This window comes from Oncorhynchus masou, chromosome 1, assembly GCF_036934945.1.
Source record: "Oncorhynchus masou masou isolate Uvic2021 chromosome 1, UVic_Omas_1.1, whole genome shotgun sequence".
NCBI classification, from domain to species: domain Eukaryota; kingdom Metazoa; phylum Chordata; class Actinopteri; order Salmoniformes; family Salmonidae; genus Oncorhynchus; species Oncorhynchus masou.
This window is the reverse complement of record NC_088212.1, coordinates 6,326,080-6,398,168: the sequence shown is the minus strand read 5'-3', so window position 1 is coordinate 6,398,168 and position 72,089 is coordinate 6,326,080. Positions and strand designations below refer to the sequence as shown.

At 44.3% G+C, this 72,089-nt stretch overlaps 2 protein-coding genes across 2 annotated transcripts in view; one reads left to right on the top strand and one right to left on the bottom strand.

Annotated features, from left to right (window-relative positions):
- Positions 1-18,168: 18,168 nt before the first annotated feature.
- Positions 18,169-38,996, top strand: LOC135545060 (fibroblast growth factor 5-like). Its single transcript, XM_064972730.1, has 3 exons — positions 18,169-18,421; positions 28,115-28,218; positions 38,192-38,996. Exons 1-3 carry the CDS (start codon positions 18,169-18,171, stop codon positions 38,564-38,566), a joined length of 732 nt encoding a protein of 243 aa, XP_064828802.1. The 3' UTR covers positions 38,567-38,996.
- Positions 38,997-65,170: 26,174 nt separating this feature from the next.
- Positions 65,171-72,089, bottom strand: part of LOC135510729 (extracellular matrix organizing protein FRAS1-like) — a 408,168-nt gene continuing 401,249 nt past the window's right edge. Inside the window, 3 exon segments of the mRNA XM_064931929.1 lie at positions 65,171-68,167; positions 68,754-68,900; positions 71,155-71,360. Coding sequence (XP_064788001.1) covers positions 67,487-68,167; positions 68,754-68,900; positions 71,155-71,360 — 1,034 coding nt within the window. The 3' untranslated portion in view covers positions 65,171-67,486.

Genomic DNA, 72,089 nt, shown 5'->3' with positions numbered 1-72,089 from the left:
GCTCCCAGACGAGCTAAACCCCTTGGCTGCTTTGAGGAAAACAAAATCGAGCCACCGACGCTGACGAGGACTGTGTGCTCTCGTTCTCCGTGGCCGACACTGCTGGCCCAGACGGCAGCCGCGTCCTCAGAGCATGTCCAGACCTACTGGCTGGAGTGTTTTACGGACATATTCAATCTCTCCATATCCCAGTCTGTTGTCCCCACTTGCTTCAAGATGTCCAACATTGTTCCTGTACTCAAGAAGGCGAATGTAACTGAACTAAACGACTCGCCCGTAGCACTCACTTCTGTCATCATAAAGTACTTTGAGAGGCCTCTTGAAGCTAGGGGGCACTATTTTTATGTTTGGAAAAATAATGTTCCCAAAGTAAACAGCCTATTTCTCAGGACCAGATGCTAGAATATGCATATAATTGTCAGCTTGGCATAGAAAACACTCTAAAGTTTCCAAAACTGTAAAAATATTACAGGCGAAAGCCTGAGAAAAATCCAATCAGGAAGTGACTCTTAATTTGAAACCTCTGTGTTCCTATGCATCCCGATTGACCATTGAAAGGGATATCAACCAGATTCCTTTTTCTATGGCTTGCCTAAGGTGTCCTCAGCCTTGAGACGTAGTTTCAGGCCTATATTTTGAAGAATGAGCGTGAACGACCACATTGCGTAAGTGGATAAGTGGGGGCTCTCAGAGTGATCTTGCGCAAAAGAGAGAGGCAGCCATTGTTCCTCCCGGTCCTTGTGAAAAGCCAACTGTCCCGGTTGATATATTATCGAATAGATATTTGAAAAACAACTTGAGGATTGATTATAAAAAACATTTGACATGTTTCTGTCGACATTATGGATATCATTTGGAATTTTTGTCTGTGTAACTGGGAGTCTCGTGAGTGAAAACATCTGAAGATCATCATAGGTAAACGGTTAATTTGATTGCTTTTCTGATTTCCGTGACCAAGTTACCTGATGCTAAGTGTACATATTGCTATGCTATCGATAAACTTACACAAACACTTGTATTGCTTTCGCTGTAAAGCATAATTTCAAAATCTGAGACGACAGGGTGATTAACAAAAGGCTAAACTGTGTTTCGCTATATTTCACTTGTGATTTCATGAATATGACAATTTTCTAGTAATATTTTTGACTGTTGCGCTATTCAGCGTGGTTGATGACAAATATACCGGATCCGGGAGGGGCAGTTCCAAGAGGCTTTTAGACCATATCACCTCCACCTTACCTGACACCCTAGACCCACTACAATTTGCATACCACCCGATAGATCCATGGATGATGGAATATCATTTGCACTCCACACGGCCCTCACCCATCTAGATAAGAGGAATACCTATGTGAGAATGCTGCTCATTGACTACAGCTCAGTGTTCAACACCATTGTCCCCTCCAAGTTTGTCACGAAGGTTAGGACCCTGTGACTGTACATCTACCCCTGCAACTGGATCCTGGACTTCCTGACAGGCTGACCCCAGGTGGTGAGGGTAGGAAACATTATCCTCCGCTACGCTGACCCGCAACACGGGGGCCCCACAGGGATGTGTTCTTAGTCCCCTTCACTACTCCCGGTTCACCCACGATTTCATGGCCACACATGACTTCCAACACTATCATCAAGTTTGCTGACGACATGACAGTAGACCTAATCACTGGCGACGATGAGACGGCCTACAGGGAGGAGGTCAGTGACCTGGCAGTGTGGTGCCAGAACAACAACCTCTCCCTCAACGTCAGTAAGACCAAGGAGCTGATCGTGGACTATAGGAGACGGGACGGCGAGCACATTGACGGGGCTGCAGTGGAGTGAGATTTAAAGGATATAAATGGTCCACACACACGGGCACTGTCGTAAAAGAAGGAGAGACAGTGTCCCTTCCCCCTTAGGAGGGTGAAATGTTTTGCAATGCTAGGAGTTGTGAAAATGTACCAAATACTTGTGAAAATTGCACTAAAGTGATGTGTTTTCTCTCTGTAAAACCTAGTGTCTTCTGGGCCAGTTAGACTGAGCAGGTGTTGTAAAACCCAAGGTCCACTGGGCCAGCTAGACTGAGCAGGTGTTGTAAAACCCAAGGTCCACTGGGCCAGCTAGACTGAGCAGGTGTTGTAAAACCCAAGGTCCACTGGGCCAGCTAGACTGAGCAGGTGTTGTAAAACCCAAGGTCCACTGGGCCAGCTAGACCGAGAAGGTGTTGTAAAACCCAAGGTCCACTGGGCCAGCTAGACTGAGCAGGTGTTGTAAAACCCAAGGTCCACTGGGCCAGCTAGACTGAGCAGGTGTTGTAGAACCCAAGGTCCACTGGGCCAATTAGACTGAGCAGGTGTTGTAAAACCCAAGGTCCACTGGGCCAGCTAGACTGAGCAGGTGTTGTAAAACCCAAGGTCCACTGGGCCAGCTAGACTGAGCAGGTGTTGTAAAGCCCAAGGTCCACTGGGCCAGCTAGACTGAGCAGGTGTTGTAAAACCCAAGGTCCGCTGGGCCAGCTAGACTGAGCAGGTGTTGTAAAACCCAAGGTCCACTGGGCCAGCTAGACTGAGCAGGTGTTGTAAAACCCAAGGTCCACTGGGCCAGCTAGACTGAGCAGGTGTTGTAAAACCCAAGGTCCACTGGGCCAATTAGACTGAGCAGGTGTTGTAAAACCCAAGGTCCACTGGGCCAATTAGACTGAGCAGGTGTTGTAAAATCCAAGGTCCACTGGGCCAATTAGACTGAGCAGGTGTTAGCTGTGCAAGTTAAACTGATTTCCCTCCTATGGTTTTTCATAGTGGTTTCAGTTATATGACATTTAGCATAAACATTTCTCCACATTACTGGGATTCTCCAAACTACATAATAGACCGTACACATTAGGCTTAGGGTTGACCCAGGATGTTGATGAGAGGTTAGGGTTAAGGTTGACCCAGGATGTTGATCAGGGTTAGGGTTGACCCAGGATTTTGATGAGAGGTTAGGGCCATGGTTGACCCAGGATGTTGATGAGAGGTTAGGGTTAGGGTTGACCCAGGATTTTGATTAGAGGTTAGGGTCCTGGTTGACCCAGGATGTTGATGAGAGGTTAGGGTTGACCCAGGATGTTGATGAGAGGTTCTGGTTGACCCAGGATGTTGATGAGAGGTTATGGTTGACCCAGGATGTTGATGAGAGGTTATGGTTGACCCAGGATGTTGATGAGAGGTTAGGGTTGACCCAGGATGTTGATGAGAGGTTATGGTTGACCCAGGATGTTGATGAGAGGTTCTGGTTGACCCAGGATGTTGATGAGAGGTTATGGTTGACCCAGGATGTTGATGAGAGGTTATGGTTGACCCAGGATGTTGATGAGAGGTTAGGGTTGACCCAGGATGTTGATGAGAGGTTAGGATTGACCCAGGATGTTGATGAGAGGTTAGGGTTGACTCAGGATGTTGATGAGAGGTTAGGGTTGACCCAGGACATTGATGAGAGGTTATGGTTGACCCAGGATGTTGATGAGAGGTTCTGGTTGACCCAGGATGTTTATGAGAGGTTATGGTTGACCCAGGATGTTGATGAGAGGTTAGGGTTGACCCAGGATGTTGATGAGAGGTTATGGTTGACCCAGGATGTTGATGAGAGGTTAGGGTTGACCCAGGATGTTGATGAGAGGTTATGGTTGACCCAGGATGTTGATGAGAGGTTATGGTTGACCCAGGACGTTGATGAGAGGTTATGGTTGACCCAGGATGTTGATGAGAGGTTATGGTTGAACAGGATGTTGATGAGAGGTTATGGTTGACCCAGGATGTTGATGAGAGGTTAGGGTTGAACCAGGATGTTGATGAGAGGTTATGGTTGACCCAGGACGTTGATGAGAGGTTATGGTTGACCCAGGACGTTGATGAGAGGTTAGGGTTGACCCAGGATGTTGATGAGAGGTTATGGTTGAACAGGATGTTGATGAGAGGTTATGGTTGACCCAGGATGTTGATGAGAGGTTATGGTTGACCCAGGATGTTGATGAGAGGTTATGGTTGACCCAGGATGTTGATGAGAGGTTATGGTTGACCCAGGATTTTGATGAGAGGTTAGGGTCCTGGTTGACCCAGGATGTTGATGAGAGGTTATGGTTGACCCAGGATGTTGATGAGAGGTTATGGTTGACGCAGGATGTTGATGAGAGGTTAGGGTTAGGGTTAGGATTATGTTTAGTGCTAGTGGTAGGCTTAGTGTTAGGGTTAGGGTTAGGATTATGTTTAGTGCTAGTGGTAGGCTTAGTGTTAGTGTTAGGGTTAGGATTATGTTTAGTGCTAGTGGTAGGCTTAGTGTTAGCGTTAGGGTTAGGATTATGTTTAGTGCTAGTGGTAGGCTTAGTGTTAGCGTTAGGGTTAGGATTATGTTTAGTGCTAGTGGTAGGCTTAGTGTTAGCGTTAGGGTTAGGATTATGTTTAGTGCTAGTGGTAGGCTTAGTGTTAGCGTTAGGGTTAGGATTATGTTTAGTGCTAGTGGTAGGCTTAGTGTTAGCGTTAGGGTCAGGGGATAGTAAGTTCAATAGTTTATTGACATACAACCGTCTATTGGGGACCATCCAAATGAAGTGTTAAGATATAGGTTGTGTTTCCTGAGGAGTTTAGTGTCTGGAAGCAAGTGTCCGTGACATGGCTGGTTTTCTTTCTGTTGTCCGTGATTGCCTGTAGACCCTGCCACATATGTCTCGTGTCTGGGCCATTGGATTGCAACTCCATTTTGTCCCGACACCTAAATTTCGCTTGTTTGATTGCCTTCCGAATAGAATAACTACACTGTTTATATTCTGCCATATTCCCTGACCTCTTTCCAATGTTTTGAATGTGGTGGTTCGCGATTTCAGTTTTGTGCGAATGCCACTGTCTATCCACGGTTTCTGGTTGGGGAAGGTTTTAATCGTCACACTGGGTACAACATCTCCAATGCACTTCCTAATAAACTCACTCACCAAGTCAGCGTATAAATCAATGTTATTGAATGAGGCTTCCCGGAATATTTTCCAGTCCACGTGATCAAACCAATCTTGAAGCGTGGATTCCGATTGGTCAGACCAGCGTTGAATGGTTCTAGTCATGGGTACAACCTGTTTGAGTATCTGCCTATAGGACGGTATGAGCAAGATGGAGTCGTGGTCGGATTTGTCGAAGGGAGGGCAGGGGAGGGCCTTGTATGCATCACAGAAGTTAGAGTAGCAGTGGTCCAGTGTATTGCTCGAACAAGTACTAGAGTCAACATGCTGGTAGAATTTAGGTAGCCTTGTTCTCAAATTAGCTTTGTTAAAATCCCCAGCTACAATAAATGCAGCCTCAGGATATATGGTTTACATATTACATAGAGCCCAGTGAAGTTCTTTCAGGGCCATTGAGTTATCTGCTTGGGGGGGATATACACGGCAGTGACTATAATCGAAGAAAATTCTCTTGGGAGATAATGCAGTCGGCATTTGATTGTAAGGAATTCTAGGTCAAGTGAACAAAAGGACTCTCAGATCACACTACTTTGCCATGACCCAGACTGTGTTTGCCACAGGTCCATCTCAAGGCTCAATGATCTCTCACAGTAAATTCAATTCAATTTGAGGCGCTTTATTTACATAGGAGACATTTGTGCGGTGGCAAGGTAGCCTAGTGGTTAGAGCGTTGGACTAGCAGCCAGAAGGTTGCAAGTTCAAATCCCCGAGCTAACAAGGTACAAATCTGTTGTTCTACCCCTCAACAGGCAGTTACCCCACTGTTCCTAGGCCATCATTGAAATTATGAATTTATTCTTAACATACTTGCGTAGTTAAATAAAGGTAAAAACAAAATGTGTTAACATTACCAAAGCAAATGAAGTAGATAATATACAAAAGTGAAATAAAAAATTAACAGTAAACATTACACTCAGAGAAGTTTATTTCATTACACTCACAGAAGTCTCTCTCTTGCCTGCTCTCTCTCTCTACCCCTCCCCCTCTCTCTCTACCCCCCACTCTCTCTTTATTAAATTCAATTCAAGGGGTTTTATTGGCATGGGAAACATATGTTTACACTGCCAAAGCAAATGAAGTAGATAATAAACAAAAGTGAAATAAACAATAAAAATGTACAGTAAACATTACACTCACAAAAGTTCCAAAAGAATAAAGATATTTCACATGTCATATTATATCTATATATAGTGTTGTAATGATGTGCAAATATTTAAAGTACAATAGGTAAAATTAATAAACATAAATATGGGTTGTATTTACAATGGTGCTTGGTCTTCACTGGTTGTCCTTTTCTTGTGGTAACAGGTCACAAATCTTGCTGCTGTGATGGCAAACTGTGGCATTTCACCCAGTAGATATGGGAGTTTATTAAAATTGGATTTATTTCCGAATTCCTTGTGGGTCTGTGCAATCTGAGGGAAATATGTGTCTCTAATATGGTCATACAGATCTGTTTCCACCTCATTTTGTGGGCAGGGTGCACATAGCCGGTCTTTCTCAATAGCAAGGCTATGCTCACTGAGTTTGTACATGTTCAAAGATTTCCTCTCATTTGGGTCAGTCACAGTGGTCATGTGTTCTGACACTGTGTACTCTCTGTTCAGGGCCAAATATCATTCTATTTTGCACAGTTGTTTTGTTAATTCTTTCCAACGTGTCAAGTAAATATCTTTTTGATTGTGCTGCTGTCCTGGGGCTCTGTGGGGTCTGTTTGTGTTTGTGAACAGAGCCCAAGGACCAGCTTGCTTAGGGGACTCTTCTCTGGGTTAATCTCTCTGTAGGTGATGGCTTTGTTATGGAAGGTATGGGAATCGCTTCCTTTTAATTAAGTGGTTGTAAAATTTAACAGCTCTTTTCTGGATGTTTATAACTATAACTATAACTATAACTAACTATAACTCTGCTCTGCGTGCATTATTTTGTGTTTTACATTGCACACAGAGGATATTTCTGCAGAATTCTGCATGCAGTCTCAATTTGGTGTTTGTCCCATTTTGTGAATTCTTGGTTGGTGAGCGGACCCCAGACCTCACGACCACAAAGGGCAATGGATTCTATAACTGATTGAAGTAATTTTGGGCCAGATCCTAATTGGTATGTCAAATGTTATGTTCCTTTTGATGGCCCAGAAGGCCCTTCTTTCCTTGTCTCTCAGATCGTTCACAGCTTTGTGGAAGTTACCTGTGGCGCTGATGTTTAGGCCAAGGTATCTATAGTTTCTTTTGTGAGCTCTAGGGACAGTGTTTAGATGGAATTTGTATTTGTGGTCCTGGTGACTGGAACTTTTTGGAACCCCATTATTTTTTGTCTGACTGAGGTTCCTCTCCTTGTTCGGGCAAGGAGTTGCCGGTCTTCCAGCCATCCCCTTTTCATTTTCCTTATGTTGTTGTTGTCTCATGTTTTGTATTTAACCCTCTTTTCTCCCCATGTCTTTGTTTATTGTAAGTGCATGTGCACGTTTTCTCTGATGCGCGACGGGTTTTGTACCCATTTGTTTGTTGTTCTGGTTTCCGGTGGTTTTTATGAATAAAACTGCTCCGTTGATTAACCAGTTTTGCTCTCCTCTTGCCTGACTTCCCTGCCGCCAGTTACACACTCCCTTACACTGTCAGGCCTCAGGTCTGACAGAATCTGTGCAGAAGATCTAGGTGCTGCTATAGGTCCTCCTTGGTTGGGAACAGAAGCAGCAGATCATCAGCAGACAGTTGACATTTGACTTCGGATTCTAGTAGGGTGAGGCCGGGTGCTGCAGACTGTTCTAGTGCCCGCGCCAATTCGTTGATATATATGTTGAAGAGGGTGGTGCTTAAGCTGCATCCCTGTCTCACCCCACGGCCCTGTGGGAAGGAATGTGTGTGTTTTTTGCCTAATTTATGTTGTATGTTTTACCCCCAACACCACTTTCCATCAATTTGTATAGCAGACCCTCATGCCAAATTGAGTCCATTTTTTTTTAAATCAACAAAGCATGAGAGAAGAATGTGCCTTTGTTCTGGTATGTATGTCTGTCTCTCCCCCCCTGCTCTCGCTATCTCCCCCCCCTCGTTCCATCTCTATCTTTCCCCCCTCTCTCTCTCTCCCCACTCTCTCTCTCAATCTCTCTTTCCCTCTCTCTTACTCCTCCCCTTCTCTCTATCTCTATTTCTACCTCTCTCTCCCCTCCTCTTTTTCTCTCTTTCTCCTCCCCTCTCCCACCCCCTCTCTCTCTTTCCCTCTCTCTTACTCCTCCCCCTCTCTCTATCTCTATTTCTACCTCTCTCTCCCCTCCTCTTTTTCTCTCTTTCTCCTCCCCTCTCTCCCCCTCTCTCTCTTTCTCTCTCTCTCCTCCAACCTCACGCTTGCTGTCACTCTCTCTTCTTATTTACTACCAGACCAGACGCTTAAACCCCTCCCCCTCCCCCACCCCATTCTCCCTTCTCAGAGGTCAGAATATAGACACAGCAGGGAATCCAGGGGAAAACTAGACGGAACTAATCTTTCCCTGCTGAGAAAGGGTCTTCAAGGGGAGCTCTCTGGTTACAGTACACACTCGCAGAGCAAGTGGCAGGTCTCTGTCCCAAATGGCACTCTAGGAATACGCTGGTGCATGACTTTATAAGGAATAGGGTGCTATTTGAGATAGGCCCCAGGCAGGATGAAGTGATCTTGAAGATGGAACCAAGATGGCGTAGCAGTGTAGACGTGGTTTGTTGTTCTCTCGTGTACTTTTTGTATTTTTTCGTATTTATCTGAATATATTTCAATTTATTTTCAATATCTTTTCCATTTTTAAATTGAATATACCTTCCGGTAACTCGCCTCACCCAATGTGATACGGATCTGCTATTTGCTTAGAACTTATAGCCAGAACCTCCATCAGAGGCTAGCCATCAGCAGCTAACCAGCTAATTAGTCATTGTCTACCATCCCTCTGGTTTATCTTCGGGATGTCGCCTGCTAGCCGCCTTTACCTTCCGCACAGACACCGGATGTTTCTTTAGTCTGGATAATACTTGCCAGCCTGCCACTATCGGACCACTATTCCTGATCATCACAGCTAGCTAGCTGCCACCGAGTGACCCAGGGCCGAAGCTAGCTTTGAGCCAGGCCCACCTCCCGGTCTACTCAGTAATCACTCGGCTACACAGCTGGCGCCTCCCGTACTCTACCCCAACACGGCTAGAATCCCCTTCTCCACTGGCTACACAGTGGACACCTGCCGTACTCTACCTCAACACGGCTAGAATCCCCTTCTCCACTGGCTACACAGCGGACACCTGCCGTACTCTACCCCAACACGGCTAGAATCCCCTTCTCCACTGGCTACACAGCGGACACCTGCCGTACTCTACCCCACCATGGCTAGAATCACCTTCTCCACCTGATCCCTGCCGTAAGCTCTGGTCCTTTGCATTGGATCACTGCTGCTAGCTAGCTGCTACCGAGTAGCTAGAGTGGCTAACGCCCCTGCCCCGAAGCTAGCACCAGTTAGCCGCGAGCCAGGCACATCTCCCGGCTAGCAAAGGAAATTACTACAATAACATTTTTGATTATTATTTTTTTTGATTGCCCCCCCATCTATCTCAGAGTTCGTTCTGTTAGGTGACCTAAACTGGGATATGCTTAACACCTCGGCAGTCTTACAATCTAAGCTAGATGCCCTCAATCTCACACAAATTATCAAGGAACCCACAAGGTACACCCCTAAATCTGTAAACATGGGCACCCTCATAGATATTATCCTGAACAACTTGCCAATACACCTGCTGTTTTCAATCAGGATCTCAGTGATCCCCGCCTCATTGCCTGCATCCGCTATGGGTCCGCGGTCAAACGACCACCCCTCATCACTGTCAAACGCTCCCGAAAACACTTCTGCGAGCAGGCCTTTCTAATCGACCTGGCCCGGGTATTCTGGAAGGAAAGTGACCTCATCCCGTCAGTCGAGGATGCTTGGTCGTTCTTTAAAAGTAATTTCCTCACCATCTTAGATAAGCACGCCCCTTTCAAAAAATGTAGAACAAAGAACAGATATAGCCCTTGGTTCACTCCAGACCTGACTGCCCTTGATCAGCACAAAAACATCCTGTGGCGGACTGCAATAGCATCGAATAGTTTCTCCTTCACCAAATCCAGATAGAAGAGGTTCTGAAAGAGCTGAAAAACATGGACTCGTACAAATCATCTGTACAAGACAATCTGGACCCTCTCTTTCTAAATTATCCACAGCCATTGTTGCAACTCCCATTACCAGTCTGTTCAACCTCTCTTTCGTATCGTCCGAGATCCCTAAAGATCGGAAAGCTGCCGCGGGCATCGCCCTCTTCGAATGGGGTGACACTCTAGACCCAAACTGTTATAGACCTATAGTGCATTGCGAAAGTATTCGGCCCCCTTGAACTTTGCGACCTTTTGCCACATTTCAGGCTTCAAACATATAGTATATAAAACTGTATTTTTTTGTGAAGAATCAACAACAAGTGGGACACAATCATGAAGTGGAACGACATTTATTGGATATTTCAAACTTTTTTAACAAATCAAAAACTGAAAAATTGGGCGTGCAAAATTATTCAGCCCCTTTACTTTCAGTGCAGCAAACTCTCTCCAGAAGTTCAGTGAGGATCTCTGAATGAACCAATGTTGACCTACATGACTAATGATGATAAATACAATCCACCTGTGTGTAATCAAGTCTACCGTATAAATGCACCTGCACTGTGATAGTCTCAGAGGTCCGTTAAAAGCGCAGAGAGCATCATGAAGAACAAGGAACACACCAGGCAGGTCCGAGATACTGTTGTGAAGAAGTTTAAAGCCGGATTTGGATACAAAAAGATTTCCCAAGCTTTAAACACCCCAAGGAGCACTGTGCAAGCGATAATATTGAAATGGAAGGAGTATCAGACCACTGCAAATCTACCAAGACCTGGCCGTCCCTCTAAACTTTCAGCTCATACAAGGAGAAGACTGATCAGAGATGCAGCCAAGAGGCCCATGATCATTCTGGATGAACTGCAGAGATCTACAGCTGAGGTGGGAGACTCTGTCCATAGGACAACAATCAGTCGTATATTGCACAAATCTGGCCTTTATGGAAGTGTGGCAAGAAGAAAGCCATTTCTTAAAGATATCCTTAAAAAGTGTTGTTTAAAGTTTGCCACAAGCCACCTGGGAGACACACCAAACATGTGGAAGAAGGTGCTCTGGTCAGATGAAACCAAAATTGAACTTTTTGGCAACAATGCAAAACGTTATGTTTGGCGTAAAAGCAACACAGCTCATCACAATGAACACACCATCCCCACTGTCAAACATGGTGGTGGCAGCATCGTGGTTTGGGCCTGCTTTCTTCAGCAGGGACAGGGAAGATGGTTAAAATTGATGGGAAGTTGGATGGAGCCAAATACAGGACCATTCTGGAAGAAAACCTGATGGAGTCTGCAAAAGACCTGAGACTGGGACGGAGATTTGTCTTCCAACAAGACAATGATCCAAAACATAAAGCAAAATCTGCAATGGAATGGATCAAAAATAAATATATCCAGGTGTTAGAATGGCCAAGTCAAAGTCCAGACCTGAATCCAATCGAGAATCTGTGGAAAGAACTGAAAACTGCTGTTCACAAATGCTCTCCATCCAACCTCACTGAGCTTGAGCTGTTTTGCAAGGAGGAATGGGAAAAATTTCAGTCTCTCGATGTGCAAAACTGATAGAGACATACCCCAAGCGACTTACAGCTGTAATCGTAGCAAAAGGTGGCGCTACAAAGTATTAACTTAAGGGGGCTGAATAATTTTGCACGCCCAATTTTTCAGTTTTTGATTTGTTAAAAAAGTTTGAAATATCCAATAAATGTCGTTCCACTTCATGATTGTGTCCCACTTGTTGTTGATTCTTCACAAAAAATACAGTTTTATATCTTTATGGTTGAAGCATGAAATGTGGCAAAAGGTCGCAAAGTTCAAGGGGGCCGAATACTTTCGCAAGGCACTGTATATCCATCCTGCCCTGCCTTTCTAAAGTCTTCAAAAGCCAAGTTAATAAACAGATCACCGACCATTTAGAATCCCACCGTACCTTCTCCGCTGTGCAATCTGGTTTCCGAGCTGGTCACGGGTGCACCTCAGCCACGCTCAAGGTACTAAACGATATCATAACTGTCATGGATAAACGACAGTACTGTGCAGCTGTCTTCATCGACCTGGCCAAGGCTTTCGACTCTGTCAATCACTGTATTCTTATCGGCAGACTCAACAGCCTTGGTTTCTCAAATGACTGCCTTGCCTGGTTCACCAACTACTTCTTAGACATAGTTCAGTGTGTAAAATCGGACGACCTGTTGTCCGGACCTCTGCCAGTCTCTATGGGTTACCACAGGGTTCAATTCTAGGGCCAAATCTTTTCTCTGTATATATCAATGATGTCGCTCTTGCTGCGGGTGATTCACTGATCCACCTCTACTCAGACGACTCCATTCGGTATACATCTGGCCCTTCTTTGGACGCTGTGTTAACTAACCTCCAAACAAGCTTAAATGCCACACAACACTCCTTCCGTGGCCTCCAACTGCTCTTAAATGCTAGTAAAACCAAATTCATTATTTTCAACCGTTCGCTGACCGCACCACTACTAGCATCACTACTCTGGACGGTTCTGACTTGGAATATGTGGACAACTACAAATACCTAGGTGTCTGGCCCTACTGTAAACTCTCCTTCCAGACTCATATTAAACATCTCCAATCCAAAATTAAATCTAGAATCAGCTTCCTATTTCACAACAAAGACTCCTTCACTCATGCAGCCAAACATACCCTCGTAAAACCCCCCACAATCTATCACAGGGCCTAAACACAATCTATCACAGGGCCTAAACACAATCTATCACAGGGCCTAAACACAATCTATCACAGGGCCTAAACACAATCTATCACAGGTCCAAAATACAATATATCACAGGGCCTAAACACAATCTATCACGGGGCCTAAACACAATCTATCACGGGGCCTAAACACAATCTATCACAGGGCCTAAGCACAATCTATCACAGGGCCTAAACACAATCTATCACAGGGCCTAAACACAATATATCACAGGGCCTAAACACAATCTATCACAGGGCCTAAACACAATCTATCACGGGGCCTAAACACAATCTATCACAGGGCTGAAATACAATCTATCACAGGGCCTAAATACAATCTATCACAGGTCCAAAATACAATATATCACAGGGCCTAAACACAATCTATCACGGGGCCTAAACACAATCTATCACGGGGCCTAAACACAATCTATCACAGGGCCTAAGCACAATCTATCACAGGGCCTAAACACAATCTATCACAGGGCCTAAATACAATATATCACAGGGCCTAAACACAATCTATCACAGGGCCTAAACACAATCTATCACAAGGCCTAAACACAATCTATCAGAGGGCCTAAACACAATCTATCACAGGGCCTAAACACAATCTATCACAGGGCATAAACACAATCTATCACAGGGCCTAAACACAATCTATCACAGGGCCTAAATACAATATATCACAGGGCCTAAACACAATCTATCACGGGGCCTAAACACAATCTATCATGGGGCCTAAATACAATCTATCACAGGGCTGAAATACAATCTATCACAGGGCCTAAATACAATCTATCACAGGGCCTAAACACAATCTATCACAGGGCCTAAACACAATACCCCATCATGTAAAAGTGGAATTATGTTTTTCAAAATGTTTACAAATTAAAAGCTGAAATGTCTTGAGTCAATAAGTATTCAAACCCCTTTGTCATGTCAAGCCTAAATACATTAAGGAGTAAAACTGTGCTAAAAAAGTCACATAAGAAGTTGCATAGACTCACTCTGTGTGTAATAATAGTGTTTAACATGATTTTTTAATGACTATCTCATCTCTGTAACCCACACATACAATTATCTGTACGGTCCCTCAGTCGAGCAGTGAATTTCAAACACAGATTCAACCACAAATACCAGGGACGTTTTCCAATGCCTCACAGAGAAGGACACCTATTGGTAGATGGGTCAAATAAAAACAAAAAGCAGACATTGACTATTCCTTCGAGGGTGAAGTCATTCATTACACTTTGGATGGTGTATCTATACACAAGTCACTACAAAGATACAGGTGTCCTTCTTAACTCAGTTGCCGGAGAGGAAGGAAACTGCTCAGGGATTTCACCATGAGGCCAATGGTGACTTTAAAACAGTTACAAAGTTTAATCGCTATGATTGTATAAAACTGAGGATGGATCAACAACATTGCAGTTACTCCACAATACTAACCTAAATGACTGAGTGAAAAATATTGAATCCATTTTGAATTCAGGCTGTAACCCAACAACATGTGGAATCAGTCGAGGGGTATGAATTCTTTCTGAAAGCGCTGTATGTAGGAGCATATTATTAGTGATTTACTACTGCAGTTCCTAGTGATTTACTACTGCAGTTCCTAGTGATTTACTAATGCAGTTCCTAGTGATTTACTACTGCAGTTCCTAGTGATTTACTACTGCAGTTCCTAGTGATTTACTACTGCAGTTCCTAGTGATTTACTACTGCAGTTCCTAGTGATTTACCACTGCAGTTCCTAGTGATTTACTACTGCAGTTCCTAGTGATTTACTACTGCAGTTTCCAGTGATTTACTACTGCAGTTCCTAGTGATTTACTACTGCAGTTCCTAGTGATTTACTACTGCAGTTTCCAGTGATTTACTGTGCAGTTCCTAGTGATTTACTACTGCAGTTCCTAGTGATTTACTACTGCAGTTCCTAGTGATTTACTGTGCAGTTCCTAGTGATTTACTACTGCAGTTCCTAGTGATTTACTACTGCAGTTCCTAGTGATTTACTACTGCAGTTCCTAGTGATTTACTACTGCAGTTTCCAGTGATTTACTGTGCAGTTTCTAGTGATTTACTACTGCAGTTCCTAGTGATTTACTACTGCAGTTCCTAGTGATTTACTACTGCAGTTCCTAGTGATTTACTACTGCAGTTTCCAGTGATTTACTTTGCAGTTTCTAGTGATTTACTACTGCAGTTCCTAGTGATTTACTACTGCAGTTCCTAGTGATTTACTACTGCAGTTCCTAGTGATTTACTACTGCAGTTCCTAGTGATTTACTACTGCAGTTCCTAGTGATTTACTACTGCAGTTCCTAGTGATTTACTACTGCAGTTCCTAGTGATTTACTACTGCAGTTCCTAGTGATTTACTACTGCAGTTCCTAGTGATTTACTGTGCAGTTCCTAGTGATTTACTACTGCAGTTCCTAGTGATTTACTACTGCAGTTCCTAGTGATTTACTACTGCAGTTCCTAGTGATTTACTACTGCAGTTCCTAGTGATTTACTACTGCAGTTCCTAGTGATTTACTACTGCAGTTCCTAGTGATTTACTACTGCAGTTTCCAGTGATTTACTGTGCAGTTCCTAGTGATTTACTACTGCAGTTCCTAGTGATTTACTACTGCAGTTCCTAGTGATTTACTACTGCAGTTCCTAGTGATTTACTACTGCAGTTCCTAGTGATTTACTACTGCAGTTTCCAGTGATTTACTTTGCAGTTTCTAGTGATTTACTACTGCAGTTCCTAGTGATTTACTACTGCAGTTCCTAGTGATTTACTACTGCAGTTCCTAGTGATTTACTACTGCAGTTCCTAGTGATTTACTACTGCAGTTCCTAGTGATTTACTACTGCAGTTCCTAGTGATTTACTACTGCAGTTCCTAGTGATTTACTACTGCAGTTCCTAGTGATTTACTACTGCAGTTCCTAGTGATTTACTGTGCAGTTCCTAGTGATTTACTACTGCAGTTCCTAGTGATTTACTACTGCAGTTCCTAGTGATTTACTACTGCAGTTCCTAGTGATTTACTACTGCAGTTCCTAGTGATTTACTACTGCAGTTCCTAGTGATTTACTACTGCAGTTCCTAGTGATTTACTACTGCAGTTTCCAGTGATTTACTGTGCAGTTCCTAGTGATTTACTACTGCAGTTCCTAGTGATTTACTACTGCAGTTCCTAGTGATTTACTACTGCAGTTTCCAGTGATTTACTGTGCAGTTCCTGGTGATTTACTACTGCAGTTCCTAGTGATTTACTACTGCAGTTTCCAGTGAGTGTTTCCCCATATCATGGAGACACCATAACAAAGCAGGAGTGGATTCCCACTGAGACAGGAGCACGTGGATGCAGCACGGAATATGTTAACATCCTCCTTATTAGCCCTTAACTGCTTTGTATGATCTGGAGACAACTGGCTTTGGACAACAACACGGTCTGCTTGTAGGAGACCACGACTGAGAATTAGGCTCATCAATTCACACTAAAACAATTGTTATAAGTATTGTACCGACCCTGGGTTTATAAGCGGGGAAATCTACCCTGCCACACGAGCATGATTTTTGCGGCGCAGTCGATAGCGCGCCGGACCTCGGGCTCGAAGGTCGAGGGTTCGAGACCTGCTCCATGCCTGTTTCATTACAGTATTGTAAAATAGGCCTGTTCATTTTATGAATACATTAACCTGGGGCGGCAGGGTAGCCTAGTAGTTAGAGTGTTGGACTAGCAACCAGCAGGTTTCCAGTTCAAACCCCATAAGCTGAAAAGGTACAAATCTGTTAGCCCAGGCAGTTAACCCACTGTTCCTAGGCTGTCATTGAAAATAAGAATTTGTTCTTAACTGACTTGCCTAGTAAAATAAAGGTCAAATAAAATGTCTCTCATTAATAGCAGTCTTTCTAGAGAACTACAATTAATGGTTCATTTTGAATTTTCTAATCTATTGCAATATCTCACCAAAATGTACCTTGGATTCAGAAGCTCTACTATATTGTATTCTATTGTATTCTATTATATTCCCTCATAACAGAACAACTCATGTCGGTAAAGGTAAAGAAATAAGCTATATTGTGCTAAGCAGTGCGCGAGTCTGCCTGCCCTGCAAGTGCGATGTTAAAACTGCGAAACGTCACCTGAGGAACTGTAGGGCTGCAGGACTATAAAGCTGTAGGGCTGTATTGTTGCAGGGCTGTAGTCCTATCTATTTGAAACACCACTGCCACTAACATACACACGCAGTTCTTCATCTTTATATTGTCGCACTCAGGTCGCACCGCAAAGTTTGAACTTTCCCACAGCAACTCTCAGATTTCGACATAAGACTGTCAAGGGATCTCTCTCTCTCTCTAGTTCCGCTATTCATTATTGGTGTGCTGCAGGTCTTTTAAAACATACCTCCTCGTGCGTAAAACGCCGGGCATGCCGCGTCCTGGCACGGAGGAGTGGAAATTGCGCACTGTCAGTTTCATGCTCTTTTGTTGGCCTCATCGTTGCTGTTTGTAGCGCAGGTCGATATTGAGCAGGGCTGGTGTTTGAGAGAGAAAATCCGGATGGATGAGAGAAAGAGCGTCCTTCAGAAGTCCGGCATGCATTAAGCAGTGAGATCATTGTGTTGGTTATAAATATCTCCATGTGTGCCAGGCCAGCCGAACAACTCCAGCAAGCAGCTACAACACCAACGTAGTCTCAGAGCATTTGGTATTATTCTGTATGTAAATCCGGGACAGTCCATTTAGTACATTTTTTAAGTTTCGTATGTTATGTATACATTTGTGGATGTCCATCATCTATTTCGTACAATATGTTACGAATTTTCAGAATGTACAATATCCTACGAATTTGCTAAACATATGGCAGGTTACAAATACCAATTTGTTGGGACTAATCTTAGCAAAGTAGCAAAGTTTCTCATTGGCTAAACATGTCCCTGATGGGATTCGATCACACAACCTTTGGGTTGCTAGACGTTCCGGTAACACTTCGATTCATTCACCCCGAATCAACCACCCTCCATTCATTTTTACCTTATTAATTAAGGTAAAAGTTTTTTTTGTTGTCTTATGTAACCATACCAAACGTAACATATCATACTAATTTGATTGTCCCGGATTTACATTTACTATGTTACATCTTGTCTATGAGACCAGTCTGACAATATACAACGCCTCGCTGCACGAGCTCTGCTGGAACTGGATGTGTGCGGTGTGCGCACTGTTCCTCGTGCACTGGCACTGCACATTAGAGAGCTCAAGAACCACAACAACAAAATGCCATAAGGGGAAGAAGTGGCCCAGCAGAGCCAGAGAACACACAGTTTCCTTTTTTCTTGTTGTTGGAAGAATGATTGTTCCTCTCTCTCTTTTTATCTTCGCTCTGCTGCAGTTGATTTGCGCAGCTGTGGTCGCCGTCTCCGCCGTAGTAATCACTGGATCGGTTAAATACGTCTCCTTGGAGGACCAACTTCTGGAAGAGGGTACTATCAGTGGTTCAGGACGCAGGACTTGCAGGCTGTACTGTCGGGTTGGCATTGGTTTCCATCTCCAGATCCACACTGACGGAAGAGTGAACGGCAGTCATGAACCTAATCAGTTGAGTAAGTTATTATTATTAAACCATTCTTCTATGGCCAGGCCTCTCAAGTGGATATTTATGTTAATTATCCATAAAGTGCGAGTGGAGAGAGAAGGTCGTGCTGAAATGGAAGACTATTGCTTACTGATTACATTGCTAGGTTTCCAACATGAAATTATTATACATTATTGCATGAAGTTCTCTCTGAACTATAATGTTTAGGCTATTACTATGTATCCTGAAACAGGTGTCCCATCATATTTCCATGAGCCATTTCGACTATAATTGTAGTATATTTAAGCAATAAGGCACGAGGAGGTGTTTTATATGGCCAATATGCCACAGCTCAGGGCTGTTACGCACGACGCAACGTGGAGTGCCTGGATACAGCCCTTAGCCGTCGTATATTGGCCATATACCACAAACCACCAGAGATGCCTAACTGCTACAATAAACTGGTTACCCACGTAATTAGAGCAGTAAAAAAATAAACGTTTTGTCATAGAGAGCTCAAGAACCACAACAACAAAATGCCATAAGGAGAACGGTCTGATATACCACGGGCTGTCAGCCAATCAGCATTCAGGGCTTGACCCACCCAGTTTATAATTACTTATGTATAACCATGAGATGTTTTTAGGAATAGCAAGTCACTGTGGAAGGATTGTGTTATGTGAAGCTTAAATAAATATACTAAATAATACATACATCGTTTATTTATAGGGTTCTGATTCGTAGCATATCTAGCTACACATGTCAGTCACAGTCCGCGATAGTAGCTCTGCCATTCCTACACCTATCCTTAGCCTCGGGTTACCGGTTACCCTCAGGAGCTGTTGACTGGAGTATGGACTGGGCCTGTATTACAGAAAGTGTCTCAGAGAAGGAGTTCTGATCTAGAATCACTTTGAATTTCAGATCACAATGAATGCAATTGTATAAACGGGGGAGACCTGCTCCTAGATCAGCACTCTGACTCCGAAACACTTTGTGGATTACGGGCTCCGGCCATCTGTCTGAAATGCCTTGTATGTGACTCTTTGGGACATTGACAGGTCTGTATTGTGTAACAGGTGTAGCAGAAGAGACCAGGATGTTTTGGATTGGACTTCAGTATGATTGTCATCACAACAATGCAATGTGCAACATGGTTGGATGGCTGTCATTGGCTCTGTGTGTTACCATGCTGGGGACATACTAGCTTCCTTATTCTAGTTTCCTCAGTCTAAAAGTGTTTTGAATTCATATTTAAAAATTTTTTTTTTTTTTTTAAATTTTATAACAATAATAAAAATTGTTAATGCCAAAAAGTTTATCAAATAATGTTACTCTGGATGATGATGTAATTGATGGACAGACTCTTGTAATTTGATATATTATCAGATATAATAATATGATCTTATAGGCTAACTATTATATACTATTTTACAATTATATTATAATTGTATTATATTATTATAATTATATAATTATATTATATACTATTTTACATTTCAAAGAGGACCAGTCACCTATAGTAATTCTATAGTAAAACTTGTTTAAGATCAAAACAGTGACCCACTCTATTGATGTAATAACAGGAATCTGGAGAAAAAATTTGTCTGTGTGTCTCCAGTCGACAAATCAAAATTGTATCGGTCATATACACATGGTGTGTCTCTGGCCTACATGTCGCCTACACGTAAATCAGCATTTGACCTTTAGTAGACTTCCTCAACCCCAGACATCTACTGACTCTCATTTCCTTTAGTAAACTGTTTAAAAGCTGACCATGAACATACTGTAAATCTTCTCTTTCTCTGTTTTCTTTTCATGGTCTGCTTTTAGAGGTCTTTGTCACATTACAGTACCTGGAAACATCGTTGTTTTCAAAGCGACGGTCTGGTCATCTGTGAATCTTTTCGGTGGTCTTTTTTTATTTTCATAAAGTCTTAATTTCTCTCCATTTAAACTTAAATAAAATAACGTATAATAATGCCTCATGAGCTTAGCGCAACTATCTTACCCTACCAAAATATAAGGATACATATTTCTGGCCCTGTCCTTCAGCTGTACCAAAACAAGCGGTGGGTGAATACCAGAACGTAGGTTTAATGTGTCTGCTGTTCTATCAGAGACAACAGCAAGATGGGGAGTCCGTGACTTGACCACTTGACAATCGAGTCTCATATTATCATAATTCATTGGATTTGATATTGATTATTATTATTTTTTTTTACATTTTGTAATGTAGTCTACTCTCATCAACGTCAATGCATGATTAACAAGTTCTTGAGTATTGTGTTTGTCTCAACTTTGATGGAGGGATACTGAAGCTGGCTAGCAGGCATTCTGATTACACATACTCAGTAACACATACAATGGTAATACAGTGTTATTGCTCTAGTGTAATTACTGGTACTACAGTGTTATTGCTCTAGTGTAATTACTGGTACTACAGTGTTATTGCTCTAGTGTAATTACTGGTACTACATTGTTATTGCTATAGTGTAATTACTGGTACTACATTGTTATTGCTCTAGTGTAATTACTGGTACTACAGTGTTATTGCTCTAGTGTAATTACTGGTACTACAGTGTTATTACTATAGTGTAATTACTGGTACTACATTGTTATTGCTCTAGTGTAATTACTGGTACTACAGTGTTATTACTATAGTGTAATTACTGGTACTACATTGTTATTGCTCTAGTGTAATTACTGGTACTACAGTGTTATTGCTCTAGTGTAATTACTGGTACTACAGTGTTATTGCTATAGTGCAATTACTGTGACTACAGTGTTATTGCTATAGTGTAATTACTGGTACTACAGTGTTATTACTATAGTGTAATTACTGGTACTACAGTGTTATTGCTATAGTGTAATTACTGGTACTACAGTGTTATTACTATAGTGTAATTACTGGTACTACAGTGTTATTGCTATAGTGTAATTACTGGTACTACAGTGTTATTGCTATAGTGTAATTACTGTGACTACAGTGTTATTGCTATAGTGTAATTACTGGTACTACAGTGTTATTGCTATAGTGTAATTACTGGTACTACAGTGTTATTACTATAGTGTAATTACTGGTACTACAGTGTTATTGCTATATTGTAATTACTGTGACTACAGTGTTATTGCTATAGTGTAATTACTGGTACTACAGTGTTATTGCTATAGTGTAATTACTGGTACTACAGTGTTATTGCTATAGTGTAATTACTGTTACTAAACAGGTATAAGATCAACTTAATGGAAAGTGTTACTGAGATTCGAGTTATGATTACTAAGAACATGAGGTTGCTGTTACGTCAGGGTAGTAAGGTGGCTGTAGTTACCGAGGTAACGCCAGGGTAGTAAGGTGGCTGTAGTTACCGAGGTAACGCCAGGGTAGTAAGGTGGCTGTAGTTACCGAGGTAACGTCAGGGTAGTAAGGTGGCTGTAGTTACCGAGGTAACGTCAGGGTAGTAAGGTAGCTGTAGTTACCGAGGTAACGCCAGGGTAGTAAGGTGGCTGTAGTTACCGAGGTAACGTCAGGGTAGTAAGGTGGCTGTAGTTACCGAGGTAACGTCAGGGTAGTAAGGTAGCTGTAGTTACCGAGGTAACGCCAGGGTAGTAAGGTGGCTGTAGTTACCGAGGTAATGTCAGGGTAGTAAGGTGGCTGTAGTTACCGAGGTAACGTCAGGGTAGTAAGGTGGCTGTAGTTACCGAGGTAACGTCAGGGTAGTAAGGTGGCTGTAGTTACCGAGGTAACGTCAGGGTAGTAAGGTGGCTGTAGTTACCGAGGTAACGTCAGGGTAGTAAGGTAGCTGTAGTTACTGAGGTAACATCAGTGTAGTAAGGTGGCTGTAGTTACTGAGGTAACGTCAGGGTAGTAAGGTGGCTGTAGTTACCGAGGTAACGTCAGGGTAGTAAGGTGGCTGTAGTTACCGAGGTAACGTCAGGGTAGTAAGGTGGCTGTAGTTACCGAGGTAGCGTCAGGGTAGTAAGGTGGCTGTAGTTACTGAGGTAACGTCAGGGTAGTAAGGTGGCTGTAGTTACCGAGGTAACGTCAGGGTAGTAAGGTAGCTGTAGTTACTGAGGTAACATCAGTGTAGTAAGGTGGCTGTAGTTACTGAGGTAACGTCAGGGTAGTAAGGTAGCTGTAGTTACTGAGGTAACATCAGTGTAGTAAGGTGGCTGTAGTTACTGAGGTAACGTCAGGGTAGTAAGGTGGCTGTAGTTACCGAGGTAACGTCAGGGTAGTAATGTGGCTGTAGTTACTGAGGTAACGTCAGTGTTAAAACGGGGCTGTAGTTACCAAGGTAACGTCAGTGTTAAAACGCAGCTGTAGTTACTGAAGTAACATCAGGGTAGTAAGGTGGCTGTAGTTACTGAGGTAACGTCAGGGTAGTAAGGTGGCTGTAGTTACCGAGGTAACGTCAGGGTAGTAAGGTAGCTGTAGTTACTGAGGTAACATCAGTGTAGTAAGGTGGCTGTAGTTACTGAGGTAACGTCAGGGTAGTAAGGTGGCTGTAGTTACCGAGGTAACGTCAGGGTAGTAAGGTGGCTGTAGTTACCGAGGTAACGTCAGGGTAGTAAGGTGGCTGTAGTTACCGAGGTAACGTCAGGGTAGTAAGGTGGCTGTAGTTACTGAGGTAACGTCAGGGTAGTAAGGTGGCTGTAGTTACCGAGGTAACGTCAGGGTAGTAATGTGGCTGTAGTTACTGAGGTAACGTCAGTGTTAAAACGGGGCTGTAGTTACCAAGGTAACGTCAGTGTTAAAACGCAGCTGTAGTTACTGAAGTAACATCAGGGTAGTAAGGTGGCTGTAGTTACTGAGGTAACGTAAGTGTAGTAAGGTGGCTGTAGTTACCGAGGTAATGTCAGGGTAGTAAGGTGGCTGTAGTTACTGAGGTAACGTCAGGTTAGTAAGGTGGCTGTAGTTACCGAGGTAACGTCAGGTTAGTAAGGTGGCTGTAGTTACCGAGGTAACGTCAGGGTAGTAAGGTGGCTGTAGTCACCGAGGTAACGTCAGGGTAGTAAGGTGGCTGTAGTTACTGAGGTAACGTCAGGTTAGTAAGGTGGCTGTAGTTACCGAGGTAACGTCAGGGTAGTAAGGTGGCTGTAGTTACTGCAGTGACAGCATTGTTGTTTAGAGAATTTCATTAATTGCTTTGTAATTGTAATATAATGGAGTTTAGTATTTTTTTGTTATTACACAAGTAGAATGAGTAACAGTCCCTATAATGAACTAGATCATATCTAAATCCTTTTAGAGGGACCAAGGTGTGAACTAGCATTTCTTTGATGGCTGCTGCCAACTGGCTGCCGCTCTGTTAATGAAACAAGGACATCCATCAGTCCCTGCAAGGTTTTTTCAGATAGAAAAGAGAGAGAGAGAAATAGAGAAAGAGAGACAGAAAGAGAGAGACAGAGAGAGAAAGAGAGACAGAAAGAGAGAGCTCATCCCTCGGCAGTAGTACTGTAGACTACTTTGTCGGCGACCTCAACCCAGAGTCTCTCAGAGCCTTCACAGTCAGCCCACTGACACCTCTCTCAGAGCCTTCGCAGTCAGCCCACTGACACCTCTCTCAGAGCCTTCACAGTCAGCCCACTATAACACCTCTCTCAGAGCCTTCACAGTCAGCCCACTGACACCTCTCTCAGAGCCTTCACAGTCAGCCCACTGACACCTCTCTCAGAGCCTTCACAGTCAGCCCACTAACACCTCTCCCAGAGCCTTCACAGTCAGCCCACTAACACCTCTCTCAGAGCCTTCACAGTCAGCCCACTAACACCTCTCTCAGAGCCTTCACAGTCAGCCCACTAACACCTCTCTCAGAGCCTTCACAGTCAGCCCACTGACACCTCTCTCAGAGCCTTCACAGTCAGCCCACTGACACCTCTCTCAGAGCCTTCACAGTCAGCCCACTGACATCTCTCTCAGAGCCTTCACAGTCAGCCCACTGACACCTCTCTCAGAGCCTTCACAGTCAGCCCACTGACACCTCTCTCAGAGCCTTCACAGTCAGCCCACTGACACCTCTCTCAGAGCCTTCACAGTCAGCCCACTAACACCTCTCTCAGAGCCTTCACAGTCAGCCCACTGACACCTCTCTCAGAGCCTTCACAGTCAGCCCACTAACACCTCTCTCAGAGCCTTCACAGTCAGCCCACTGACATCTCTCTCAGAGCCTTCACAGTCAGCCCACTGACACCTCTCTCAGAGCCTTCACAGTCAGTCCACTAACACCTCTCTCAGAGCCTTCACAGTCAGCCCACTGACACCTCTCTCAGAGCCTTCACAGTCAGCCCACTGACACCTCTCTCAGAGCCTTCACAGTCAGCCCACTAACACCCCTCTCAGACCACAGCAAAATCACAATCTACTTGAACAATGCTCAACCATGAAGTATCAAAGCCAAACAAACTGTGTGCTATTAAGAAATACTATAGATTTAAGGAGGTGGTGTAGAAACCTACCAAAAAAAACAATTGACCAACAACAAATTAAATTCCTCCTACACATGTTTTCTTGCTATAGTGAAGGTTTAAACTTAGCAGTACGAAGCCTGAACAATATATTTGACCTATCAGCTAACATACCAAATGTAAAAAAATTCTAGCAGAAAACCTAAGAAAACTAAAAACAGTGAGAAATGTTTTGATGAGCAAAAAAAATTACACAAGAAAGAAATTAAGAAAACCTATCCAGCCTTAAAACACAGAGACCAAGAAAACGAGAACGGACGTCTTCACTATGGCGAAACACAAAAAAACAGTACAGAAATGCACTAACAAAAGAGAAGGAACCACACGTCAGAATACAGCTCAATGCGATTGAAGAAGCCATAGAATCAACCACTTCTGGAAAAATTATTGTTACAATATTTTACTGTGTTACTATTTTTATTCCTTGACTTTATTTTATTTTTTATTTTTGGGCTTGTAAGGAAGCATTTCACAGTAAGGTTTACACCTGTTTTATTTGGCGCCCGTGACAAACATATCAAATCAAATCAAATGTATTTATATAGCCCTTCGTACATCAGCTGATATCTCAAAGTGCTGTACAGAAACCCAGCCTAAAACCCCAAACAGCAAGCAATGCAGGTGTAGAAGCACGGTGGCTAGGAAAAACTCCCTAGGAAAAACTCCCTAGAAACACAAGTTGATGTAATTTGAAATTGGAACACACTAAACAAACAACACAAAGATATATCTATTTAACATGGAGATGTATAGGTAAACCACTTCTCCAACTTGTTTGGCAATATAACAAAGAACCCAGAGCAAACACAGATAAATACAAATACTGTATCAATTGCAAAACTTATAATGAACGATTAAAGACTACCAGAACCCACTGGATTCTCCAATTATATTGGATGAAATTAAAATGTTTAAAAAATCCAATCCTAAAGGGCCTGTGGTGTTGATGGTATTCGAGATAAAATGATAAAACATACAGAACAAAAATTCAAATGTTCTATTCTTAAACTCAACATTATCCTCCGCTCTGGCATCTTCCCCAATATTTATATTCTTAAACTCAACATTATCCTCAGCTCTGGCATCTTCCCCAATATTTATATTCTTAAACTCAACATTATCCTCAGCTCTGGCATCTTCCCCAATATTTATATTCTTAAACTCAACATTATCCTCCGCTCTGGCATCTTCCCCAATATTTATATTCTTAAACTCAACATTATCCTCCGCTCTGGCATCTTCCCCAATATTTATATTCTTAAACTCTTCAACATTATCCTCCGCTCTGGCATCTTCCCCAATATTTATATTCTTAAACTCTTCAACATTATCCTCAGCTCTGGCATCTTCCCCAATATTTATATTCTTAAACTCTTCAACATTATCCTCCGCTCTGGCATCTTCCCCAATATTTATATTCTTAAACTCTTCAACATTATCCTCCGCTCTGGCATCTTCCCCAATATTTATATTCTTAAACTCTTCAACATTATCCTCAGCTCTGGCATCTTCGCCAATATTTATATTCTTAAACTCTTCAACATTATCCTCCGCTCTGGCATCTTCGCCAATATTTATATTCTTAAACTCTTCAACATTATCCTCCGCTCTGGCATCTTCCCCAATATTTATATTCTTAAACTCTTCAACATTATCCTCCGCTCTGGCATCTTCGCCAATATTTATATTCTTAAACTCTTCAACATTATCCTCCGCTCTGGCATCTTCCCCAATATTTATATTCTTAAACTCTTCAACATTATCCTCAGCTCTGGCATCTTCGCCAATATTTTGAACCAAAGTTTGTTCATCCCAACCCACAAATGCGGAGACAAAGTTGACCCCAATAATTACAGCGTCAACAGTAACCTCGGAAAAGTCCTCTACATTATCATCAACACGTCCTTAGTAAAAAACTATGTCCTGAGCTTGTTGTTAAAATTGGCTTCATACCAAAATATCATACGACAGACCACGTATACACCCTGCACACCCTTATTGACAAACAAACAAACAAATAAACAAAAACAAAGTCTTCTCATGTTTTGTTATCTTTTGACTCACTTTAGAATGAGGATCTGCTATACAAATCGATGGAAAGCAATGTTGGGGGTGGGGGTTTAAATTGTCAATAAACACACAGATTATTTTCCTCATGGCCGTGGGGTGAGACAGGGATTCAAGCTTGAGACCCACCCTCGTCAAAACAGTGTTCAAAACATCAGGAACTCTTTCCATGACATAGACTGACCAGGTGAAAGCTATGATCCCATATTGATGTTACCTGTTAAATCCACTTCTAGATGAAGGGGATCAGTGTAGATGAAGGGAAAGTCAGGTTAAAGAAGGATTTTTTAAGCCTTGAGACAGGGAATGTGTATGTGTGCCATTCAGAGGGTGAATGGGCAAGACAAAAGATTTAAGTGCCTTTGAAAAGGGTGTGGTAGTAGGTGCCAGGCCGCACCGGTTTGTGTCAAGAACTGCAACGCTGCTGGGTTTTTCACGCTCAACAGTTTCCTGTGTGTATCAAGAATGATCCACCACCCAAAGGACATCCAACTTTACACAACTGTGGGAAGCATTGGTGTCAACATGGGCCAGCATCCCTGTGGAACGCTTTAGACACAGGATCGCTGTGGAACGCGTTTGGACACCTTGTAGACTCCACGAAGAATTGAAGCTGTTCTGGCGGAAAAAGGGGGTGCAACTCAGTATCAAGGTGTTCCTAATGTTTTGTACACTCAATGAATTGGTGAGGCACTAGAACAGTCTGCATCTTTATGATGTGAACCCTAGAAAATCCTAGAAATATGTTTGCTATGCCAAAAAGCCCCTTTGAATTGAATTTTGAGAGAGAGAGAGAGAGAGAGAGAGAGAGGGCGAGAGGGAGAGAGAAAGAGGGAGAGGGAGAGGGAGAGAGAGAGAGAGAGAGAGAGAGAGGGAGAGAGAGAGAGAGAGAGAGGGAGAGAGAGGGAGAGAGAGAGAGAGGGAGAGAGAGAGGGAGAGAGAGAGGAGAGAGAGAGAGAGGGAGAGAAAGAGAGAGAGGGGGAGAGGGAGAGAGAGAGAGAGAGAGAGAGAGAGAGAGAGAGAGAGAGGCAGAGAGAGAGAGAGAGAGAGGCAGAGAGAGGCAGAGAGAGAGAGAGAGAAAAATAGAGACACAGAAAGAAAGAAACAGAGAGAATAACCCTAGAAAATCCTAGAAATAGTATATACTGATGTATTGTTGTATTGATGTTTCTGATTCTGTTCTCAGGTGTCCTGGAGCTCTTTGCGGTTTCTCAGGGGGTCATTGGTATCCGAGGAGTCTACAGCAACAGATTTTTAGCCATGAACAAGAGAGGAAGGCTACATGCTATCGTAAGTATCCTATTTATTACATAGTGCACAACTTTTTCCCAGGACCCATTGGGTGCCTTTTTGGATTCCATTATGGGTGCCATTTTGGATTCCATTATGGGTGCCATTTTGGATTCCATTATGGGTGCCATTTTGAGAAGAGACTCGCAGAAACTCCATTGTTTCTTGTCCTGAAATGAATTTGGCCTGAACACTAAAAGAGATGAAAGCCACAGTTTGGCCTCAGATCTGTTTGTTCTGTGTTGCCACAATGGGACCAGGCTTGAAAGTCATGGCACTGACAACAAATGTGAACCATCTTGAGAATTGCAGATTCATTTTCTTTTTAATTAAACTCTGAAAGACTTTAAATCTGTACCCAGCAGTCAGTCAGCTAGCCAGCCAGCCAGCCAGCCAGCCAGCCAGTAAGCAAGCAACCTCTGTGGACAGACAAATAAATTGCTACTTTGTAAGCAGGCCTGCCAAACAGCCAGCCAGTCAGCCAGACACCCAAGCAGAAAGCCATACTGCTACTTTGTGAGCAGGCCAGACAAATAGCCAGCTAGTCAGCCAGCCACCCAAGCAGATAGCCACACTGCTACTTTGTAAGAAGGCCAGCCAAGCAGCCAGCCAGCCACCCAGGCAGAAAGCCACACTGCTACTTTGTAAGAAGGCCAGCCAAGCAGCCAGCCAGCCAGCCATGCAGGCAGAAAGCCACACTGCTACTTTGTAAGCAGGCTAGCCAGTCATCTAGCTCTGCTGACAGTCATCTGAAGGGAGCCTGGCCTGACCGGGTAGATAGCCTCACTGTTAGCATGTGTTAATGGGCAGTCCAGATAGTCCGGTCTAGGAAGGCTGATCATATATATAGATGGAGAGAGAGAAAGAGAGAGAGCGAGAGAGTGAGAGAGAGAGAGAGAGAGAGAGAGAGAGAGAGAGAGAGAGAGAGAGAGAGAGAGAGAGACAAAGCATGTGAATGAGACAGAGAACAAAAGAAAGAGTGAGGGAACGAGACAGAGAGAAAGAGACAGCGAGGCAGACAGAGCGAGCCCGTAAAAAAAAAAAAAGACATTTACATTTTACATTTAAGTCATTTAGCAGACGCTCTTATCCAGAGCGACTTACAAATTGGTGAATTCACCTTCTGACATCCAGTGGAACAGCCACTTACAATAGTGCATCTAAGTCATTAAGGGGGGGGGGGTGAGAAGGATTACTTATCCTATCCTAGGTATTCCTTGAAGAGGTGGGGTTTCAGGTGTCTCCGGAAGGTGGTGATTGACTCCGCTGTCCTGGCGTCGTGAGGGAGTTTGTTCCACCATTGGGGGCCAGAGCAGCGAACAGTTTTGACTGGGCTGAGCGGGAACTGTACTTCCTCAATGGTAGGGAGGCGAGCAGGCCAGAGGTGGATGAACGCAGTGCCCTTGCTTGGGTGTAGGGCCTGATCAGAGCCTGGAGGTACTGCGGTGCCGTTCCCCTCACAGCTCCGTAGGCAAGCACCATGGTCTTGTAGCGGATGCGAGCTTCAACTGGAAGCCAGTGGAGAGAGCGGAGGAGCGGGGTGACGTGAGAGAACTTGGGAAGGTTGAACACCAGACGGGCTGCGGCGTTCTGGATGAGTTGTAGGGGTTTAATGGCACAGGCAGGGAGCCCAGCCAACAGCGAGTTGCAGTAATCCAGACGGGAGATGACAAGTGCCTGGATTAGGACCTGCGCCGCTTCCTGTGTGAGGCAGGGTCGTACTCTGCGGATGTTGTAGAGCATGAACCTACAGGAACGGGCCACCGCCATGATGTTGGTTGAGAACGACAGGGTGTTGTCCAGGATCACGCCAAGGTTCTTAGCGCTCTGGGAGGAGGACACAATGGAGTTGTCAACCGTGATGGCGAGATCATGGAACGGGCAGTCCTTCCCGGGAGGAAGAGCAGCTCCGTCTTGCCGAGGTTCAGCTTGAGGTGGTGATCCGTCATCCACACTGATATGTCTGCCAGACATGCAGAGATGCGATTCGCCACCTGGTCATCAGAAGGGGGAAAGGAAAAGATTAATTGTGTGTCGTCTGCATAGCAATGATAGGAGAGACCATGTGAGGTTATGACAGAGCCAAGTGACTTGGTGTATAGCGAGAATAGGAGAGGGCCTAGAACAGAGCCCTGGGGGACACCAGTGGTGAGAGCGCGTGGCGAGGAGACAGATTCTCGCCACGCCACCTGGTAGGAGCGACCTGTCAGGTAGGACGCAATCAAGCGTGGGCCGCGCCGGAGATGCCCAACTCGGAGAGGGTGGAGAGGAGGATCTGATGGTTCACAGTATCGAAGGCAGCCGATAGGTCTAGAAGGATGAGAGCAGAGGAGAGAGAGTTAGCTTTAGCAGTGCGGAGCGCCTCCGTGATGCAGAGAAGAGCAGTCTCAGTTGAATGACTAGTCTTGAAACCTGACTGATTTGGATCAAGAAGGTCATTCTGAGAGAGATAGAGGGAGAGCTGGCCAAGGACGGCACGTTCAAGAGTTTTGGAGAGAAAAGAAAGAAGGGATACTGGTCTGTAGTTGTTGACATCGGAGGGATCGAGTGTAGGTTTCTTCAGAAGGGGTGCAACTCTCGCTCTCTTGAAGACGGAAGGGACGTAGCCAGCGGTCAGGGATGAGTTGATGAGCGAGGTGAGGTAAGGGAGAAGGTCCCCGGAAATGGTCTGGAGGAGAGAGGAGGGGATAGGGTCGAGCGGGCAGGTTGTTGGGCGGCCGGCCGTCACAAGAAGCGAGATTTCATCTGGAGAGAGAGGGGAGAAAGAGGTCAGAGCACAGGGTAGGGCAGTGTGAGCAGAACCAGCGGTGTCGTTTGACTTAGCAAACGAGGATCGGATGTCGTCGACCTTCTTTTCAAAATGGTTGACGAAGTCATCTGCAGAGAGGGAGGAGGGGGGGGGGGAGGAGGATTCAGAAGGGAGGAGAAGGTGGCAAAGAGCTTCCTAGGGTTAGAGGCAGATGCTTGGAATTTAGAGTGGTAGAAAGTGGCTTTAGCAGCAGAGACAGAGGAGGAAAATGTAGAGAGGAGGGAGTGAAAGGATGCCAGGTCCGCAGGGAGGCGAGTTTTCCTCCATTTCCGCTCGGCTGCCCGGAGCTCTGTTCTGTGAGCTCGCAATGAGTCATCGAGCCACGGAGCGGGAGGGGAGGACCGAGCCGGCCTGGAGGATAGGGGACATAGAGAGTCAAAGGATGCAGAAAGGGAAGAGAGGAGGGTTGAGGAGGCAGAGTCAGGAGAAAGGTTGGAGAAGGTATGAGCAGAGGGAAGAGATGAAAGGATGGAAGAGGAAAGAGTAGCGGGGGGGAGAGAGAGCGAAGGTTGGGACGGCGCGATACCATCCGAGTAGGGGCAGTGTGGGAAGTGTTGGATGAGAGCGAGAGGGAAAAGGATACAAGGTAGTGGTCGGAGACTTGGAGGGGAGTTGCAGTGAGGTTAGTGGAAGAACAGCATCTAGTAAAGATGAGGTCGAGCGTATTGCCTGCCTTGTGAGTAGGGGGGAAGGTGAGAGGGTGAGGTCAAAGAGGAGAGGAGTGGAAAGAAGGAGGCAGAGAGGAATGAGTCAAAGGTAGACGTGGGGAGGTTAAAGTCGCCCAGGACTGTGAGAGGTGAGCCGTCCTCAGGAAAGGAGCTTATCAAGGCATCAAGCTCATTGATGAACTCTCCGAGGGAACCTGGAGGGCGATAAATGATAAGAATGTTAAGCTTGAAAGGGCTGGTAACTGTGACAGCATGGAATTCAAAGGAGGCGATAGATAGATGGGTAAGGGGAGAGAGAGAGAATGACCACTTGGGAGAGATGAGGATCCCGGTGCCACCACCCCGCTGACCAGAAGCTCTCGGGGTGTGCGAGAACACGTGGGCGGACGAAGAGAGAGCAGTAGGAGTAGCAGTGTTATCTGTGGTGATCCATGTTTCCGTCAGTGCCAGGAAGTCGAGGGACTGGAGGGAGGCATAGGCTGAGATGAACTCTGCCTTGTTGGCCGCAGATCGGCAGTTCCAGAGGCTACCGGAGACCAGGAACTCCACGTGGGTCGTGCGCGCTGGGACCACCAGATTAGGGTGGCCGCGGCCACGCGGTGTGGAGCGTTTGTATGGTCTGTGCAGAGAGGAGAGAACAGGGATAGATAGACACATAGTTAACAGGGTACAGAAGAGGCTACGCTAATGCAAAGGAGATTGGAATGACAAGTGGACTACACGTCTCGAATGTTCAGAAAGTTAAGCTTACATAGCAAGAATCTTATTGACTAAAATGATTGAAATGAAACAGTACTGCTGGAGTAGGCTAGCTGGTAGTGGCTGCGATGTTGACACTACACTAATCAAGTCGTTCCGTCGAGTGTAATAGTTTCTACAGTGCTGCTATTCGGGGCTAGCTGGCTAGCTAGCAAGGTTGATTGCGTTCCGTTACTTAAAAGAACGACAATAGCTGGCTGGCTAACCTAGAAAATCGCTCTAGGCTACACAATTGTCTTAGATACAAAGACGGCTATGTAGCTAGCTAGCTACGATCAAACAAAACAAACCGTTGTACTGTAATAGTTACTACAGTGCTGCTATTCGGGGGCTAGCTGGCTAGCTACGTTAGAAGAACGACAATAGCTGGCCAGCTAACCTAGAAAATCGCTCTAGACTACACAATTGTCTTAGATACAAAGACGGCTATGTAGCTGGCTAGCTACGATCAAACAAATCAAACCGTTGTACTGTAATGAAGTGAAATGAAAATGTGATACTACCTGTGGAACGACGCGGAATGTTGACCGGGTAGTTGGAGTTCAATTCGGTAGAGGTTGGTTAGCTGTTGGCTAGCTAGCTAGCAGCATTTCCTAGACAGAGAGAAATTGAGAGAGAGAAATTGAGAGAGAGAAATTGAGAGACAGAGAGAGAGAGAAATTGAGAGAGACAGAGACAGAGACAGAGAGAAACAGAGAGAGAGAGAGAAATTGAGAGAGAGAAATAAAGAGACAGAGAAAAATTGAGAGACATAGACAGAGAGAGACAGAGAGAAACAGAGAGAGAGAGAGAAATTGAGAGAGAGAAATTGAGAGACAGAGAAAAATTGAGAGAGACATAGACAGAGAGAGACAGAGAGAAGCAGAGAGAGAGAGAGAAATTGAGAAAGACAGAGAGAGAGAGACAGAGAGAGAGACAGAGAGAGAGAAACAAAGCGTGTGAATGAGACAGACAGAGAGAGCGAGAGATAGGTAGAGCAAGAGAGGGAGAGAGAGAGAGAGAAACAAAGGGATAAATGTGAAGTAGAGTGCTATAAGCCTCTGCAGACACAGTGGACAATTATAGTCCAGCTGTATAGGATCCATCAGTGTAGAATTAGTCTGGATTCCCCCCTCTCGCACACACACACACACACACACACACACACACACACACACACACACACACACACACACACACACACACACACACACACACACACACACACACACACACAATACCAATTCTCCGCTGATGTATCCTATACAGCTGGATTAACACTAAATGTCCCCTGTGTCTGCTGCGGTTTAAAGGACTCTACTTCACCACAGACAGACTCTATAGGACTCTACTTCACCACAGACAGACTCTATAGGACTCTACTTCACCACAGACAGACTCTATAGGACTCTACTTCACCACAGAGAAGACTCTATAGGACTCTACTTCACCACAGACCTACTCTATAGGACTCTACTTCACCACAGACCTACTCTATAGGACTCTACTTCACCACAGACCTACTCTATAGGACTCTACTTCACCACAGACCTACTCTATAGGAGTCACAGACAGACGAGCCCCCCGACCAGACAGACGAGTCCCCCGACCAGACAGACAAGTCCCCCGATCAGATGAACCCCCCCCTCGACCAGACAGACGAGCCCCCCGACCAGACAGACAAGTCCCCCGATCAGATGAACCCCCCGACCAGACCGATGAGCCCCCGACCAGACAGACGAGCCCCCCGACCAGACAGACGAGTCCCCGGATCAGATGAACCCCCAACCAGACAGACAAGCCCCCGATCAGATGAACCCCCCCTCGACCAGACAGACGAGCCCCCGACCAGACAGACGAGTCCCCCGATCAGATAGACGAGTCCCCGACCAGACAGACGAGTCCCCCGATCAGATAGACGAGTCCCCCGACCAGACAGACGAGTCCCCCGAGCAGATAGACGAGTCCCCCGATCAGATAGACGAGTCCCTCGACCAGACAGACGAGCCCCCGACCAGACAGACGAGTCCCCGATCAGATAGACGAGTCCCCCGACCAGACAGACGAGTCCCCCGATCAGATAGACGAGTCCCCCGATCAGATAGACGAGTCCCCCGACCAGACAGACAAGCCTCCCAACGAGACAGACGAGCGTCCCGACCAGACAGACGAGCCCCCCGATCAGACAGACGAGTCCCCCGACCAGACAGACGAGCCCCCCGACCAGACAGACGAGTCCCCTGACCAGCCAGACTAGTCCCTCGACCAGACAGACGAGTCCCCTGACCAGACAGACGAGTCCCCTGACCAGACAGACGAGTCCCCCAACCAGATGAACCCCCCGACCAGACAGTCGAGCCCCCCGACCAGACAAACGAGCCCCCAGACCAGACAGACTAGTCCCCCGACCAGACAGACGAGCCCCCCGACCAGACAGACGAGCCCCCCGACCAGACAGACGAGTCCCCTGACCAGACAGACGAGCCCCGACCAGATGAACCCCCGACCAGACAGACGAGCACCCCGACCAGACAGACGAGTCCCTCGACCAGACAAACGAGTCCCCTGACCAGCCAGACGAGTCCCCCGAACAGACAGACGAGTCCCCCGACCAGACAGACGAGCCCCCGACCAGACAGACGAGTTCCCCGATCAGACAGACGAGCCCCCCGACCAGACAGACGAGCCCCCGAACACAGACAGATGAGCCTCCCGACGAGACAGATGAGCCCCCGACCAGACAGACGAGCCCCCCGACCAGACAGACGAGTCCCCCCGACCAGAGAGACGAGCCCCCCGACCAGACAGACGAGCCCCCGACCAGACAGACGAGTCCCCCCGACCAGAGAGACGAGCCCCCGACCAGACAGACGAGCCCCGACCAGACAGACGAGCCCCCGACCAGACAGACGAGTCCCCCGACCAGAGAGACGAGTCCCCCGACCAGAGACGAGCCCCCGACCAGAGAGACGAGCCCCGATCAGAGAGACGAGCCCCCGACCAGACAGACGAGCCCCGATCAGACTGACGAGTCCCCCGACCAGAGACGAGTCCCCCCGACCAGAGACGAGCCCCCGACCAGACAGACGAGCCCCCGACCAGACAGACGAGCCCCCCGACCAGACAGACGAGTCCCCCCGACCAGAGAGACGAGTCCCCCCGACCAGAGAGACGAGCCCCCGACCAGACAGACGAGCCCCGATCAGACTGACGAGTCCCCCGACCAGAGAGACGAGTCCCCCCGACCAGAGAGACGAGCCCCGACCAGACAGACGAGTCCCCCCGACCAGACAGACGAGTCCCCGACCAGACAGACGAGCCCCGACCAGAGAGACGAGCCCCGATCAGAGAGACGAGCCCCCGACCAGACAGACGAGCCCCCGATCAGACTGACGAGTCCCCCCGACCAGAGAGACGAGTCCCCCCGACCAGAGAGACGAGCCCCCGACCAGACAGACGAGCCCCCGACCAGACAGACGAGCCCCCGACCAGACAGACGAGTCCCCCCGACCAGAGAGACGAGTCCCCCGACCAGAGAGACGAGCCCCCGACCAGACAGACGAGCCCCCGACCAGACAGACGAGCCCCGACCAGACAGACGAGTCCCCCCGACCAGAGAGACGAGTCCCCCGACCAGAGAGACGAGCCCCCGACCAGAGAGACGAGTCCCCCGACCAGAGAGACGAGCCCCCCGACCAGAGAGACGAGTCCCCCGACCAGAGAGACGAGCCCCGACCAGAGAGACGAGTCCCCCGACCAGAGAGACGAGCCCCCCGACCAGAGAGACGAGCCCCCCGACCAGAGAGACGAGTCCCCCCGACCAGACAGACGAGTCCCCCGACCAGACAGACGAGCCTCCTGACGAGACAGACGAGTCCCCCGACCAGAGAGACGAGTCCCCCGACCAGACAGACGAGTCCCCCGACCAGACAGACGAGCCTCCTGACGAGACAGACGAGTCCCCCGACCAGAGAGACGAGTCCCCCGACCAGACAGACGAGTCCCCCGACCAGACAGACGAGCCTCCTGACGAGACAGACGAGTCCCCCGACCAGAGAGACGAGTCCCCCCGACCAGACAGACGAGCCCCCCGACCAGACAGACGAGCCCCCGACCAGACAGACGAGTCCCCCGACCAGAGAGACGAGTCCCCCGACCAGAGAGACGAGCCCCCCGACCAGAGAGACGAGTCCCCCGACCAGAGAGACGAGCCCCCCGACCAGAGAGACGAGTCCCCCGACCAGAGAGACGAGCCCCCGACCAGAGAGACGAGTCCCCCCGACCAGAGAGACGAGCCCCCGACCAGAGAGACGAGCCCCCCGACCAGAGAGACGAGTCCCCCGACCAGACAGACGAGTCCCCCGACCAGACAGACGAGCCTCCTGACGAGACAGACGAGTCCCCCGACCAGAGAGACGAGTCCCCCCGACCAGACAGACGAGTCCCCCGACCAGACAGACGAGCCTCCTGACGAGACAGACGAGTCCCCCGACCAGAGAGACGAGTCCCCCCGACCAGACAGACGAGTCCCCCGACCAGACAGACGAGCCTCCTGACGAGACAGACGAGTCCCCCGACCAGAGAGACGAGCCCCCCGATCAGACTGACGAGATGTAATCAGTCTGTCATATTTAATATTCAGATGTTTTCAGTGGCAGTTTATTGTCTGGAGTAATGGGCAAGTAGACAGATGTGTATTAAACTGTTTTATCTACCCAGTCAGCCACGACAAACAACGTCTCTTCTAAGGTCAAAGGGTCACCTGGATTTATTGAGCAACCGATGGAGGGAGGGAGGGAGGGACGGCGGGGAGGGAGAGAAAGAGAGAATTAAATAAGTCCTAGTAAACATTATACATTTTTTACTGATCTATCTTGGTACTGAAGAGTTGGTGAGGCGGTAGAGATCATAAATCTAGCTATGCCACACCTTGGAGCTCTGCCAACCCATACAGGTTATTATATCTGGTGGGAGCTCTGTCTAACCATACAGGTTAGTATATCTGGTGGTAGCTCTGTCTAACCAGATGGAGAGGGGTAGGATTGAGTATAGATATGGATCGTAGAGCAGGGGGATATGTAACGGTAATACTGTATGTGCTGGCGAGGTGCTTGTTAATGTTAATGTTGAAGATTATTTTTACATTGGGGAAATTGAGACATAATCGTTGTGTAACCGCTGTGTAATCGCTGTGTAATCGTTGTGTTACCGCTGTGTAATCGTTGTGTAACCGCTGTGTAATCGTTCTGTAATCGCTGTGTAATCGTTGTGCAACCGTTTTGTAACCGTTGTCTTATCGCTGTGTAATCGTTGTGTAATCGTTGTGTAATCGCTGTGTAATCGCTGTGTAACCGTTGTGTAATCGTTGTGTAACCGCTGTGTAATCGTTGTGTAATCGTTGTGTTACCGCTGTGTAATCGTTGTGTAACCGCTGTGTAATCGTTGTGTAATCGTTGTGTAACCGCTGTGTAATCGCTGTGTAATCGTTGTGTTACCGCTGTGTAATCGTTGTGTAACCGCTGTGTAATCGTTCTGTAATCGCTGTGTAATCGTTGTGCAACCGTTTTGTAACCGTTGTCTTATCGCTGTGTAATCGTTGTGTAATCGTTGTGTAATCGCTGTGTAATCGCTGTGTAACCGTTGTGTAATCGTTGTGTAACCGCTGTGTAATCGTTGCGTAACCGTTGCATAATCGTTGTGTAACCGTTGTGTAACCGTTGTGTAGATCTCTGTAACATTATGTGTATTTGTTTTCCAGGAGCGATTCACGGACGACTGTAGGTTCTGGGAGCGTTTCCAGGAGAGCAGTTACAACACTTACGCCTCAGTGTTGCACCGGAACCACCGGACGGGACGGGACTGGTACGTGGCCCTGAACAAGAGAGGAAAATCCAAGATGGGCTCCAGCCCCAGGGTCAAATCCCAGCACGTTTCCACGCACTTCCTCCCCAGGCTCCATGTGCACAACCTGCAGAGAGTTCGTGGTTTCACCATCACCGACAGGAGCAAAGAGAGGAGGAAAAACCAGCCGCCACTGATCAAACCGCCCTCGCAACCATACAGGGATGTTAATTCAGAGACAGGGAAGAGGGTGCAGACTGTCAAGTACTGGCCCAAGTTTCGGTTTGGATAGACTATGAAGTGATGAGGGAGGAAGTAATACAAACTGTATGTGCGTTATATGGATTGACAGGATGGATTACTGGCCAACATAAACATGGACATGACACCTGTTGCCCTCAACAACAACAACAACAACAACAACAACAACAACAACAAAAATCGCTGAACTTTTACTTTGCGTTATTTCAAAGCATTCCAGATGACATAAAATAGTGATTTAAAAACCAAAGGGGCTGTAACATGCAGTCATTAAGCTTTGTGATTGTACAGCTATGATGGTTACAACTGCTTCCCGAAGGTGGTCGCCTTCAGGCCAATTAAAAACACAACGTGCGTAAACTACTTCATATATAGTTAGAAACACAACATGCGATAACTAGTTCATATATAGTTAGAAACACAACATGTGATAACTAGTTCATATATAGTTAGAAACACAACATGCGATAACTAGTTCATATATAGTTAGAAACACAACATGTGATAACTAGTTCATATATAGTTAGAAACACAACGTGCGATAACTAGTTCATATATAGTTAGAAACACAACTTGCGATAACTAGTTCATATATAGTTAGAAACACAACATGTGATAACTAGTTCATTTATAGTTAGAAACACAACGTGCGATAACTAGTTCATATATAGTTAGAAACACAACGTGAGGTACATTACATTATCAAAAGACACCTGCTCATTGAACATCTCATTCCAAAATCATGGGCATTAATATGGAGTTGGTCCCCCCCTTTGCTGCTATTACAGCCTCCACTCTTCTGGGAAGGCTTTCTACTAGATGTTGGAACATTGCTGCAGAGACATTGCTGCTTCCGTTCAGCCATAAGAGCATTAGTGAGTTGAGGCACTGATGTTGGGCGATGAGACCTGGCTCGCAGTCGGCGTTCGAATTCATCCCAAAGGTTTTCGATGGGGTTGAAGTCAGGGCTCTTTGCAGGCCAGTCAAGTTCTTCCACACCAATCTCGACAAACCATTTCTGTATGGACCTGGCTTTGGGCATGGGGGGCATTGTCATGCTGAAACAGGAAAGAGCCTTCCCAAAGTTTTGCCACAAAGTTGGAAACACAGAATCCTCTAGAATGTCATTGTATGTTGTAACGTTAAGATCTCCCTTCACAGAAACTAAGGGGCCTGAACCATGAAAAACATCTCCAGACCATAATTCCTCCTCCACCAAACTTTACAGTTGGCACTATGCATTGGGGCAGGTAGCGTTCTCCTGGCATTCGCCAAATACAGATTCTTCCAGATGGTGAAATGTGATTCATCACTCCAGAGAACGTGTTTCCACTGCTCCAGAGTCCAATGGCGGCGAGCTTTACACCAATCCAGTCGACGCTTGGCATTGCGCATGGTGATCTTAGGCATGTGTGCGGCTGCTCAGGTATGGAAATCCATTTCATGAAGCTCCTGATGAACACTTAGTGTGCCAAAGTTTTTTCCAGAGGCCATTTGGAACCCAGTAGTGAGTGCTGCAACCGAGGACAGACTATTTTTACGTGCTTCATTACTTAGTTGTCCTGTTCTGTGAGCTTGTGTGGCCTACCACTTCGCGGCTGAGCCGTTGTTGCTCCTAGACATTTCCACTTCACGATAATAGCGCCTACAGTTGACTGGGGCAGCTCTAGCAGGGCAGATATTTGACAAACTGGCTTGTTGGAAAGGTGGCATTCTAAGACTGTGCCACGTTGGAAATCACTGAGCTCTTCTACTGCCAATGTTTGACTATGGATATTGCATGGCGTTGTGCTCGATTGTACACAACCTGTCAACAACTGGTGTGGCTGAAATAGCCAAATCAGCTAATTTGAAGGGGTGTCCACATACTTTTGTATATATAATGTAACTAGTTCACATGGTTAGGAACACAATGTGACAACTAACTAGTTGATCTTTAAAAGCTGGAGGGGGATCAAGCAGTAAACTGTCCATCACAACTGTCCTAGATTATAGCAGCCGGCTGTCACTAGAGAACAATCCCCTACCATGACCCTGTGGCCTGGAGGATGTTCCCAAGAGGACTGTTTCATGGGGATGAAGATGCCTGGATGGACTGACAGGCCGTGTTTTGGAGGAGGCTCAAGCCATAGGTATATCAGATGGCAGAAAGGCAGACAGTTCGTGTGACCTAGAAGGAAAACACTGCCAGAGGAGGAGGAGGAGGGATGCTAGTTGATGATTGGCTGGGTTCAAACCTGGGTCTCCTGTGTGCCATCAAATTGGGTTTCTTTCTTTATACTGAGCTAAAGCCTTGGACCAATGACACTGATTCTTGTTCTACATCAAATTTCATGAAGAAGTTTAATTTATTTTCATGTGTATTCATAACAATCATAACTACCGGTATTTAGGCATCTCCCTTACACTGCGTTTTGTTCTTAACTTCAACATTTGTTTGTTATTTTTTATGTTTTACAGTTTGTCTTTACTGGTGTACGAGAGGACTTTGTCAATCTTTTTCAGATAAGTCACAAAGATAAATTTTTCTGTAGTTGTTTTAATCCAAGAAATATAAACAAATAATATGTAATGTGACTAAAGGCTAAGATATTGGTTGCTATGTAATGTGACTAAAGGTTAAGATATTGGTTGCTATGTAATGTGACTAAAGGTAATTCTATTGGTTGCTATGTAATGTGACTAAAGGTAATTCTATTGGTTGCTATGTAATGTGACTAAAGGTAATTATATTGGTTGCTATGTAATGTGACGAAAGGTAATTCTATTGGTTGCTATGTAATACAACTAAAGGTAATTCTATTGGTTGCTATATTTGTATATATACAGTGGGGCAAAAAAGTATTTAGTCAGCCACCAATTGTGCAAGTTCTCCCACTTAAAAAGATGAGAGAGGCCTGTAATTTTCATCATAGGTCCACTTCAACTATGACAGACAAAATGAGAAAAAAAATACAGAAAATCACTGTAGGATTTGTAATGAATTTATTTGCTAATTATGGTGGAAAATAAATATTTGGTCACCTACAAACAAGCAAGATTTCTGGCTCTCACAGACCTGTAACTTATTCTTTAAGAGGCTCCTCTGTCCTCCACTCGTTACCTGTATTAATGGCACCTGTTTGAACTTGTTATCAGTGGGAAAACTTGCACAATTTGTCGCTGACTAAATACTTTTTTTCCCCACCTGTAGCTTTATTTTACTAACAGTATTTATGAAACAAAGGATATACATTGAGAATCAATTGTTATTTTTATCAAGCTAATTAATTATCAAGCTAATAGCTAATTCCGATTTAGGAAATGTATGCCTTTCCTACCCACTTCTCAGTCGTTGGTATTCACACCTACCTACCGTATGCAGGTGTGTAACAGACCTTACAGGCGTGGGTTCCCTTGTGCTGGATACATGTAATTCAACCTGCTGAAAACCCTCCCACGTGCTGGCCAACAGATGTTCTTGTGGAGTTTTTATTCAATAGGGGTTTTCAGTACATTTCTCTTAAGCCATCCTTTTAAATACGGTGCACCTTTCATTATAATTTTGATGACAGACTCACTAGGGTACAGTCGTGGCCAAACGTTTTGAGAATTACGCAAATATACATTTTCACAACGTCTGCTGCCTCAGTTTGTATATGATGGCAATTTGCATATTCTCCAGAATGTTATGAAGAGTGATCAGATGATTTGCAATTAATTGCAAAGTCCCTCTTTGCCATGCAAATGAACTGAATCGCAAAAAAAAATTATTTCCACTGCATTTCAGCCCTGCCACAAAGGGACCAGCTGACATCATGTCAGTGATTCTCTCGGGTAACACAGGTCTGAGTGTTGACAAGGTCAAGCCTGGAGATCACTCTGTCATGCTGATTAAGTTAGAATAACAGACTGGAAGCTTCAAAAGGAGGGTGGTGCTTTGAATCATTGTTCTTCCTCTGTCAACCATGGTTACCTGCAAGGAAACATGTGCCGTCATCATTGCTTTGCACAAAAAGGGCTTCACAGGCAAGGATATTGCTGCCAGTAAGATTGCACCGAAATCAACCATTTATCGGACCATCAAGAACTTCAAGGAGAACGGTTCAATTGTTGTGAAGAAGGCTTCAGGGCACCCAAGAAAGTCCAGTAAGCGCCAGGACCGTCTCCTAAAGTTGATTCAGCTGCGGGATCGGGGCACCACCAGCACAGAGCTTGCTCAGACACTGAAGCAGCAACTTTGTGGACATTAATATTTGTGTCATTGTCAAAACTTGTGACCACGACGGAGAGAACGGGTTCAGAATATAAGCATCAAGGAAAGAGAGCCATCTATGCATATTTCTCTCAGTTTCTGCACCAACTAGTACTTTTTTTTGTATGAATCATTAAAAAATTAACAGGTTTAGAGAGTCTTTATGCAAAAAAAACATATATATTGATTAGTAAAATACACAGTGGTTTGATTCATCCTGAAAGTTGTCAAGTCAAGTTCAACCATGAAATATTGGAAGGTGAGAAAAGTGTATAATATGAGGTTGAACAATAGTGTAACGGCGTTCTTCGTTTGTCGAAAGAGAGTCGAACCGAAATGCAGCGTGTTGGTTACTCATGTTTTTTAATGAATGAATCGCGGTACATTAAATAACTGATATAAATAAATAACAACAAAACGGAACGTGAAACCTAATTACAGCCTATCTGGTGCAAAACACAGAGACAGGAACAATCACCCACGAAATACACAGTGAAACCCAGGCTACCTAAATACGGTTCCCTATCAGAGACAACAAGAATCACCTGACTCTGATTGAGAACCGCCTCAGGCAGCCAAACCTATGCAACACACACCCCTAATCAACCACAATCCCAATGCCTACAAAAAAAACAATACGACAACACAATAACATAAACCCATGTCACACCCTGGCCTGACCAACTAATTAACTAAAAACACAAAATACTAAGACCAAGGCGTGACAAATAGTCATATATATATATATATATTTATAGTCCTATAAATCTACCTTAATAATGCCCACTAACCATGGAACTTTATGACAACAGTCTAGTCGTTGTGAACCGTGCGCTCCAGATTTAACCTCCAGGTTTAACCTCCAGATTTAACCTCCAGGTTTAACCTCCAGATTTAACCTCCAGGTTTAACCTCCAGATTTAACCTCCAGGTTTAACCTCCAGATTTAACCTCCAGATTTAACCTCCAGATTTAACCTCCAGATTTAACCTCCAGATTTAACCTCCAGGTTTAACCTCCAGATTTAACCTCCAGGTTTAACCTCCAGATTTAACCTCCAGATTTAACCTCCAGATTTAACCTCCAGATTTAACCTCCAGATTTAACCTCCAGGTTTAACCTCCAGGTTTAACCTCCAGATTTAACCTCCAGGTTTAACCTCCAGGTTTAACCTCCAGGTTTAACCTGCTGGTCTGGGTTCCATAATGATTCAAATAGACGTCCCAAAGTACTACACAACATTACATTTACATTACATTTAAGTCATTTAGCAGACGCTCTTATCCAGAGCGACTTACAAATTGGTGAATTCACCTTCTGACATCCAGTGGAACAGCCACTTTACAATAGTGCATCTAAGTCATTAAGGGGGGGGGGGGGGGTGAGAAGGATTACTTATCCTATCCTAGGTATTCCTTGAAGAGGTGGGGTTTCAGGTGTCTCCGGAAGGTGGTGATTGACTCCGCTGTCCTGGCGTCGTGAGGGAGTTTGTTCCACCATTGGGGGGCCAGAGCAGCGAACAGTTTTGACTGGGCTGAGCGGGAACTGTACTTCCTCAATGGTAGGGAGGCGAGCAGGCCAGAGGTGGATGAACGCAGTGCCCTTGCTTGGGTGTAGGGCCTGATCAGAGCCTGGAGGTACTGCGGTGCCGTTCCCCTCACAGCTCCGTAGGCAAGCACCATGGTCTTGTAGCGGATGCGAGCTTCAACTGGAAGCCAGTGGAGAGAGCGGAGGAGCGGGGTGACGTGAGAGAACTTGGGAAGGTTGAACACCAGACGGGCTGCGGCGTTCTGGATGAGTTGTAGGGGTTTAATGGCACAGGCAGGGAGCCCAGCCAACAGCGAGTTGCAGTAATCCAGACGGGAGATGACAAGTGCCTGGATTAGGACCTGCGCCGCTTCCTGTGTGAGGCAGGGTCGTACTCTGCGGATGTTGTAGAGCATGAACCTACAGGAACGGGCCACCGCCATGATGTTGGTTGAGAACGACAGGGTGTTGTCCAGGATCACGCCAAGGTTCTTAGCGCTCTGGGAGGAGGACACAATGGAGTTGTCAACCGTGATGGCGAGATCATGGAACGGGCAGTCCTTCCCCGGGAGGAAGAGCAGCTCCGTCTTGCCGAGGTTCAGCTTGAGGTGGTGATCCGTCATCCACACTGATATGTCTGCCAGACATGCAGAGATGCGATTCGCCACCTGGTCATCAGAAGGGGGAAAGGAGAAGATTAATTGTGTGTCGTCTGCATAGCAATGATAGGAGAGACCATGTGAGGTTATGACAGAGCCAAGTGACTTGGTGTATAGCGAGAATAGGAGAGGGCCTAGAACAGAGCCCTGGGGGACACCAGTGGTGAGAGCGCGTGGCGAGGAGACAGATTCTCGCCACGCCACCTGGTAGGAGCGACCTGTCAGGTAGGACGCAATCCAAGCGTGGGCCGCGCCGGGAGATGCCCAACTCGGAGAGGGTGGAGAGGAGGATCTGATGGTTCACAGTATCGAAGGCAGCCGATAGGTCTAGAAGGATGAGAGCAGAGGAGAGAGAGTTAGCTTTAGCAGTGCGGAGCGCCTCCGTGATGCAGAGAAGAGCAGTCTCAGTTGAGTGACTAGTCTTGAAACCTGACTGATTTGGATCAAGAAGGTCATTCTGAGAGAGATAGCGGGAGAGCTGGCCAAGGACGGCACGTTCAAGAGTTTTGGAGAGAAAAGAAAGAAGGGATACTGGTCTGTAGTTGTTGACATCGGAGGGATCGAGTGTAGGTTTTTTCAGAAGGGGTGCAACTCTCGCTCTCTTGAAGACGGAAGGGACGTAGCCAGCGGTCAGGGATGAGTTGATGAGCGAGGTGAGGTAAGGGAGAAGGTCCCCGGAAATGGTCTGGAGGAGAGAGGAGGGGATAGGGTCGAGCGGGCAAGAAGCGAGATTTCATCTGGAGAGAGAGGGGAGAAAGAGGTCAGAGCACAGGGTAGGGCAGTGTGAGCAGAACCAGCGGTGTCGTTTGACTGAGCAAACGAGGATCGGATGTCGTCGACCTTCTTTTCAAAATGGTTGACGAAGTCATCTGCAGAGAGGGAGGAGGGGGGGGGGGGCGGAGGATTCAGGAGGGAGGAGAAGGTGGCAAAGAGCTTTCTAGGGTTAGAGGCAGATGCTTGGAATTTAGAGTGGTAGAAAGTGGCTTTAGCAGCAGAGACAGAGGAGGAAAATGTAGAGAGGAGGGAGTGAAAGGATGCCAGGTCCGCAGGGAGGCGAGTTTTCCTCCATTTCCGCTCGGCTGCCCGGAGCTCTGTTCTGTGAGCTCGCAATGAGTCATCGAGCCACGGAGCGGGGAGGGGAGGACCGAGCCGGCCTGGAGGATAGGGGACATAGAGAGTCAAAGGATGCAGAAAGGGAAGAGAGGAGGGTTGAGGAGGCAGAGTCAGGAGAAAGGTTGGAGAAGGTATGAGCAGAGGGAAGAGATGATAGGATGGAAGAGGAAAGAGTAGCGGGGGAGAGAGAGCGAAGGTTGGGACGGCGCGATACCATCCGAGTAGGGGCAGTGTGGGAAGTGTTGGATGAGAGCGAGAGGGAAAAGGATACAAGGTAGTGGTCGGAGACTTGGAGGGGAGTTGCAGTGAGGTTAGTGGAAGAACAGCATCTAGTAAAGATGAGGTCGAGCGTATTGCCTGCCTTGTGAGTAGGGGGGAAGGTGAGAGGGTGAGGTCAAAAGAGGAGAGGAGTGGAAAGAAGGAGGCAGAGAGGAATGAGTCAAAGGTAGACGTGGGGAGGTTAAAGTCGCCCAGGACTGTGAGAGGTGAGCCGTCCTCAGGAAAGGAGCTTATCAAGGCATCAAGCTCATTGATGAACTCTCCGAGGGAACCTGGAGGGCGATAAATGATAAGAATGTTAAGCTTGAAAGGGCTGGTAACTGTGACAGCATGGAATTCAAAGGAGGCGATAGATAGATGGGTAAGGGGAGAGAGAGAGAATGACCACTTGGGAGAGATGAGGATCCCGGTGCCACCACCCCGCTGACCAGAAGCTCTCGGGGTGTGCGAGAACACGTGGGCGGACGAAGAGAGAGCAGTAGGAGTAGCAGTGTTATCTGTGGTGATCCATGTTTCCGTCAGTGCCAGGAAGTCGAGGGACTGGAGGGAGGCATAGGCTGAGATGAACTCTGCCTTGTTGGCCGCAGATCGGCAGTTCCAGAGGCTACCGGAGACCAGGAACTCCACGTGGGTCGTGCGCTGGGACCACCAGATTAGGTGGCCGCGGCCACGCGGTGTGGAGCGTTTGTATGGTCTGTGCAGAGAGGAGAGAACAGGGATAGATAGACACATAGTTAACAGGGTACAGAAGAGGCTACGCTAATGCAAAGGAGATTGGAATGACAAGTGGACTACACGTCTCGAATGTTCAGAAAGTTAAGCTTACGTAGCAAGAATCTTATTGACTAAAATGATTGAAATGATACAGTACTGCTGGAGTAGGCTAGCTGGTAGTGGCTGCGATGTTGACACTACACTAATCAAGTCGTTCCGTCGAGTGTAATAGTTTCTACAGTGCTGCTATTCGGGGCTAGCTGGCTAGCTAGCAAGGTTGATTGCGTTCCGTTACTTTAAAATAACGACAATAGCTGGCTGGCTAACCTAGAAAATCGCTCTAGGCTACACAATTGTCTTAGATACAAAGACGGCTTTGTAGCTAGCTAGCTACGATCAAACAAAACAAACCGTTGTACTGTAATAGTTACTACAGTGCTGCTATTCGGGGCTAGCTGGCTAGCTACGTTAGAAGAACGACAATAGCTGGCCAGCTAACCTAGAAAATCGCTCTAGGCTACACAATTGTCTTAGATACAAAGACGGCTATGTAGCTGGCTAGCTACGATCAAACAAACGTTAAGGACGACAAATAGCTGGCTAGCTAACCTCGGTAAATTAAGATAATCACTCTAAGTCTACACACTCTAAACTGCACAATTATCTTGGATACGAAGACAACTATGTAGCTAGCTGACACTACGCTAATCGAGTCGTTCAGTAGAGTGTAATAGTTTCTACAGTGCTAGTGGACAGTGGATGTTAGCTAGCTGCTTAGCTAGCTGCTGGGCAGATACGTTAGGACGACGAAATACGATAATTATGCAATTGTCGTTGATACAAAGACGGCTATGTAGCTGGCTAAGAAGAAATTGCTAAGATTAGACAAATCAAACCGTTGTACTATAACGAAATGTAATGAAAAGTTATACTACCTGCGGACCGAAGTGTAGATGCGACCGCTCGCTCCAACCGGAACCGCCATACTCAAAGAATATGGCTGCCTAAATATGGTTCCCAATTAGAGACAACGATAAACACTTGCCTCTGATTGAGAACCACTCCAGACAGCCGTAGACTATGCTAGATAACCCCCACTAAGCCACACACCCAATACCTAACAACACCCCAAGACAAAACACACCACAATAAACCCATGTCACACCCTGGCCTGACCCAATAAATAAAGACAAACACAATAAACCCAAGTCACACCCTGGCCTGACCCAATAAATAAAGACAAACACAATAAACCCATGTCACACCCTGGCCTGACCCAATAAATAAAGACAAACACAATAAACCCATGTCACACCCTGGCCTGACCCAATAAATAAAGACAAACACAATAAACCCATGTCACACCCTGGCCTGACCCAATAAATAAAGACAAACACAATAAACCCATGTCACACCCTGGCCTGACCCAATAAATAAAGACAAACACAATAAACCCATGTCACACCCTGGCCTGACCCAATAAATAAAGACAAACACAATAAACCCATGTCACACCCTGGCCTGACCCAATAAATAAAGACAAACACAATAAACCCATGTCACACCCTGGCCTGACCCAATAAATAAAGACAAACACAATAAACCCATGTCACACCCTGGCCTGACCCAATAAATAAAGACAAACACAATAAACCCATGTCACACCCTGGCCTGACCCAATAAATAAAGACAAACACAATAAACTTCGACCAGGAAGCCTATAGCTTTCAAATGTAATCCACGACAAATTACGAGGGCACACAATTAGAATATCGGAATAACGGCAACAAATTTTTATAACTTCTAACTTCACTGTGGAAATGGGGCCACAAAACATGTCATGTTGATATGATTTTCAGTTCTCTTCCACATGACCGGTATCGCATTCGTCTCCAGGGATCATAATCTTTTTTTTTTTATACAATCCCCTTTTCCAAACAGATTTCTCATTCACCAATCTCTTATCTGTAGCGCTATTATTCATTTATACATTTCACGGAAAGAATGGTGTTATTTCTACCTGAAAAAAAATTAAGTCTATACTTTTTTCACTTGGTACAAGAAGGTTCGCTCGACCTTATTCATGGTTTCCTGGCGCGTAAAGGTGGAAAGGTGGAAGAATAAAATCAAGGTCAGAATACGACATATCTGTAGACACACCTCCATCTATTCTAACTCCACCCCCGAAGGAAACAGCGGGGTGAATAACATGCTCATGGTAAAAAAATATGCAGAGAGAGAAAAGTGCATTAAAAAATGGAATTACATTTCCGTTTATGCACGCTTAACTCAGATCGAAATCGGTCCCTATGCAATTATATTTATGCCTGAAATTTGATTTAGATGGTTTATTGTACTGTATTGAAGTGTATTGTACTATATTGAAGTGTTTTGAAGTGTATTGTACTGTATTAAAGTGTATTGTACTGTATTAAAGTGTAATGTACTGTATTAAAGTGTATTGTACTGTATTAAAGTGTATTGTACTGTATTAAAGTGTATTGAAGTGTATTGTACTGTATTAAAGTGTATTGTACTGTATTAAAGTGTAATGTACTGTATTAAAGTGTATTGTACTGTATTAAAGTGTATTGTACTGTATTATACTGTACAGTATTGTAGTGAAGTGTATTGTACTGTATTAAAGTGTATTGTACTGTATTAAAGTGTATTGTACTGTATTGAAGTGTATTGTACTGTACAGTATTGTAGTGAAGTGTATTGTACTGTATTAAAGTGTATTGTACTGTATTAAAGTGTATTGTATTGTATTGAAGTGTATTGTACTGTAACTTGACTTCCGGCGCCAACAGAGATGGCCGCCTCGCTTCGCGTTCCTATTGACGTGTATTGTACTGTATTGAAGTGTATTGTACTGTATTAAAGTGTATTGTACTGTATTAAAGTGTATTGTATTGTATTGTATTGAAGTGTATTGTATTGTATTGAAGTGTATTGTACTGTATTGAAGTGTATTGTACTGTACAGTATTGTATTGAAGTGTATTGTATTGTATTGTATTGTATAGTATTGAAGTGTATTGTACTGTATTAAAGTGAATTGTATTGTATTGAAGTGTATTGTATTGTATTGAAGTGTATTGTACTGTATTGTATTGAAGTGTATTGTACTGTATTGAAGTGTATTGTACTGTACAGTATTGAAGTGTATTGTACTGTATTGAAGTGTATTGTACTGTATTAAAATGTATTGTATTGAAGTGTATTGTACTGTATTGAAGTATATTGTACTGTATTAAAGTGTATTGTATTGTATTGAAGTGTATTGTACTGTATTAAAGTGTATTGTATTGTATTGAAGTGTATTGTACTGTATTGAAATGTATTGTACTGTATTAAAGTGTATTGTATTGAAGTGTATTGTACTGTATTGAAGTGTATTGTACTGTATTGAAGTGTATTGTACTGTATTGTATTGTATTGAAGTGTATTGAAGTGTATTGTACTGTATTGAAGTGTATTGTATTGAAGTGTGTGAATGTGGTGAAACATGGCATACATGTCAGAAAGTTGTCCGATTTTAAACATATGAGTTGAATGTTTTGTTCTGAATGACGATCAAAAATAAATACAGTAAAATCCTTTACAAAATCAAAGTTTCATCACTATGTAGGTGATGATTGGCTAACAGAAGCCTTATTACTACGTAGCTAATGATTGGCTAGCTAACAGAAGCCTTATTACTACGTAGCTAATGATTGGCTAGCCTGTTGATACTCCCCATCCCGTATCCGGGATCGTGAATAAAGCCTCATAGCATAACGCAACGTTAACGATTTCTGAAAATCGCAAATAAAATGAAAATAATGCACCTGCTCTCAAGCTTAGCCTTTTCTTAACAACACTGTCATCTCAGATTTTCAAAATATGCTTTTGAACCATAGCAATTCACTAATTTGTGTAAGAGTATGCTAAGCTAGCTTAGCATTTTGAGTAGCATTTAGCACGCAACATTTACACAAAAACCAGATAACCAAATAAATAAAATCATTTACCTTTGAAGAGCTTCGGATGTTTTCAATGAGGAGACTCTCAGTTACATAGCAAATGTTCAGTTTTTCCTGAAAGAATCTTTGTGTAGGAGAAATCGCTCCGTTTTGTACATCACATTTGGCTACCGAAACGAACCGAAAATTCAGTCACCAACAACGTCAAACTTTTTCCGAATTAACTCCATAATATCGACCGAAACATGGCAAACGTTATTTGGAATCAATCCTCAAGGTGTTTTTTCACATATCTCTTCATTGATATATCGTTCGTGGAAGCCTGCTTTCTTCTCTGAATTCCATGGAAAAATACTTGCAGCTGAGGTTTGCGCACCAATTTCGGCGCAGGACACCTGGCGGACACCTGGTAAATGTGGTCTCTTATGGTCAATCTTCCAATGATATGCCTACGAATACGTCACAATGCTGCAGACACCTTGGGGAAACGACAGAAAGGGCAGGCTCGTTCCTCTCGCATTCACAGCCATATAAGGAGACAATGGAAAACGGAGCCTCAAAAATCCTGCTGATTTCCTGGATGCCGTTTCATCTTGGTTTTGCCTGTAGCACACATTCTAGGGCACGCACAGAGAATATCTTTGCAGTTCTGGAAACGTCAGAGTGTTTTCTTACCAAAGCTATCAATTATATGCATAGTCGAGCATCTTTTTGTGACAAAATATTGCGCTTAAAACGGGCAAGGCTTTTTATCCAAAAATGATATAGCGCCCCCAGAGTTTCAAGAGGCTAGCTAACAGAAGCAAGGTCACTACGAAGGTGATGATTGGCTAGCTAACAGAAGCCAGGTTACTACCTAGGTGATGATTGGCTAACAGAAGCCAGGTTACTACGTAGGTGATGAGGTAACAGAAGCCAGGTTGAAGGTGATGATTGGCTAACAGAAGCCAGGTTACTACGTAGGTGATGAATGGTTGGCTAACAAAAGCCTGGCTACTACGTAGCTAATGATTGGCTAACAGAAGCCAGGTTACTACGTAGGTGATGATTGGCAAGCTAACAGAAGCCAGGTTACTACGTAGGTGATGATTGGCTAACAGAAGCCAGGTTACTACGTAGGTGATGATTGGCTAGCTAACAGAAGCCAGGCTACTACGTAGGTGATGATTGGCTAACAGAAGCCAGGCTACTACGTAGGTGATGATTGGCTAGCAAACAGAAGCCAGGTTACTACGTAGCTAATGATTGGCTTGCTAACAGAAGCCAGGTTACTACGTAGCGAACATAAGCCAGGTTACTACGTAGCTAATGCTTGGCTAACAGTAACCAGGTTACAACCTAGGTGATGATTGGCTAGCTAACAGAAGCCAAGTAACTACGTAGGTGATGATTGGCTAACAGAAGCCAGGTTACTACGTAGGTGATGATTGGCTAGCTAACAGAAGCCAGGTTACTACGTAGGTGATGATTGGCTAGCTAACAGAAGCCAGGTTACTACCTAGGTGATGATTGGCTAGCTAACAGAAGCCAGGTTACTACGTAGCTAATGATTGGCTAACAGAAGCCAGGTTACTACGTAGGTGATGATTGGCAAGCTAACAGAAGACAGGTGACTACGTAGCTAATGATTGGCTAACAGAAGCCAGGTTACTACGTAGCTAATGATTGACTAACAGAAGCCAGGTTACTACATAGCTAATGATTGGCTAGCTAACAGAAACCAGGTTACTACGTAGCTAATGATTGGCTAGCTAACAGAAGCCAGGTTACGACGTAGCTAATGATTGGCTAGCTAACAGAAGCCAAGTTACTACGTAGCTAACGATTGGCTAGCTAACAGAAGCCAGGTGTGGCTGGCAGCACAGTATGTTGTCATAACAGTACTGCCATTGTTCTCCAGCTGGAGAGTATAGTCACATCTCTGAGTGATGCTCAGCTTCTTAATGAATTAACTGTATGTTAAAATAACATAAAGAAATTACATACTTTCTGACATCTGAAAATGTGAAAACGACAATGGACACACTCACACACACACACACACACACACACACACACACACACACACACACACACACACACACACACACACACACACACACACACACACACACACACACACACACACACACACACACACACACACACACACACACACACACACACACACACACACACACACACACACACACTCAGACACACACACTCACGCACACACACACAAACACACTCGCACACACTCACACTCGCACACACTCACAAACACACACACACTCACACACACAGTCACACTCACACATGCACTCACACTCACACACACACACACACACTCACGCACACACTCACGCGCACACTCACACACACTCACACACTCTCACACTCACACTCTCACACACTCTCACACACTCTCACACTCACGCGCACACTCACGCACACACACTCACACACACACACACACACACACACACACACACACACACACACACACACACACACACACACACACACACACACACACACACACACACACACACACACACACACACTCACTCACACACACTCACACACACTCACACACACTCACACACCCACATTATGTGTGAAACTGTTGATTGAACTCATCTGCGTTAGCGTGATATCCATACATGGAACACGTTCAGCAGGAAAGCTTAGCTTGCCTCTCCCTACTTACTACTAACCTAGTAGATTACAGCCTGGGAAATGTGTACTAAGACAGTTGTCAAATCTCCAATACACACAGAGTATTGACTCTAAATTACACAGACTATTGACAATACAGGACACAGAGTATTGACTATAAATTACACAGAATATTGACTATAAAATACACAGACTATTGACAATACAGGACACAGAATATTGACTATAAATTACACAGAGTATTGACTATAAATTACACAGAGTATTGACAATACAGGACACAGAGTATTGACTGTAAAATACACAGAGTATTGACTATACAGGACACAGAATATTGACTATAAATTACACAGACTATTGACAATACAGGACACAGAGTATTGACTATAAATTACACAGACTATTGACAATACAGGACACAGAATATTGACTATAAGTTACACAGAGTATTGACTGTAAAATACACAGAGTATTGACTATACAGGACACATAGTATTGACTGTAAAATACACAGAGTATTGACTGTAAAATACACAGAGTATTGACTGTAAAATACACAGAGTATTGACTATACAGGACACAGAATATTGACTATAAATTACACAGAATAATGACTATAAATTACACAGAGTATTGACTGTAAAATACACAGAGTATTGACTGTAAAATACACAGAGTATTGACTGTAAAATACACAGAGTATTGACAATACAGGACACAGAATATTGACTATAAATTACACAGAGTATTGACTGTAAATTACACAGAGTATTGACTGTAAAATACACAGAGTATTGACTGTAAAATACACAGAGTATTGACTGTAAAATACACAGAATATTGACTATAAATTACACAGACTATTGACAATACAGGACACAGAGTATTGACTATAAATTACACAGACTATTGACAATACAGGACACAGAATATTGACTATAAGTTACACAGAGTATTGACTGTAAAATACACAGAATATTGACTATAAATTACACAGACTATTGACAATACAGGACACAGAGTATTGACTATAAATTACACAGAATATTGACTATAAAATACACAGAGTATTGACAATACAGGACACAGAATATTGACTATAAATTACACAGAGTATTGACAATACAGGACACAGAGTATTGACTATAAATTACACAGACTATTGACAATACAGGACACAGAGTATTGACTATAAATTACACAGAGTATTGACTGTAAAATACACAGAGTATTGACTATACAGGACACATAGTATTGACTGTAAAATACACAGAGTATTGACTATACAGGACACATAGTATTGACTGTAAAATACACAGAGTATTGACTGTAAAATACACAGAGTATTGACTATAAATTACACAGAATATTGACTGTAAAATTTACAGAGTATTGACAATACAGGACACAGAGTATTGACTATAAATGACACTGTGAATGTCTCCTTTCCTCAATCATTCACAAGCACCCCGCCAGCACATACAGTTTATATATACTCCCATATATATATAATATATTGTATATATATATATATATAATATATATATATATCCATCTCTATACTCTTTCCAAAACTTCTCCTTTCTCTAAGAGATGAGTGCCATGTAGTGTGCCTTAATGTGTTTGGAAACAAGGAAGAGAGTAGCAGAGGCAGCAGCTAATGGGAATCCATAATAAATACGAATCACCAAGGATCTTCTTCTGAGAATCTGTCTGTCCTCTCTCCCAGCTATCTCAATCAGTGAAGCAGTGTTGTCCTCTCTCCCAGCTATCTCAATCAGTGAAGCAGTGTTGTCCTCTCTCCCAGCTATCTCAATCAGTGAAGCAGTGTTGTCCTCTCTCCCAGCTATCTCAATCAGTGAAGCAGTGTTGTCCCTCTTCCCAGCTATCTCAAATCAGTGAAGCAGTGTTGTCCTCTCTCCCAGCTATCTCAATCAGTGAAGCAGTGTTGTCCTCTCTCCCAGCTATCTCAATCAGTGAAGCAGTGTTGTACTCTCTTCCAGCTATCTCAATCAGTGAAGCAGTGTTGTCCTCTCACCCAGCTATCTCAATCAGTGAAGCAGTGTTGTCCTCTCTCCCAGCTATCTCAATCAGTGAAGCAGTGTTGTCCTCTCTCCCAGCTATCTCAATCAGTGAAGCAGTGTTGTCCTCTCTCCCAGCTATCTCAATCAGTGAAGCAGTGTTGTCCTCTCTCCCAGCTATCTCAATCAGTGAAGCAGTGTTGTCCTCTCTCCCAGCTATCTCAATCAGTGAAGCAGTGTTGTCCTCTCACCCAGCTATCTCAATCAGTGAAGCAGTGTTGTCCTCTCTCCCAGCTATCTCAATCAGTGAAGCAGTGTTGTCCTCTCTCCCAGCTATCTCAATCAGTGAAGCAGTGTTGTCCTCTCTCCCAGCTATCTCAATCAGTGAAGCAGTGTTGTCCTCTCTCCCAGCTATCTCAATCAGTGAAGCAGTGTCAATCCATTCTAAGTGGTATACATGTTTAATTATCTGCTTCCCCGTTCAAAAGAGAATTGTAATTATGTTTAACAACATTGATGCCACGCACGCACGCACGCACGCACACACACACGCACACACACACACACACACACACACACACACACACACACACACACACACACACACACACACACACACACACACACACACACACACACACACACACACACACACACACACACACACACGCCAACATTCACAACAATAACAAAATCGAGGCTAAATAAGATGATTTATGTCACATTTGCATGTATTTACGAGACACATTAATTTGAGGCGTTTTAAGTTCCTTTTAAAAGAAGAAAATACTGGGAACTGATGCACCAATGGGAAGACTTTATCAGTAGTTAACCAGACGCACACAATTATATTCAGCAAGACTCACTGGAGCTGCTACCGTGTGCCAAACCAACAAGCTGTTCTGTTTTAAACAACAATTCTACTAAACACAACTCTCCCTCTCAAACAATTCCCCGTGCAGACCAACCACTGTGACTCATCTGCATAGTATGAGGTAGATTACATCATAATGAGCATACATTTTGTAATTGGTAAGACGTTAGAAGTGCAAAATGTAGTTTACGCATGTGTTGAACTTGTTTCAGTTAATAAGGCAATAGCCAAGATACTAATTTCCACTAGTTGTGAATTGATTGACGTATTCCTAAAAGCAGGTTAGTAGTATTTTTCATTGTTTTTTTATATGTGTTTTCTTTTTGTGAGTCTCACAGAGAAGGACACCTATTGGTAGATGGGTAAAATAAAAACAAAAAGCAGACATTGACTATTCCTTCGAGGGTGAAGTTATTCATTACACTTTGGATGTTGTATCAATACATCCAGTCTCTACAAAGATACAGGTGTCCTTCTTAACTCAGTTGCCGGAGAGGAAGGAAACTGCTCAGGGATTTCACCATGGGGCCAATGGGGATTTGAAAACAGTTACAGAGTTTAACGGCTTTGATAGGAGAGAACTGAGGATGGATCAACAACATTGCAGTTACTCCACAATACTAACCTAAATGAGAGAGTAAAAAGAAGGAAACCTGTTCAGAAATGTGCAATAACGCACTAAAGTAACACTGCAAAAACATATGACAAAGTAATTCACTTTTTGTCCTGAATACAAAGCTTTATGTTTGGGGCAAATCTAACAAAACAACACATCACTGAGTACCACTCTCCATATTTTTAGGCATGGTGGTGGCTGCATCATGTTATTGGTATGCTTGTCATCGTTAAGGACTAGGATTTTTTTTAGGATAAAAATTAAAGGAAGCAAGCTAAGCACAGGCAAAATTCTAGAAGAAAACTTACTGCTTTCCACCAGCCACTTGGAGACAAATCCACTTTTCAGCAGGACAACAACATAAAATGCAAGTCCAAATATACACTGGAGTTACTTACCAAGAAGACACGTTCCTGAGTGGCCTAGTAACAGTTTTCCTTAAAAATCAACTTTAAAAATCTGTGGCAAGACTTGAGAATGTCTGTCTAGCAATGATCAACAGCCAACTTGACAGAGCTTGAACATTTTTGTTTTATTTTGTGTAGATCGTTGACAAAAGACAAAAAATCTATTTTAATCCGACTTCGTAAAACAAAAAAACGTGTAACAACTCAATAGGTGTGAATACTTTCTGAAGGCACTGTATATGTTTCATGATATTCCCATGAATCCTTACATCAAGTTTGCTGATTCTTAGTTCTCTTACTGGCCTGGTTACAGTTGACAGTTGCAGCAGGGCCCTTTTCAGGAGGCCTCTCCTGGATGAATGAGGACCTCTAGTGGGCAATCCTGAAATTGCATGTTAAGTGTAAATGGAGCAGTCTGCTTTAAAGGGGCAGTCTGCATTTCAAACAAAAGAAAGTGGACCCCCCCCCGTTTCACAAACAGTGGAGAAAAGCACGTTTATATTTTAGTATTCCGATTGGGTACAACGGCTGAACTAAGCTTATGAAGCATTTATAAGTTGTATTCTTCAGGAATCAATGGGTATGCAATTAAATTGTATAAAAACTTGTTGTAGAAATTGCAGATTGAACCCTTCAAATGCCAAAGATCTCTGGTGCCTTTAAAGGACACATTACTGTCACGCCCTGGTCGAAATATATTATGTTTATTCTTCATGTATTTGGTCAGGCCAGGGTGTGACATGGGTTTTTTGTGGTGTGTTTTGTCTTGGGGGTGTCTAGCGTTAGTCTATGGCTGCCTGAGGCGGTTCTCAATCAGAGTCAGGTGATTATCGTTGTCTCTGATTGGGAACCATATTTAGGCAGCCATATTCTTTGTGTGTTTTGTGGGTGATTGTTCCTGTCTCTGTGTTTGTTGTCACCAGATAGGACTGTTTAAAGGGGTTTTCACATTTCTTGTTTTTGTTAGTTTGTTCATGTGAAGTGATTTATTAAAACATGAATCAAAATAACCACGCTGCGCTTTGGTCCGCCTCTCCGTCAATGGAAGAAATCCCTTACAATTACAGAACAGGTTGGAAACAGTCTTGTGTTTACTACAATATTGTATTCAGAAATGTATTTATTTATTTCTATTGATATACGTTAAAATAAGTTCATGAAAATACAGCACACTGACTGTATCAAACACCAGGAAACAGAGAGTAGTGTTGTTTTTATAATTCATCGTCTCCATTGACTGTATCAAACACCAGGAAACAGAGAGTAGTGTTGTTTTTATAATTCATCGTCTCCACTGACTGTATCAAACACCAGGAAACAGAGAGAAAAGATAGAACAAATATTATGGCTGAACTCAAATGTGCTGGTTGATAAAATACCTGTATTTATGAGAGATGTTTGAAAATGGTATTTTGTTCTTAATAAATGATATTGTAAACTGTAATGGTAGAGTTATGTCCTTCATGGAGTTATTTGTACAGGAAGGTCTGCTCAATCCAAGTGTACAACCGATTGACAACAGCATTGCCCCAAAAATGGAGGAGGCAGGTGGCAGGTGGGAGGAGGTAGGGAACTGGTCTGTCTGCTCAATATAAAGGATCAATACTGGAGGAGGAGGGTGGCAGCAGGAGGAGGTAGGGAACTGGTCTGCTGCCCAATATAAAGGATCAATACTGGAGGAGGTAGGGAACTGGTCTGTCTGCCCAATATAAAAGATCAATACTGGAGGAGGCAGGGAACTGGTCTGTCTGCCCAATATAAAGGATCAATACTGGAGGAGGAGGGAACTGGTCTGTCTGCCCAATATAAAGGATCAATACTGGAGGAGGTAGAGAACTGGTCTGTCTGCCCAATATAAAGGATCAATACTGGAGGAGGTAGAGAACTGGTCTGTCTGCCCAATATAAAGGATCAATACTGGAGGAGGAGGGAACTGGTCTGTCTGCCCAATATAAAGGATCAATACTGGAGGAGGTAGAGAACTGGTCTGTCTGCCCAATATAAAGGATCAATACTGGAGGAGGAGGGAACTGGTCTGTCTGCCCAATATAAAGGATCAATACTGGAGGAGGAGGGGAACTGGTCTGTCTGCCCAATATAAAGGATCAATACTGGAGGAGGTAGGGAACTGGTCTGTCTGCCCAATATAAAGGATCAATACTGGAGGAGGCAGGTGTCAGTGGGAGGAGGTGGGGAACTGGTCTGTCTGCCCAATATAAAGGATCAATACTGGAGGAGGCAGGTGTCAGTGGGAGGAGGTGGGGAACTGGTCTGTCTGCCCAATATAAAGGATCAATACTGGAGGAGGAGGGTGGCAGCAGGAGGAGGTAGGGAACTGGTCTGTCTGCCCAATATAAAGGATCAATACTGGAGGAGGTAGAGAACTGGTCTGTCTGCCCAATATAAAGGATCAATACTGGAGGAGGCAGGTGGGAGGAGGTAGGGAACTGGTCTGTCAGCCCAATATAAAGGATCAAAACTGGAGGAATACTGGAGGAGGTAGGGAACTGGTCTGTCAGCCCAATATAAAGGATCAATACTGGAGGAGGTAGAGAACTGGTCTGTCTGCCCAATATAAAGGATCAATACTGGAGGAGGAAGGGAACTGGTCTGTCTGCCCAATATAAAGGATCAATACTGGAGGAGGCAGGTGGGAGGAGGTAGGGAACTGGTCTGTCTGCCCAATATAAAGGATCAATACTGGAGGAGGCAGGGAACTGGTCTGTCTGCCCAATATAAAGGATCAATACTGGAGGAGGTAGAGAACTGGTCTGTCTGCCCAATATAAAGGATCAATACTGGAGGAGGTAGGGAACTGGTCTGTCTGCCCAATATAAAGGATCAATACTGGAGGAGGAAGGGAACTGGTCTGTCTGCCCAATATAAAGGATCAATACTGGAGGAGGAGGGAACTGGTCTGTCTACCCAATATAAAGGATCAATACTGGAGGAGGGCATAAATAGGGAACTGGTCTGTCTGCCCTATTTGTACAACATGATATGATTCTTTTACAGTATGCAGGGAACTGGTCTGTATTTAATAGGATATGTTATGAGTGTATTTATATTTATAAAGTTGCCATTTCAACAGTGATGTGTACTGGTGCTGGTCCCGTGTCTGGGGAGATCGCCCAATATGATTTTAACAATACTGGAGGAGGCACACCCAGGGAACTGGTCTGACTATCTATTTGCCCAATATAAAGGATCAATATCTTAATAGGATAGGAGTGTATTTATATTTAGAAGAACTGGTCTGTCTGCCCAATATAAAGGATCAATGACTGGAGGAGGTCTGGGGAGGAAAACAACATGAACTGGATTTTCTGTCTGACGCATCCAGATATAAAGGATCATCTATTACTCAGCTGTCAAGTTGATCCCAGCGGGTCAAGTTGATCTCAGTGGTCTGTCTGCCCAATGATCTAAAGGATCAATACTGGAGGAGTTGATCTCAGCGGGAACTGGTCTGTCTCAGCGGTCAATATCGATCAATACAGCGGGTCAAGTCGATCTCAGCGGGTCAAATCTATAAAGCGGATCAATCTACTGTTGAGGAGGAATCAAAATCTCAGCTGTTGTGTCTCTTAAGCAAGATTCATCCAATACAATAGGACTTTCCTAACCCAGTAAATATTCGCCAGTTTAACACAAAACATTTTGAGGACCAGGTTATGTTTGAGGTGTAGGGGGGTGAACTCTGCCATACAGATGTTTGCAAAATGTTTGAGTAGGGGGGATGTTTGAGGTGAGATTTGTTTGAGGTGTAGGGGGAAGTTATGTTTCCATGGTACAGGAGTGGGCAGTTATGTTTGATTAGGGGGAAATGTTTGAGGTGGCCCAGGTCTAGGGGGGAAGTTATGTTTGATAGGGGGAAGTTATGTTTGTACAACTGTTACATGTTTGAGGTTAGGGGGAAGTTATGTTTGAGGTTTATGTATGATTCTTTTACAGCGATATCTTAATAGGATAGTTATGAGTGTATTTATATTTAGAAGATATTGTATTATCAATGCACACATCATGATACACCACTAGTAATCTCTTACTCATAAAGTTGCCATTTCAACAGTGATGTGGACTATGTTTGAGGCTGGAGTTATGTTTGTCTGGGGAGTTATGTTTGAAAACAACATGAACAGTTATGTTTGAGGTGTGAGTTATGTTTGATAGGTTATGTTTTTAGGGGGAAGTTATGTTTGAGGTGTGATATGTTTGAGAAGTTATGTTTGAGCCTGAAGTTATGTTCCAGTGAATGAGATCGACTAAGGGATTGGAGATCAGATTATCTAGTCAATCTCAGCGGTCAAGTTATGAGGTGTAGGGGGAAGTTATGTTTGAGGTGTAGGGGGGAAGTCAAGGTCGTTATGTTTGAGCGGTGTAGAAGGGAGTTATGAGGTCAGCGGGTCAAGTGTAGGGGAAGTTATTTCAGGTGTAGGGGGAAGTTATGTTTGAGGTGTAGGGGATGATTTCAGATGGGTCAAGTTCGTTTGAGCGGTAGGGGATCTCAAGTTATGTTTGAGATGTAGAAGGAAGTTATGTCTGAGGTGTCGATCTCAGAAGGGTCAAGTCGAGGTCCCAGCGTTTGAGGCGGGTCAAGTTATGTTTCGATCTCAGAGGGTCAGTTAGTTGATCTCAGGGGTCAAGTTGATGTTTGAGGTTAGGGGGAATCGTTTGAGGTGTAGGGTCAAGTTATGTTTGAGGTGTCAGCGGTTTGAGGTCAGCGGGGGAAGTTATGTTTGAGGTCTCAGGGAAGTTATGTTTGAGGGTAGGGGGAAGTTATGTTTGAGGTGTAGGGGGGTCAAGATCTCATGTTTGAGGTGTAGGGGGAAGTTATGTTTCAGGTGTCAAAGTTATGTTTCTCAGGGGAAGTTATGTTTGAGGTGTAGCGGGGGGGGAGTTATGTTTGAGGTCAGGGGGGTTATGTTTGAGGTGTAGGGGGGGAAGTTATGTTTCTCAGGGGGCGGTTATGTTTGAGGTGTCAGCGGGGGGAAGTTATGTTTCAGTAGGGGGGGGTTATGTTTGAGGTGTCGATTTGAGGTGTAGGGGGGAAGTTATGTTTGTCTCAGGGGGAAGTTATGTTTGAGGTGTTGGGGTCAAGTTATGTTTGAGGTCAGCGGGGGGAATTATGTTTGAGGTGTTGGGGGAAGTTACATTTTAAAATGTTTGAGGTGTAGGGGGAAGTTAATAGTTACTTTGAGGTGTAGGGGGAAGTTATGTTTGATGTTAATGCACAAGTTATGTTTGAGGTGTAGGGGGGAAGTTATGTTTGAGGTGTAGTTATGTTTGACAAAATGTTTAGGTGTAGTTATGTTTTAGTTATGTTTGAGGTGTGCGTTTGAGGTTGTTTTAGGTGTAGTTATGTTTGAGGTGTAGAAGGATGTTATTTAGGTGTAGGGGGAAGTTTGTTTGAGGTGTAGAAGGAAGTTATGTTTGAGGTGTAGGGGGGGGAATGTTGATGTTATTGAGGTGTAGGGGGAAGGAAGTTATGTTTGAGGTGTAGAAGGAAGTTATGTTTGAGGTGTAGGGGGGAAGTTATGTTTGAGGTGTAGGGGGGAAGTTATGTTTGAGGTGTAGGGGGGAGTTATGTTTGAGGTGGGGGGAAGTTATGTTTGAGGTGTAGGGGGAAGTTATGTTTGAGGTGTAGGGGGAAGTTATGTTTGAGGTGTAGGGGGGAAGTTATGTTTTTGGGGTGTTTAGGGGGAAGTTATGTTTGAGGTGTAGGGGGGAATGTTTATGTTTGAGGTGTAGGGGGAAGTTATGTTTGAGGTGTAGGTGGGGAAGTTATGTTTTGAGGGGGGAAATTATGTTTTAGGTGGGAAGTTATGTTTGAGGGTGTTATGTTTGAGGTGGAAGGATGTTATGTTTTGAGGGGGAAGTTATATTTGAGGTGTAGAAGGAGTTATGTTTGAGGTGTAGGGGGAAGTTATGTTTGAGGTGTAGGGGGAAGTTATGTTTGAGGTTGAGGTTTTGTTTGAGGTGTAGAAGGATGTTATGTTTGAGGTGTAGGGGGGGAAGTTATGTTTGAGGTGTAGGGGGGAAGTAATGCTTGAGGTGTAGGGGGGAAGTTATTTGAGGTGTGTTATGTTTGAGGTGTAGAAGGGAGTTATGTTTGAGGTGTAGGGGGGATGTTATGTTTGAGGTGTAGAAGGAAGTTATGTTTGAGGTGTAGAAGGAAGTTATGTTTGAGGTGTAGAAGGAAGTTATGTTTGAGGTGTAGAAGGAAGTTATGTTTGAGGTGTAGAAGGGAGTTATGTTTGAGGTGTAGGGGGGAAGTTACGTTTGATGCTAACTACTGGTCTAGCTACTGGTCTAACTACTGGTCTAACTAGTGGTCTAACAATGGGTCTAGCCACTTGTCTAGCTACTGGTCTAAGTACTAGTCTAACTACTGGTCTAACAACTGGTTAAACTGCTGGTCTAACTACTGGTCTAACTACTGGTCTAACTACTGGTCTAGCTACTGGTCTAGCTACTGGTCTAACTACTAGTCTAACTACTGGTCTAACAACTGGTTAAACTGCTGGCCGAACTACTAGTCTAACTACTGGTCTAACTACTGGTCTGGCTACTGGTCTAACTACTGGTCTAGCTACTGGTCTAATTACTGGTCTAACTACTAGTCTAACTACTGGTCTAACTACTGGTCTAACTACTGGTCTAACTACTGGTCTAACAACTGGTTAAACTGCTGGTCTAACTACTGGTTAAATTGCTGGTATAACTACTGGTCTAACTACTAGTCTAACTACTGGTCTAACTACTTGTTAAACTGCTGGTCTAACTACTGGTTAAACTGCTGGTCTAACTACTAGTCTAACTACTGGTCTAACTACTGGTTAAACTGCTGGTCTAACTACTGTTCTAACAACTGGTTAAACTGCTGGTCTAACTACTGGTTAAACTGCTTGTATAACTGCTGGTCTAACTACTAGTCTAACTACTGGTCTAACTACTAGTTAAACTGCTGGTCTAACTATTGTTCTAACCACTGGTCTAACTACTGGTCTAACTACTATTCTAACCACTGGTATAACCACTGTTCTAACCACTGGTCTAACTACTGGTCTAACTACTGGTTAAACTGCTGGTCTTACAACTGGTCTAACTACTGGTCTACTACTGTTCTAACTACTGTTCTAACAACTGGTCGAGCTACTGGTTAAACTGCTGGTCTAACTACTCATCTAGCTACTGGTCGAACTACTGGTCGAACTACTGGTCTAGCTACTGGTCTAGCTACTGGTCTAGCCACTGGTCCAACTATTGGTCTAACTGCTGGTTAAAATGCTGGTCTATCTTCTGGTCTAACTACTGTTCTAACTACTGGTCTAGCTACTGGTCTAGCTACTGGTCTAGCAACTGTTCTAACTACTGGTCTAACTACTGCTCCAACTACTGGTCTTACTACTGCTCTAACTACTGTTCTAACTACTGGTCAAACTACTGGTCTAACTACAGCTCTAACTACTGGTCTAACTACTGCTTTAACTACTGGTCTAGCTACTGGTTTATCCTACACTGGAATTCTCACAAAACTACAGAGAACACCAGAAATCAATCAACTGTTTCAAATTTTTTAATCACTAAAAAGGCACCAAATACAGGCATCATATTAATAGCATTGGAATAATTTCCACAAATAATAGCACCAAAAACGTAATGTCATCTCCCCAACTTCCAAATGTTTTTTTTGATAGGCATACCGTTCTATGACAGAGAGAGAGAGAGAGAGAGAGACAGAGACAGAGAGACAGAGACAGAGAGATAGAGAGAGAGAGATAGAGGGAGAGAGAGAGAGAGAGGGAGAGGGAGAGGGGAGAGAGATATATATAGAAAAGAGAGAGAGAGAGAGAGAGAGAGAGAGAGAAAGAGTAAGTGAGACAGAGAGAGAGAGACAGAGAGAGAGAGAGAGAGAAAGAGAGACAGAGAGAGAGAGAGAGTGAGAGTGAGAGAGAGACATAGAAAGAGAGAGAGAGACAGAGAGAGAGAGGGACAGAGACAGAGAGAGAGACACAGAGAGAGAGAGACAGAGACAGAGTGACCGACTGCTTAGAGAGAATTCCTCTGTCACCATGGACCACATCAACAAACACAGGATCAGGTAAGAGACATCTGAAACTAACCGGTACATCTAACTAATCTAAAGTAGCTTCCTCTTCCTGCTTGCAGAGAGAGAGAGAAAGAGAGAGAGAGAGAGAGAGAGAGAGAGAGAGAGAGAGAGAGAGAGAGAGAGAGAGAGAGAGAGAGAGAGAGAGAGAGAAAGAGAGAGAGACAGAGAGAGAGGGACATGTTTCCCATGCCAATATAGCCCCTTGTATTGAATTGAATTGAATTGAGAGAGAGAGAGAGAGAGAGAGAGAGAGAGTGTGTTCATGTTGTAGTAATTGCACTTGAATATACACTGTGCATACAAAACATTAGGAACACCTGCTCTTTCCATGATATAGACTGACCAGGTTGATGTCACTGATGTTATATCCACTTCAATCAGTGTAGATGAAAGGGGAGGAGCATACTTAAGTCTTGAGACAGTTGAGACATTGATAGTGTATGTGTGCTATTCAGAGGATGAATGGGCAAGACAAAATATTTAAGTGCCTTTGAACAGGGGATGGTAATATAGGTGCCAGACCAGACCGGTTTGTGTCAAGAACTGCAACGCTGCTGGGTTTTAGACGCTCAACAGTTTCCCGTGTGTATCAAGAATGGTCCACCACCCTTTGGGTCCACCACTCAAAGAACATCCAGGGTCCAGCATCCCTGTGGTCCTGCATCCCTGTGGTCCACCATCCCCCTGGTCCACCATCCCTGTGGTCCACTATCCCTGTTGCCCACCATCCCTGTGGTCCACCATCCCTGTGGTCCACCATCCCTGTTGCCCACCATCCCTGTTGCCCACCATCCCTGTGGTCCACCATCCCTGTGGTCCACCATCCCCGTGGTCCACCATCCCCGTGGTCCACCATCCCTGTGGTCCACCATCCCTGTGGTCCAGCATCCCCGTGGTCCAGCATCACTGCTTTTGAAAGCTTGAAGAATCCATTCCCCAACATATTGAGGGCAAAAGGGGGTGACACTCATTAGGAAGGTGTTCCCTAATGTTCTCTACACTCAGTGAATATAATAAACACACTACTATTTCAGTTGTGGACAACAGATCACAACTCACCGTAGGTCTGAATCCTAACATTCTGTCTATGAATTGACAGCGTGATGAATGAAAGTGGATTTAGGATAAAGGGCATTAGTGTGTTCAATACTTTCATAGCAATTGTGGCAATGAAATTATCAAGCAGAGATATATCTGAACTATTTAAACTATTCAAGACAATCTGCAGAAAAAGTCCCTGAGCTAAGTATAGCGTACGTTGATCATTTTGGCGTTGTTGTTGAAAAACAAGGCAGCAGACTGATTCCGGAGTCTATGGTCGTCATTCAAAGATGACGATTCATTTTTTAAATATCAGGAAAAACTGGATCCTGTTTAATGCGATAGTTCACTCATTTCTCTATTCCTGAGGTAGCCCAGGTGTGAAATGATTTGAATAAATGCTGCATAGCTGGCCGTCAAAAACGCCTTACATTTGTTTTTTTAATCTTACATCAAGGTCGTATAAAAAAACATTACCGAACAATATATTATTCCAGAACTCTAAACCAGATTTATTTTAGATTTGTCATTAAATACTCCTTAATTTCAGGATATTTTTCACAATGTTTCCCCTATGAGTAGGTGGAGTGTAGAACTGCTACTTCTACTGGTATAAACTGACACGTTGAGGAGGAGGACCAGGGTCTTACTTTTGGGGGGCCTTTGTCACCCTGTCTAGAAAAATAATCTAGCTAGGGGAAACACCGGAGGGAGGAAGGAGATCCTCAGACCTCAGTGCCGTCGTTGTCGAGGTTGTTGTGGAGCTTGACCTCCAGGTTGACCTGCTTGACCTTCGCCGCTTCGTTGACCTTTGCCCCTCCGTTGACCTTGGAGTTGACGTTGTCGTGATTCCGGTTGATGTTGAGGTTGATGTTCCTGACTGTGCAGTGTTTAGAGCTGAAGTTCTTCTCCAGGGTCTTCTCTAGATAGACCTCTACCTTGGTGTTCAGAGGGTACTCCTCCGCCATCTTGGACGGCTTCTTTCCAGCCGACCGTCGGCACTTCCTGAAGAGTAAAAAGGAACCCAGCAGGACGAGGACCAGCAGGGTCAGCGCAGCCACACCCCCGCCCATAGATCCTCCCGTCTGGGGGATAAAGGTGGAGGCAGCGGGGACCTCGAGTCGGAGAATCTTCATGTTGGTTCCATTCTTCGTCTGGTCGCCCTCGTTATCATAGATCAGAGACTCGTCGAGGGTGAGATGCCCGCTTTGGTCCACCAGGTCCCGGCGAGCGCGGCTGTAGTCGATGTTTTGCCTCAGCTGATTGGTCAGGCCCCTGCGAGACCGCCCCATGTCGCTGCTGTGTGCAAGCTGATGGGTCAGATAACGCTGGATCCTGGGGCCGGAGATGGACTTTGGACCAATCACATAGATCACCTGCAGGTACCACTGATGTCCCGCCTCCACCTGTCAATCAAGAGAGAGAGTTAAAGAGATTATCCAGTACTTTTGTATACTTTAGCCAGTAGTTCTGAAAGTATCACTCACCAGCCAAAAAAGGTCCCTGAAAATGGGTGTACTACGTCACATACAAGTTGTTCTGAAAGTAGTGCTGGCGAGCCAAAAAGTGGTTCCCTCCAAAAAACTGAGTGGTACGTCACATATCCACACCACTTCATTGCTCTCTCTCGCTTACTCTGAAGCTCATTGGATAGAACTCAAGGTTTGCTAGGAGGCTGGCTCAAGTGGGGGAAAATGTTGGGAGTTTGGAGCAGAACAACTTCCAGAAAAAGAAGCCGCTTTCAAACTAGGGATTTATCCTGCCCAAAAGTGTGAGGTTTAAAACATACTTGGTAGTCGCCAAAGTTCCGGCGCATATCAGATCAAATAATGCTTTTATCACTATGAAAGTTAGCCCTCAAATCTGACGAAGACCTTTTTGAAGAGTATCTACAGTACACATTTATAACTCATACATAATGCATTCATAAGCGGTACATTACCATTTATTAAATTATGATGGTTCAGTGGATAAGTCTTGGTCTCCACTGACCTTGTACAGGGCATCAACCTTCATGGTAAAACCATCAACACCCGGCATGGTTGTCATGGTCTGTAGTTCGGTGATATCCGACGCAAAGTTGGCCTCGAAGGGAACATCATGGAAGAACCTGTCACAGACTTCAGGCTGTTTCCGATCCTGCAGAAGAAACGTTACAACAACTCTGTCATTACCGATCCGCACCATATATCAAACATTAGCATACATGCTAACAGTATCAACATATATACCGTATAAACACTAGCATACATGCTAACATACATGCTAACAGTATCTACATATATACTGTATAAACACTAGCATACATGCTAACAGTATCTACATCTATACCGTATAAACACTAGCATACATGCTAACAGTATCTACATCTATACCGTATAAACACTAGCATACATGCTAACAGTATCTATATCTATACCGTATAAACACTAGCATACATGCTAACAGTATCTACATCTATACCGTATAAACACTAGCATACATGCTAACAGTATCTACATCTATACCGTATAAACACTAGCATACATGCTAACAGTATCTACATCTATACCGTATAAACACTAGCATACATGCTAACAGTATCTACACCTATACTGTATAAACACTAGCATACATGCTAACAGTATCTACACCTATGCTGTGTAAACACTAGCATACATGCTAACAGTATCTACATCTATACCGTATAAACACTAGCATACATGCTAACAGTATCTACATCTATACCATATAAACACTAGCATACATGCTAACAGTATCTACATATAAACACTAGCATACATGTTAACAGTATAAACACTAGCATACATGCTAACAGTGTCTACATCTATACCGTAGAAACACTAGCATACATGCTAACAGTATCTACATCTATACTGTATAAACATGAGCATACATGTTAACATACATGCTAACAGTATCTACATCTATACTGTATAAACACAAGCATACATGCTAACAGTATCTACATCTATACCATATAAACACTAGCATACATGCTAACAGTATCTATACTGTATAAACAAGAGCATACATGTTAACATACATGCTAGCAGTATCTATATCTATACTGTATAAACACGAGCATACATGTTAACATACATGCTAACAGTATCTACATCTATACCGTATAAACACTAACATACATGCTAACAGTATCTACATCTATACCGTATAAACACTAGCATACATGCTAACAGTATCTACATCTATACCGTATAAACACTAGCATACATGCTAACAGTATCTACATCTATACTGCATAAACACTAACATACATGTTAACATACATGCTAACAGTATCTACATATATACCATATTAACACTAACATACATGCTAACAGGGTGGATAAAAGCAGTTACATCAGCTATGGATGTGGAATATACAAATGTTGTTTAAATCTAGTAGTAGTTTCAGTAAACTTGTAGTTTCCAGCAGTCATAACAGAACTCCCATTATTGTAAACATTAGCGTAAACAATCCAACACTATGATACCAGTGCCCTGTCTCGCACAATAATAAGACTCCTCCTATTTGATTAGCTCACAGTCATTGAATATATTTCTTAAAACTATGACTACACACTGAGAAAAGGTGAAAAGACCAGTTTGTCAGATCACATGGGTGGGCGGTCAAATTGGGTGACATACCACAGACAAATCAAAAGCCTTGCCTAGCAACGCCTCGGTCGTGGGTTCAAGTTCCAGAGAGACAAAGTACGAACAATGTACACCGTCTTTAATACAAGTCGGTTTGGATGAAAGCGTCCGCTAAATGGGATGTACGGAATCGACAAGCAGCGACACTCCAGGTTACATTCTAGGTTGTCTGAACAGATTATCAGAGTGCATTTCACTAATGCAAAAATAGACAACATAGAAGCTCGCATCCGCTACAAGACCATGGTGCTTGCCTACGGAGCTGTGAGGGGAACGGCACCGCAGTACCTCCAGGCTCTGATCAGGCCCTACACCCAAACAAGGGCACTGCGTTCATCCACCTCTGGCCTGCTCGCCTCCCTACCACTGAGGAAGTACAGTTCCCGCTCAGCCCAGTCAAAACTGTTCGCTGCTCTGGCCCCCCAATGGTGGAACAAACTCCCTCACGACGCCAGGACAGCGGAGTCAATCACCACCTTCCGGAGACACCTGAAACCCCACCTCTTCAAGGAATACCTAGGATAGGATAAAGTAATCCGTCTCACCCCCCCCTTAAATGATTTAGATGCACTATTGTAAAGTGGCTGTTCCACTGGATGTCAGAAGGTGAATTCACCAATTTGTAAGTCGCTCTGGATAAGAGCGTCTGCCAAATGACTTAAATGTAAATGTAAATGAACAATAGTACAACATATATTAGAGGACAATGGAAGTTAAATAACAGAAACCATACCAGAATCAGGAGCCTGTGTTTGAGCTGTTTGTTGGTCTGGATGCAGCCGTACTGAGGGCCCTCGTTGTACAGAGTCCCCGTGGGGTCGAAGAAAGGCACGTATCCATCACGTCCCGTACACAGGTACACCTTCTCCAGCTGCAGCTTGAAGGCTGAGTTCAGGTTCTGCTCTGGGTTCCACAGCACTCTGCCGTACAGCGTCTGGCCTGTAGGGGCAGCAGAGACATGCTAGGTTCGGTGATACATAAGGTTTTTTATATAATATGATACAAAGTGGCAAAAATGCATTACATACAACAGGCTATATATATATATATATATATATATATATATATATATATATATATAGCAGGCTATGTATATATATATATATATATATATATATATATATACAAAGAAATGTATTCAATACATACAATACATTTACTGCAATATATATGATATATTAAGCAGGAAGCTTAGAGGTTATAGTGTTGGGCCAGTAACCAAACTGCAATATATATTCAATATTAGGAAGGTAGTCTAGCGGTTAAAATGTTGGGACAGGAACCGAAAGGTCACTGGTTAGAATACCCGAGCAAACAAGGTGAAAAAGCTGTCAATGAGCCCTTGAGCAAGACACTAAAACCCCTAACTTGCTCTAGTGGCGCAGTACCACTACAGTATGACTGAACCTGTAAAACAACACCTATCATACTACTATGACTGACCCTGTTAAACAACACCTATCATACTACTATGACTGACCCTGTAAAACAACACCTATCATACTACTATGACTGACCCTGTTAAACAACACCTATCATACTACTATGACTGACCCTGTTAAACAACACCTATCATACTACTATGACTGACCCTGTTAAACAACACCTATCATACTACTATGACTGACCCTGTAAAACAACACCTATCATACTACTATGACTGACCCT

Excerpts from the sequence above, each read along its gene's own strand:
- LOC135545060 (XM_064972730.1), top strand. The coding sequence starts at position 18,169 with ATGATTGTTCCTCTCTCTCTTTTTATCTTCGCTCTGCTGCAGTTGATT. Across the intron at positions 18,422-28,114 it reads TCATGAACCTAATCAGTTGA|GTGTCCTGGAGCTCTTTGCG; the intron begins GTAAGTTATTAT and ends TTCTGTTCTCAG. Across the intron at positions 28,219-38,191 it reads GAGGAAGGCTACATGCTATC|GAGCGATTCACGGACGACTG; the intron begins GTAAGTATCCTA and ends TTTGTTTTCCAG.